Genomic DNA, 72,089 nt, shown 5'->3' with positions numbered 1-72,089 from the left:
CAGTGAAGGGGTTAATCAGGGAGCATGTAGGGTTAATTTTAGCTTTAGTGTAGTGTTGTAGACAACCCAAAGTATTGATCTAGGCCCATTTTGGTATATTTCATGCCACCATTTCACCGCCAAATGCGATCAAATAAAAAAATAGTTCACTTTTTCACAATCTTCAGGTTTCTCACTGAAATTGTTTACAAACAGTTTGTGCAATTATGGCACAAATGGTTGTAAATGCTTCTCTGGGATCCCCTTTGTTCAGAAATAGCAGACATATATGGCTTTGGCGTTGCTTTTTGGCAAATAATCCGCTGTATTATGTCTAGCAGTGAAGGGCTTAATTAGGTAGCTTGTAGGGTTAATTTTAGCTTTAGTGTAGAGATCAGCCTCCCACATCACACCCCCTGATCCCTCCCAAACAGCTCTCTTCACTCTCCCACCCCACAATTGTCCCTGCCATCTTAAGTACTGGCAAAAAGTCTGCCAGTACTAAAATAAAAGTTTTTTGGTTGGTTTGGGTTTTTCTTTTTAAAAAGAAATAAATAATTCTGCTGTGTAGGATCCCCCCTTAGCCCCCAACAGCTCTCTAACCCCCACCTTATTGTGCGCCATATTATATAGTACCCAGTTTGAAATAAAATATTTATTTTTTATTTAAAAAATACTGTATATTTTATGTAGTGTAGCTGCCCCCCCCCCCTCAACATCCAACCCTCTCCCAGATCGCTTAATTTTAAATTTCCACCCTCCCCAGTCCTCTCTCCCACGGAGTCTCACCTTACACTTGTCCCATAGTGTAGGGTTCCCACCCGCCCACGCACCCACCCCCGTGTGCGCAAGCGCACCCGCACACGATCCCGCCCCCCTCCTTCATCGATGGCCACCCACCCGCCTCCCTGCATCAGCTCCCACCCACCCACAATCACAGCCATCGATGGCCGATGCAGAGAGGGTCACAGAGTGACTCTCTCTGCATTGGGCTGCTAAAAAGTGTTATTGCAGGGTGCCTCAATATCGAAGCATCACTGCAATAACATGAAAACGATCAGGATCGCTTCCACCGCTTTCAAAGACCAACGTCCTTGGTCATTAACTGCATTTTTTTGCAGGACATACCCCATACGTCGTTGGTCGTTAAGGGGTTAAACAACTTCCATTATTAAATTTACTTTATTTTCTTGATATCCTTTGTTGAAAAGTAAGTATAGGTAGGTTCATAGGAGCTCAAGAGCGTGCATATGTCTTTAGTAGTTTATAGCAGCAGTGATTGCAAAAATGTATAACTGCTTCACACAGTGTTGCAAAACAGCACTCACATAGAGTACTAAAGACACATACAAGCTTGGCCTACCTAGATTATTATTTATAGGGACATTAAATCAGAGCATTCATTTGTAAACAACTTTTCAATTTACTTCAATTATCATTTTTGCTTCATTCTTTTGACATCCGCTAATGAAGGAGCAGCAATGCACTACCAGGAACTAGCTGAACACATCACATGAGCCAATCGCCAGCTAGCTCCCAGTAGTGCATTGCTGCCCATGAGCCTACCTATGTATGCTTTTAAAAAAGGAATACCAAGAGAACAAAGCAAATTAGATAATAGAAAGAAATGGGAAAGTTGGTTAAAATTGTATGCTCTGCCTGAATCATAAAAGAAAAATCTGGGGTTTCATATCCCTTTAAGTTGCATTCTGCCTCTTCTGAGTATGGGTAAAACTGACTCATTTTTATTGTGTGATCGCATCGACAATCGCGTGATTTCCTTTTTCAAGCAAGTGTTTACTTTGGAACTTTGTTCCGATCTTCAGTACTTGCCCTGGGCATGAAGGGGTTAACAGGACATGTTGCAGTGTGATTGACACTTTTATCAAGCACCAGCACTTAGCTTCAAACTCTACCCCCTTCTTCCATACACTTTCTATTCTTGTGTTCATTTCAGGTGGATGAGCAATGATGCTCCTCATGCAAAGATAAAACACAAAGATAAAGTAATGTTGGGAAGCCACAGAGAACTGCTGATCCCAAGCAAAAAAAAAAAAAATGCTGTTGACCAGCATTCTTCTGAGGCTCCAGATCGATACTTTGGCTATATGTTTAACCCTTGAGCAGAGCTTAACGACCAAGGACATACAGGGTAAGTCCTACAAAAACTGTCACCTAATGACCAAGGACGTACCCTGTACATCCTCAGGGGTTTCAAGCGGTGAAAGCGATCCTGATCACTTCCAGACGCTTTCATGGTATTGCAGTGATGCATCAATATTGAGGCATCCTGCAATACCTTTTTTTTACCCACTAATGCAGAGAGAGACATTCTGTGGCCCTCTCTGCACCGGCAGCGATGGTGCCGATCGTTGGTGGGTGGGAGCCATAGAAGGGAGGCAGGTCGACGGCCCATCGTTGCTTAAAGGGACATAAAACCCAAAATTTTTCTTTCATGATTCAGATAAAGAATACAATTTTAAACAACTTTCTAATTTACTTATATTATCTCATTTGTATCATTCTCTTGGTATAATTGATTGAAGGAGCAGCAATGCACTACTGGTTTCTAACTGGAAGTTGCATTCTGCCTCTTCTGAGTATGGGTAAAACTGACTCATTTTTATTGTGTGATCGCATCGACAATCGCGTGATTTCCTTTTTCAAGCAAGTGTTTACTTTGGAACTTTGTTCCGATCTTCAGTACTTGCCCTGGGCATGAAGGGGTTAACAGGACATGTTGCAGTGTGATTGACACTTTTATCAAGCACCAGCACTTAGCTTCAAACTCTACCCCCTTCTTCCATACACTTTCTATTCTTGTGTTCATTTCAGGTGGATGAGCAATGATGCTCCTCATGCAAAGATAAAACACAAAGATAAAGTAATGTTGGGAAGCCACAGAGAACTGCTGATCCCAAGCAAAAAAAAAAAAAATGCTGTTGACCAGCATTCTTCTGAGGCTCCAGATCGATACTTTGGCTATATGTTTAACCCTTGAGCAGAGCTTAACGACCAAGGACATACAGGGTAAGTCCTACAAAAACTGTCACCTAATGACCAAGGACGTACCCTGTACATCCTCAGGGGTTTCAAGCGGTGAAAGCGATCCTGATCACTTCCAGACGCTTTCATGGTATTGCAGTGATGCATCAATATTGAGGCATCCTGCAATACCTTTTTTTTACCCACTAATGCAGAGAGAGACATTCTGTGGCCCTCTCTGCACCGGCAGCGATGGTGCCGATCGTTGGTGGGTGGGAGCCATAGAAGGGAGGCAGGTCGACGGCCCATCGTTGCTTAAAGGGACATAAAACCCAAAATTTTTCTTTCATGATTCAGATAAAGAATACAATTTTAAACAACTTTCTAATTTACTTATATTATCTCATTTGTATCATTCTCTTGGTATAATTGATTGAAGGAGCAGCAATGCACTACTGGTTTCTAACTGAACACATGGGTGAGCCAATGACAATCGGTATATATTTGCACCGACCAATCAGCATTGAGAACCTAGGTGCTTTGTTGCTCCTGATCTTTCCTAGCTAAACCTTTCAGCAAAGGATAACAAGAGAAGGAAGCTAATTAAATAATAGAAGTAAATTGGAATGTTGTTTAAAACTGTATGCTCTTTCTGATTAATGAAAGAAAATTTGGAGGTTTCATGTCCCTTTAAAGGGACAGTATACACTCATTTTCATATAACTGCATGTAATAGACCCTACTATAAAGAACAAGATGCACAGATACTAATATAAAAATCCAGTATAAAATTATTTAAAAACGTACTTAGAAGCTCTCAGTTTAGCTCTGTTGAAAAGGTATTTGGAAATCCCCACTGCAAGTGGGAAATAAGACCCTCCCCCTTCTTTTGCGTATGAAAAGACCCTTTACACAAACAGGAGCAAGCTGGATAAGGTAGTTGATGGTATTCACTTTGGGGCTTGGTTAGGAGTCTGAAAATCAGAGCAATGTTAATTTAAAAATAAGCAAAACTATACATTAAAAAAAAAAAAAAAAAAAAAAAAAAAAAAAAATTTATGGGCTATATAAATAGATCATCTACAAAACATTTATGCAAAGAAAAAATGTGTATAATGTCCCTTTAAGATCCAGTTCCTGTCTTAGTAATGTGCACGCCGGGGGGCAGGAGCGCGCAGGAGGCACGGGCGCGCAACATTCACAATTATGCCTTTCAAAATGTATGGGAAGGAGGGACGGAGAGGGGAATAAATGATGGGCAAAGGATCTGGGAGGGGGTAGGGTATTGAGGGGGGAAGCTACCCTAAAGAAAAAAATGTATTCAATATAAAAAAAAAAACTTTTTTTGGGGGGGCAAACTGGGTACTGGCAGACAGCTGCCAGTACCCAAGATGGCGGATCAGGGAGGTTGGGGGCTAAATGGGGATCCAACACTGCAGAATCAATATTAAAAAAAAATGCCTTTTATTTTAGTACTGGCAGACTTTCTGCCCATACTTAAGATGGCGGTGACAATTGTGAGGTGGTAGAGGGAAGAGAGCTGTTTCAGGGGGGTCAGGGTGGAGGCTGATCTAATACACTAAAGCTAAAATTAACCCTACAAGCTACTGCTGGGCATAATACAAGTGTGGTGTACAGCGGCATTTGGCGGCCTTCTAATTACCAAAAAACAATGGACAAAGTCATATATGTCTGCTATTTCTGAACAAAGAGGATCCCAGAGAAGCATTTACAACCATTTGTGCCATAATTGCACAAGCTGTTTGTAAATCATTTAAGTGAGAAACCTAAAGTTTGTAAAAAAGTGAACTATTTTTTTTATTTGATCGCATTTGGTGGTGAAATGGTGGCATGAAATATACCAAAATTGGCCTAGATCTATACTTTGGGTTGTCTACTAAAAAAAAAAAAAAAAAAAATACATGTGAAGGGATATTCAGGGATTCCTGACAGATATCAGTGTTACAATGTAACTAGCGCTAATTTTGAAGGGAAAAAAAATGGTTTGGACATAGCAAAGTACTTGTACTTATTGTCCTATAACTTGCAAAAAAAAAAGCAAAGAACATGTAAACATTGGATATTTCTAAACGCAGGACAATATTTAGTAACTATTTAGCATGGGTGTTTTTTGGTGGTTGTAGATGTGTAACAGATTTGGGGGGTCAAAGTTAGAAAAAGTGTGTTTTTTTTTCCATTTTTTCATCATATCTTATAAAAGAAAAAAGTAAATGATATGATATTATGAAAATAATGGTATCTTTAGAAAGTCCATTTAATGGAAAAAGCGGTATATAATGTGTGGGTACAGTAAATGAGTAAGAGGGAAATTACATCTAAACACAAACACAGCAGAAATGTAAAAATAGTCCTGGTCCTTAAAAGTGAATGTAAAGTTTCATCAAGTAGTGCCCGGTTTTTAAAAATACTATTAAATCAGGGGCACTTTCATTGATGAAACTTTACATTGCACCATATTTGTAGAAATACTTACCTCTTCGTCTTGAAAGCCGATCCAGCCCGTCGCAAGCCTCTTCCTACATCAGCAATGACGATTCCGGCATCCTCCAATCACGGCTTCCCCCCGGGGGAAGCATTGCCTAAAACAACGCAGTGAATGGAGGAAGGCCGGAATCGTCTCTTCTCACATAGGAAGAGGCTTGCGACGGGCTGGCAAAGCGCTGGAGCAATTTTCAAGACGAAGAGGTATTTCTACAAATATGGTGCAATGTAAAGTTTCATCAATGAAAGTGCACCTGTTTTTAATAGTATTTTTAAAAACCGGGCACTACTTGATGAAACTTTACAAGTTTAAAAAGGTCTGTTCACTAAGAAGTTAAACAAATATAGTTACAGGGTCGCAAGTGCTATAATTACATGCTCTAACAACTTACAGCATGTATTTTTGTTCACTATAATGGCCCTTTAATTATGTTTACTTCCCTGTATTAAAAAAAGCCTGTCTAGATTAAGAACATAAATGACAAACAAAGCATTTTGGGTACTGTACTGACATGATCGTCTGTGTTGTGTTTGGAAGTCATAGCAGCAACATTATTTGGAGTTACACTGCCAGTTAAAGGGTCATAATACTTATATGCTAAATTACTTGAAAGTGATGCAGCATAACTGGAAAAGCTGGCAAGAAAATATCACCTGAGCATCTCTATGTAAAAAAGAAGGATATTTTACCTCAAAATTTCTTCAGCTTACAAGAGTGCTTAGGTAACCGTTATATTTCAGCTACTGTCCAGCTGCAAGTTGGAAAAAAGGGGGGGGGGGGAAACACAATAGCCAATCAGCATGCTTTGCTGTGATCTCATGAGATTTCACTAAATTCTTGTGAGATTTCATAGTAAACATAATTAAACTGAATAGGGAAATAACACACGCTCCCTTGCAAGTCCTGGGACTAGTATCCTGGTTGGCTGCTTAAAGTCAATTTAGAATTTGGTGTGCATACTTAGGAAATTTTGAGATAAATAGCTTCCTTTTTTACATAGAGATGTTAAGGTGTTATTTTCTAATCAGCTTTTTGCACCTATGCTGCATAACTTTCAAGTGTTTTAAAATTTGGGTATTATGTCTCTTTAAATGGCTGCCGCTATAGAAATGATAGTAAGGTTTTATTTTGCCATTCCTTTCTGTTCATCCTACAATATGTGGTGTTGGGGCAGAGTATTAAATCTGCCAGTGTATGTTGTATCATGCCTGTCTGTATAGGAAAAGGCACATAGTAGATTATATGCGCCAAGCCAAGAACTCACTCTTCAATAAGTAAAATCTTTAAAGTTTCTACACAATTCAGCTATGCTTTTCTCATATCTAACGTACACATGTGGGTGCATAAGCTGCATTAAATAATTTAGGAACTGTCAAAGTTGAACAGAAAAAAAAAAAAGATTTTGTCTTTGCGAATGTAACCCTGTTTCCCAAACTAATTCAGCATATGAACCCCAGTAGGGTGTCAAAATTAATGATGGAGCAAAAAGCATTCTAAAACAGCTGACAAAGAACACACTCCTTCTCCAGGATCCTTAAATATCTCATTAACAAAAAGGAATGTCAAACCACACTGCTGAACTATATACAAAGTCTCTTAATCTGATATTGCTATTTCAGTGGTTGCAAATTTAGCTGCTATTTGTTTGCTCCATGCAGATCAATTTTCACCAGCAAAAAAAAAAAACTTTTGGAGCAATGTTCATGTGATTCCCTATTCACACACACACACAAAATAAAAAATTCAGTAAACAGTAAAAGTATTGAAAAAATAAACTATCCAAAGCACAAATTGATGCAATCATAATTTGTGTGCTAAAACATTTAAAATTATTTATTAGCGGCTCATTTTAGACTAATATTGGCTTGAATTTAATGGGCAGACGACCCAGCTTAAATAGGTTATGGGGAAAGCTAACACACTGTATGTATATATATATATATATATATATATATATATATATATATATATATATATATATATATATATATATATATACACATACATATACACACACATACACGTCACACACATACACTTTTCTGATTTCACAGCTGACACTTTTTTCTTTTCTTTTTTTATCAACAAATAAATTAATAAATAACATCTAAGTTTCCACCTAAACGTTATCTAAATTTAGAAGCACAGACAGAACATCTATAATTAATAGGCCACCCACCCAAAAGTTTATTTTGGAATTGATGCTATAGAAGGCTAAAGTTACTTGGCTGGGAGAGGAGTATAAAATGGGAGAGGTACATTCCTTGATCAACAACCGAGAAAGATTTTCTTAAAATCACAACTGCAACAATTACTGACAGCTGATAATATTCAGTGGAACACTGAAAACAATATATTAACTGTTAACATAACACAATGTATGGTTACACTCAAATGATTGCAATTTTGACAGTGGAAATTGCTATTAATTTCAGATTTACAGAGCAGAATAAAAGGATTTCCCAGGGCTGGGTGGAAGGAATCTGGTCTACACAAGATATGTATACTTAAAACATGTAAATAAAGTGCAAATAGAGGTCACATATTTCACTGGGCGCTAAAACCTATTTGACCTTAGCACCTGCAGATCCATATTTTTTTTTATCACATTAGGAGTTTTAATGTTGTCACCAAATGCAAAATTTTGTAGAAAAAAAATGTACATCAATTGTCATTTGGCCTTGCAAGTCACATATATATATATATATATATATATATATATATATATATATATATATATATATATATATATATATGGTATAAACTAGATTTTCCTTACCAAAACTGCATAAAGCAATTACACAAATAACATTATTAATACACACTGATAAATCAGAGCTGGGAACCATGTTATTGAATAACAAAATAAGGGAGCCACCACCCATCATTGTCCCAAATTCTTTTTAAAGTTTACATTATACCTAGAGCTGTCACTCAGCTCTCTGATCAATACCCCTTCTCTTGTTTCATTTTCAGACGTAAATTATTCAGCAGCTGTAATCTTACCTGGGAAGTATTCACAGCAGCAGATCTCTTCCTTTCTCTTTCCCAAAACGTGCAGGACATAGAAGGGTTATTATAGCCACCATAAACAGCCACCAACTTCCAGGGTTCTCAGAATAAATCCTTCCAAAGGCATTTAAATCCCACCGCACTAAAGGTATCCTTGGTCCGGAGGGCGGGATACACTCATAATATCCTATATCCTAGAAAACTTGTAATAATACTTCTTGGGAATCGAGTGCTCCCCCTCCCACCTTTAACAAACAGTAAAACTTGCAGCTGTTCGCCTCCCTCTGTTGCAATGAATTAACTTTGTGTGGGCAACTCACCCATTAAATCTGCTTGGCTGATCTCTAGAAATCCACGAGATCTCTTCCTAGTCAGGCAGATTACACTATTTGCATGAACTCGCTTCCTATAAAAGTTGCATGGCTTTGCAATCCCGTAGTAGTTGCCCTGTGCGCTCTCAGTAACTTTGTTTTCTAGGTTGGCAATCCTCTCTTCCTTTCTTTCTACAGTGCGGTCGGCTACAATGAGGCTGGGAACGTGGCATAATCTCCTCCCTACCCGCCTCCTACTCTCAAAGTCTTTCAACTTTTTACAAGGGAACTTTGCAGTAATATGACGCCATCTACTGGATCTTTATCTTTCTATCAGACGTTTCTCAACATACAAACTTTGCATTTGATTTATTTATGCCCTCCTGTTCCACTCTCACCGCCATCCCCTTGCTATAGTATATTAGTAGTTAGGTTGGTGTGTATATATATATATATATATATATATACATATATATATATATATATATATATATATATATATATATATATATATATATATATATAATTTATTCAATGGTGGAAAAAACGTTTTTGCCACATCTATAAGACACATTCTACAATGAGAGCTTGTCTATTCTAGATAAAAATAGTAAACTAAGATTTCCACTTCCAAATATTTACAGCCACATCCTTAAATGTATTATTATTATTGTTATTATTTCGTAACTTCTTATTTTAGCGTATTTTATTCCCTATGGCAGAATCAAGCATTCTAAATTACCAGCCACTGTTAATCATAATCATTTCTATACAAATGCAGCAAATGAAGAAACTGCACAGGCAGCTTGTAGAAGTGACACTGAACTGCTGTTAGGGCACTTATTGACATACTCAATTGAATCCCTTTTGCCATCAAGCCATTGGTTATTAACCATGTTTGTCTATTAACCCCTGCAATGGCAAGATTAGTCTCCCTGAAACTATTTTAACCTCTCTTTCTCACTTACCCATCATTATAAGTACATGCGCTACATTAACCCTTTCCTTACAACTGATTACATATCCCATTTATTCTGTGTAGTCTCTTAACCCAATGCAATGCCAATATGACTCACCCTGCAATAACTCTTTTAAAGGGACACTCAGGTCAAAATTAAAATTTCATGATTCAGAGTATGTAATTTTAAAACAACTTTCCAATATACTTCCATTAATGAAATGTGCACAGTATTTTTATATTTACAATTTATGAGTCACCAGCTCCTACTGAGCATGTGCAATAATTCACAGACTATACGTATATGCATTTGTGATTGGCTGACTGTCACATGATGCAAGGGGAGTGGAAATATACATAACTGAAATTTGTCAGAAAAAGAATCTACTTCTCATGTGAAGTTCAGACAAAGTGCATTTGTTAATTATGCAAATCTACTGTATTTCCCATTTCCTTTAACCCATATTCTCCCCTTATCCCTCACCAGAACTACATTCCCCACATTAACTCTTTCCACAAAGCAAATTAAGAATCATCTTTCTCCTGTGTCAGCTCTAAATGAAAATTATGAAATCCTAGCAGACCCTGTGTGTGGGGGGAGGAGGGTTAGTAGCAAAGCCAAGGGTATATATGTATGTTTGTGAAGTGATATTATAGGTGTCTGAGATTTTCTGCAGCTATGTTGCTTAAAGGGACATAAAATCCAACATTTTAGAGAATACAATTTTTAAAAAGTTTCCATTTTACTTCTATGATCAAATTTGCTTCATTCTCACTCTATTATTTGTTTAAAGGGACAGTAAACCTACAAAAAATAATGTTATATAATTCTGCACATAGTGCAGAATTATATAACATTATATTAGTGCTATTGGTATAAAACCTTATATTCCCTTATAGTCACAGCCCAGCCCGACCGCGCCATTATACACAGTGCAGCTCGCTCCTGCTGTCAGACAGAGCAGGAGTGAGCTGCACTTAGTGTTATGGCGCGGTCGGGCTGGGCTGTGACTATACAGCTGGCCCGATGCGCTGTGTAATAAAAACAGACCCGCTCACAAGAGCACAGAGAGCGGGTCTGAAAAATTGATATATTTTAAAAAAAATTCAAAGGGAATATCATATAATGTTATATAATTCTGCACTATGTGCAGAATTATATAACATTATTTTTTAGGTTTACTGATACCTAGATAGGTTGCGTGCACATGCCTGAAGCACTACATGACAGGAGATTGTGCTCCCATCTAATGCTCTTGCTAATGTATAACATTGTTGCAAAACTGCTGCCATATATTGCTGCAGACAAGTGCACACTCCTAATCTTACCTTCCTGTTTTTTAACAAAGGATAACAAGAAAACAGATACAATTTGATAATAGTAAATGGTAAAAGTAAATTGGAAAGTTGCTTAAAATTGTAGGCTCTGTCTGAATCATGGTCTGAATCATGAAAGGACATTGTTTTGGGTTTGGGTTACAAACATACTGGACAATCTATCTTGATCACATAATGTATATTTTCCACAACTGTGCTTTCATTTTACCCCTTGACTCCAGTAGCAGACAAATCAATCATTTTACCTTTTTTTGCTGCCAGTAACATATGTAAACAGAAATTATTTGACCCCCCTTTGACAGCCTCTTGCTTCTTTGTGCTCCAGTTATCTTAGCCCCGCAGCCGCTCTGCACAAGCACCCATTGCACAACAAGAAGAGAACCTTCCCCCCAAATAACAGCCACCCTACCCCTTAGGCTCCCACGTGCGTGCGGCAATAAAGAGGTTATTTAACCTCCAGGCTGGCAGAAGCATCCTGTGCGGAGCCACGTCTTTGCGTTGCGGTGTCACATCCAGAGTGGTCGCATGTATCTCTCTTTCTTGGCGGCTGCCACTTCAGTGCTGCACCTAATGAAGCCCATACTCAAAGGTTTTTGTCGATAGCGGGCTTCATTTGGTGCAGCACTGAAGCAGCAACCGCCAAGAAGGAGAGATACATGCGACCGCTCTGCAGCGACGCAACTCCGCACAGGATAGCATATAGTTGAAGCTGTCTTGCTGCCACTTCCTCTATTACCGGATCCGGATTCTTTCCTGTTGCTCCCTGGGTGATTGTAAAGTTCAGCTGCATATAACCATGTATGTACTACTCATGAATACATCATATTGTGCAATCTTACTGGCATCTGTTCATACTGCTCTCTAATCTCCTGAGGGCAGTGGCTACACTGAGAATTTCTAAGTGCTCATTTTGCAAAAAAACAAGTAAGTTTTTTTTTGTTTTTTTTACACAATCTCTTTCTCTTTATGTTTACTTTGATTCAACATATTTGTTTTTATTAAAGGAGCACTGTTTCATATCCATTTAATTTTAAATATGTTGCCTCGGATTCAAAGTAAACATAAATGAAAACAGCTATTTTTAAAACAAGTTCCAGAGGAATTATTTTCAAGGAATGTCCTCTAAAGAAAGGTTTTTTTTTTTTTTACGAAACAAATAAAAAATAAATCTGCAGTATTTAACTAAGGTAAGTTGGCCTGATTTTAGGCCGGTGAATACACACACAGGGAAAACAGGACCAAACAACTTTAGGCACAGAATCCAATACACCTTGCCCGATACCCCCCAACCCACGTTGAGATTGGCTACAAGTGGCGATGTGGGTGGACATTTGCAAAAGCTGAAATCTCTTTTATATCCTAAAGGAAGACACATTGCCACTCTTCACCACTTCGCGAGTGAGACCGAAAGATAGCTGTCACGCCGCTCTAACTGTTGCTAGGGGCACGGCGTCTCCTTCCCTGCTCATTGCCAGGGGCTGTGTCAGGTCCGGATGTGTGCGGCACTGACGTCATCGCCGCACGCTCCTCTCTCTCTCTGATCCCGGTCGGACACCTGTGGCGCGAATCCTGCGCCTATGTAAGTTTCTCAAAAATTATCTATCACTGCTCAATTATAGGTGTTACTTTGTGTGCTCCTGGGTGTGATAGATCGTTACTTCTCTGATTGATTTATTGATATACTGCTGCTGAACTCTGCCTGTCTGACTACTCTGCTTGTTAACCCCTAAATTGCTGGATTGATATACTGCTGCTGAACTCTGCCTGTCTGACTACTCTGCCTCTTAACCCCTAAATTGCTGGATTGATATACTGCTGCTGAACTCTGCTTGTTTGACCACTCCGCCCTATTGTTCTGGATTGCCTATCCGTTGCCAAGCCCTGTCTGCCTGACCATTCTAGTGGTTTACCCTTGGACTGCTTTACCGTTGCCAAACCCTGCCTGCCTGACCATTTTAGTGGTTTACCTTTGGACTGCTTTGCCGTTGCCAGACCCTGCCTGCCTGACCCTTCTTGTGGTTTACACCTGCACTGCCTTTCTCTGATTCCCTGCCTGTTGCCGCCAAAGACCATCCTGCCTGTGGTGAGTGCCATTTACCTCATCTTGCGACCTTTCTCTGCTCTGGATAAGAAGACTACCGGCCGAGTTCGGTCTGATAGTGGAATATCCCAAGAGCATTACATTATACTTGGGCCATGGAGCCAAATGAGGTGCCAAGAGCAGTTTATCTTCACGGACAGATGTTGGGAACCCATACCACACAGTTGCAGAGTATGGATTACAAACTAGAGGCTATAACCGCTCAACTCTCTTCACTACTGACAGCGAGGAATACCGCTCCTGTTGTTGTACTGCCAGTGTTAGGAATTGTTAGCATGACTAGCGCCATCTTGTTCTTCGCCGCCATTTTGTCTTAGGCATCCATCTTGTCTAATGAATATTTTATTATAGCAGTTATTATGATAAAGGGTTAAAAGGGATTCCTGCAGTAAAGAAAGAAGCAGGGTTTGTGCGAAGGTTCTTAGTCCTGTCGGCACGTGTGATAAATCCCTCTAGACAGGTATTGTAGTTCTGTCTGTTGAAGCGCGCAAGATAAAAATTAGCATGCAGTTGACCGAGGTTATCAGTCCCCCGGGCAAGCTGGCATCGCTTTGTGATAAGTGGGTTTGAGTCCCACTTGTGTTGAAGTTGTCCATATCCATTCCTATAGTAGACTTTTTGTTACCTATCACTGGAAATAAAAATACTATTTGTTTGCTTGCTTGCTTTTATTGCTATAAAATTGTGCTGTGCTGTGCTTAGAAAATATTAAGTGGCTGTGCATTTTATCATTGCTGCTATTATTGTGTTGTGGAAAGGGGGTCTGTTCATAGATAATAATGCACAGAGAAGATTACATATTTAATGTCTACAAAAGGGTTAACAGTTTCTGTTAAAGACAGAAACATTTCAGGCAGAGACATCCACTCGAGAAAGGGATTGGGATCATAAAAAAAAAAACTGTCAGTAAGCACTGCTGTGTAGATTCAAAGAGAAAACTTTGTGATAAAGAATGTTGAGGGCAAAGAAGGGGGGCCACCGAGCGCACACACAGATCACATATTCAGAGAACAGGAAAAAAAAACTGTTACAAAAGCTCAGTTTGTAAAACTCTTTCTCTCTTTGCAGTAACAAAACGTAGATTTTGTGCATTTGATGTGTCGTATGATGGTCTGTAGGAGAGAATGTATTATTTTGTTTGAAAATTGTCTCAATCGGCTGGAAAATGGCCATTTCTTGCAGATTCGGGCACTTTCAAATACATTTTAAATTTGGTGGAAAGTTAATCTTATTGTATTTTTATATGTCTTTGGGATGCTATGAAATATATGTTTTCCTGAGAAGGAAAGGAAGGAAAAAGGGAGTGAATTTCTGGTATGCAAGATGAAATGAGCTTGTGTGTGTGTATCGACCTTGGTGCATTTTTCTTTCTGTTTCTTAGCTGGGAAATCAGACGTTGTACGGAGGTATTTTGTAGTGTTATTTTTATAACTGTATTTTAAAGTAAACATTATGTTTTAAGTATGTGTGTTATTAAAGGGACATAATACTCATATGCTAAATCACTTGAAACGGATGCAGTATAACTGTAAAAAGCTGACAGGAAAATATCACCTGAGCATCTCTATGTAAAAAAGGAAGATATTTTACCTCACAATCTCCTCAGCTCAGCAGAGTAAGTTCTGTGTAAAAAGTTATACTCAGCTGCTCCCAGCTGCAGGTAAAAAAATTAAAAAAATGAAGAAATGAACAGCAGCCAATCAGCATCAGCAGTGCTGAGGTCATGAACTCTTACTGTGATCTCATGAGATTTGACTTAACTCTCATGAGATTTCATAGTAAGCTTCCTTTACTTGATTGGTGAAATAATATGAGAGTGCACGATGCTCATCCTTTCAGTTGTCCCGGGACAGACACACTAATATGCTGCTTAGAAGTCCTTTACAATGGGAGGTGGCTACTGAGGAACTTTTGAGGTAAAATATCTTTATTTTTTACATAGAGATGTTCAGGAGATATTTTCTAATCAGCTTTTTACAGCTATGCTACATCACTTTCAAGTGTTTAAACATTTGGGTATTATGGCCCTTTAATAGCAGTTTTTAGTTTTAAGTGATAATTGTTGTATGCAAATATAAAAACTGTCCACCTGTTGCGGCATATAAATATATTGTTTTTGCAAGTGAACTAATTAAGGGATTTGTGAATGTGTGGATAATTGAGTGACCTTTGGTCATGTTCGGGTAAATGAAAAAGATTAACATTGTATTTGCAAGATCTGTGCACGGCATTAGTGGAAAAGATAAAATATAGTTATAGGCTGTATATCATTAAATTTATCTAAAAGTATTTGGGTCCGTTTCTGTTGCAAGTAAATTAATTCAGTAGAAGTTTTAATATACATGGGTGTTACGTGATAAATGGTTAGTCCTTAAAGGGACAATACACTGTAATATAGTTTTGATATTAAGGTATTGTCAATGGCTTGTTATACAAGCTGAATAGTATTTATGAGTTTGTTTGTGTATATTAAGTAGCTAGTTTTGTGCTTTCAAGACACAGTTATTGCAATGGGTTGAATTTCAGGTAATACGTATATTTTATTGTGTTATATTTGTCTGTAAAACCGAAGCTTAGGGCTTAGACAGAGCAATGGAAAATTGTAATTTTATTATTTAAAGGACCTGAAAGGAGTTCATGAGTAGCAATAGCACTGTATTAGCAGTTTGCAAAATATATTTTTTGAGACCTTTCTTTGTATTATTCTTTTTAAATCTGCCGTTTAGATAGCAGATATTTACACAGTGTAACTTAATTCTCTCTGTAATGCAAGCTGAACTGATAAATTGTCTACAATCTTGGTGTTGCGATCTGTGAGACTAGCGGAGAAGAAAAAAAAAAAGAGGAGAGAAAATATTTAAAGGGATACAGGCAAACTGATATAAAATCTGAGATTTTAAGGAAATATTTACAAAGAAGACAATGAGGTTTACTGTAAGCCTAACACTAGTATATTTAACTGTGTCAGCAGTTTCAATTAAAGATAATTTTTAATTTGGGTCAAATGTCCCTTTAACTAGCCTGCACCCCACTGTGAGTGTGTTTTTTTATGCTGGCTGTGTTTCCTTGGGCTATTTAATGAACGTCAGTATACATTTTTATTATAAGTAAGGCCAATGGATCATTGGGAACAATTTAAAGGGGAAATTTTATTATTATTCTTTTGTACAAAGCTAATTTTTTTGTTATATACATTTGTTACATTTGGCTAGAGAGCTGCAGAATGGTGAATATCAAATTATAAACAAAGTTAAATCAAATAATTCTGTTGTTATTAACATTTTGGTTATGTAAAAGTATAGACTGGATTCTAGAGCTTTTCACAAATTATTTGTGCCACACCTGATTTATTTAACAGTGGATTCGCATGGTGCATGCGAGCAGGAGCTATATAGAACAGTGGCTGTACCATTGTTATCTAATCTTTCCCAAAATAGGATACTTAGGTGTTTGTGTGTTCCTTTGTAAATTTATCCTTAGGGATTTTATTTGTAAATATGCAACTGGAGTTTATTGATCATCTGAAGTGATTGTATTATTAGTATGATCTCATAGTATTGTGCATGGTAGAATTTGCAGAACCAGGGTATAGATGGTTGTTATAGGATTTTAATTATTTGTAGTGTTTTGTGAGTGCTGTGTTTCAGTGAATGTAAGTATATGTGTTGAATTTCAGGTTTATTGTGGTTATTTAAAGTTTGTGTCGGCTGTTAATGTTTTGTTTTGTGGAATTGACAAGTGGTTTTAACTGTTTTCTAAGAGATTGTTATGTTTTTCTCTGTTGTGACTGCGTGTGGAAGCGTGCTGTATGAATTGCATATTGAATAGTGAGGTGTATTTGATTTTGCTTGCTATTGAGAATAGTATACTGCATGCATGGGTAGGAGTGCATGATTTGTCTTTTAGTTTATTGTTATATTGTGTTTGTGTGCCACATGGGATGTTTCACGCAAACAAGGGGGAAGTATTGATGAGTATTGATGAGTATCTTTATGTGATTTGGGTGATTATTATTTTAAGTAGGAAAGTGAACCTAAAATGTTTTTATTTTTATATTTTGTTCTTAACACAATATTTGTATTTGCAGGATGAGATCATGCAGCTGTATCCAGAGATTAAAGAGACTAACTGAATTATTTTTGAGTTTTCCATATTTAGGTAAAATCTGTACAGATAAAATTCTATAAGTGCACTCTTCAAAAGATTGAAGATTGAATGCAAGTAAACCTTTTAAAGAGAGAGAAAAAAATGAAGATAAAAGACCTTTTGTCAAGCTTGTTTTAACCACCATACTGCAGTAAAAGTTGCTGAACTATCTTTGGATCCATTCTTTGCTTTGCATGCTGGTACCAGCCCCAGAATTGGACTCTGGGTAACCCATGACTCTTTCCTCCGATGTGTGTCATCAGGACATAAAGACTATCCTTCTCTGGACTGTGCCTTGACGGTTGATATTGAGGACCTGTTATGCTGTTACAGGGTCAACCACTTAAATTAGGGGAATATTGTTTTAACTCGTTTACTTATATTTCTTGTTTTGTATGCTCTTGTATTGGTGTATTTTTGTTGATCGTATTAGTTATAAGAAATTATATATTTTTTTCTACAGAAAAGCATGCCTTATTGGTCTTAGTGCACATTGTAGTTTATGTAGCAAAGTAACCCTTTAGATAAGCGTAACTCTAAACCTTGCAGTATTATAACCTATTGAATGGCCCACTGAGTATAGAAAATATGTTTGCACCTTTATAGTTTAAAGAAAATGCTGCAATATATCAGAATATTTTAGACCCTTCACCCTATGGAACATAGTGAGGACACGTCTCAGAAAGAAATTTATATTAATCATACAAAGAAATATTTGTTTAGGGAGTAGCATAATTATAGTCATATTTATGGTATATTTTTTCCTACCTTGGCTCTTATTGGAGCTATGTTATGAAAGCAAATGTATTTTTCCCTTTTATTAATTGGTATGGTATCTGCAATTTGAATTTTGTAGTTCCAGATGTTTGTCAAAGAAAGGATTTATCTTACCATAAAGATGTGTTTACCTTTAAGAGATTTTGTAGTTTCAAATGATGTTATGATTGTATTCTTTCCTCATACAGGAGTGAGAGAGAATTTAGGCTGCATAAAATAATTAGTAAACTAGTAGTGTTTATATCAGATGAGATTGTTGACTATTAGGATCATAGTTGGAGAATTATAAACATTATAGATAGTAGCTTTGCAGAATAAAGCAACACTAGGTTCTTTTATTTTATTTTAGTAGTTCCAAGTAACAGTGTAAAGAGATTCATTTTTTTTAAGAAAATATTTTTATTGACTGTTTTATTTTTTCATTTTTGCTACAGGGCAGGCCTTAGCATAAGTTTTAGCATAGCCATTCAGCCTCTTGATGAAGTCTAGCAGTTTTTACATGCTTAGTATTCATGAAGTATCATTTAAATTGTATAGAGAAGCTGTGAATTATTCTCTGTAAAAGTAGCAATGTATTTAGTTTGTATTATATATCCACAATGTTTTTTTTTGTTTTAAATGACATAGGATGAGTTAAGCTAAAGGAATTGTGATGCTTACAAAAAGATGAAAGAAGTTTTATTTGGACATAGTTGTGATTGTATTGGGGTGTGTACTCATCTTGAGCTGTTTTTGTTTCCTTCTCAGACTCCTTCTGACTCGAGTGTCTGCTTGCTATGGGGATCCACTGGCTACCTTGTTTACCCCATGAACAAACCATCAGACTTCCAGCATCTCCCTGCAGAAGAACACTGGATAAGCACCCCTACTGCAAATGAACTGTATTAAAGCAAAGTGTCTGAGGAAGGTGGAGCTCTAAGAGGACAAAGACTGTTCTTAAAGTGAACAGAGGCCACCTAGAGACATTTGTGCTGTTCCCATGTCATGCTTCACTGTGGAGAGTGTACAGAGCAAAGAACTGTTGGACATATTGGGGGGGTGCTAGCAATGCAGGTGGAGAAATAAAAGATGCAGCGTTGTTTGGGGGTAGATGGGGGGCTGGTTGGGTCTTTGTGCAGATAGACCAGTAGTTTGGGGATGCTGGAAGGTAGACAGAAAGTATTGGAGAGGCCGCACCTATGTGCAGTGACAAATTGTGCCCTATTAGCCTATAAAATTATACCACGACATGTGAATATTTTTCTCTATAGTATTCTCACATAGAGTCCTGTTCCCGTAGTATTAGGCTCAGACTGTTGTTAAAGTCTTTCCTCATTTTTTGCGCCTTTCTATTTTATGTTATTCTGTTAGAATAAAAGGGTGGTATGTTAGAAATTGTTAGCATGATTAGCGCCATCTTGTTCTTCGCCGCCATTTTGTCTTAGGCATCCATCTTGTCTAATGAATCTTTTATTATAGCAGTTATTATGTAGTGAGAAATATGCTGATGTTAGTAAGAATTGTATTAGTAATATTGGCCTTGCAAAGGTTCCTGGCAAGACTCCCGGAAGTCCGTTATCTAGGTAAGATGCCCAAATTACCCTGCTTGAAGCTGAAATAGATAGGCGCACAGATGTATCTTTGCTACTGTTATAAGAAATACTCCTTCATACTCCTCTTTTTCTCACATATTTTAATAAGCTTCTTTTGTTTATGAAATATGGTATGATATGACGCAGTCATAACGTGTCATCAAGTTAACCCTGTATGCTGTACTTGCTGTCTATAAGACATGTTGTGTGTATTTCAATAAACAAAATCATTTTTAGACTCATTGCTGCGTGGTCTGAATTCTATTCTCATGGATATCCTGAACAAATAATGTATTAATTTCCAGTTGGTACGGTGTGCCCGATGCCCAGTTCTGAACTGACACCCCCCTTCTGAAAACAACGCCTAACAGCCAGTCTCTGCTCCAAGTACTGCGGCATCTTCCTCTGCTTCTGGAAGTATACCCCGGATACCATTGCCTGACAAGTATGAAGGTACTACTGATCGAAGGGGTTTTCTTAACCAATGCAGGCTGCACTTCCGCAATGATCCTCACACCTTTCAGTCTCACCAGTCAAAGGTTACCTTTATCGTTTCCTTACTGAAAGACAAGGCCGTAGCCTGGGTCTCTACCCTTTTGGAACAGAAAGCTCCACTCCTGAACGACGCTGATGCATTCATTTCTGCATTTACTTCTGTGTTTGGGACTTCTGGCCATACTTTTGCTGCAGAATTTTCTCTACTAGATCTCTGCCAGGGCAATAGAACTGTGGCACATTTTGCCATCAGGTTTCGCACCTTGGCACTAGAGACCAGTTGGGATGGCAGTTTCCTAAAGGCAGCCTTTAGGAGGGGTCTGCATGAACGCATCAAAAATGAACTCACTTATCGTGATATTCCCTCTTCTTTGGATGACTTTATAACACTTTGTATCAGTCTAGACTCTCGCTTCCAGGAGAGACAAGCCGAGAGAGACAGAACTCGGAGAAACCTTCCCTCCCGTCCTTCTATTCTGGCTTCTGCAGTGTCCTCTACCCCGTCTACTTCTCCAGCCACCCCTGTTAAGGAACCCATGGATCTTTCCTACTTCAAACCCTCAGAGTCTGAAAGACAGAGAAGAAGGAGATTGAGACTATGCTTTTATTGTGGTTCTAACTCCCACCAACTAAAGAACTGTGACATTCAGCCGGGAAAAGCCAATGCTTAGGGGATAACACTGGGGTACCTCTAAGCATGATCTCTACTAATCCCCTCACTCCTCTCGGATTCTGGTACCTGTTACCCTTACCTTCCTTCAGAATACTGTCCACACTCAAGCCTTCATTGATTCAGGGGCAGCTGGAAATTTTCTGGATCACCGTTTTATGATTCAAGCTGGCTTGCCTCTTCTGCAGAAAAGATATTGTCTCAAAATAACTACTCTGGATGGCACCCCCCTTGGTTCATGCTTGATTTATTTTGAGTCCGCACCCCTGACTGTCAGAGTCCTTTATATCGAACAGCTGCATTTTGAGGTAATTCATTTCCCAGCACAGCCTGTCATTCTTGGTCTTCCTTGGCTTCGGATACACAATCCACAGTTCAACTGGGCGGAAGGACATACAGACTCCTCCAAACCTTCCCTCAGTATATGCAGACTTCGCAGATGTGTTTGAGAAAAAAGCAGCAAATGTGCTGCCACCCACCATCCTTATGACTGCAAAATCAACCTCTTTCCCGGAGCTCCACGTCCTAAAGGGAGGACTTATCCACTCTCCAAAGCTGAAACAAAATCTATGGAGGAGTACATCCAAGAGAACCTAGCTAAAGGTTTCATTCACCCTTCCTCCTCTCCTGCTGGGGCAGGCTTCTTTTTCATGAGTAAGAAGGATGGTGGACTCAGACCCTGCATCGACTACAGGGCCTCGTAATGCCCTTTGGGCTGTGTAATGCCTCTGCAGTCTTCCAGGCATTTGTCAACAATGTCTTCCATTACCTCCTCAACCGCACTGTCATCGCCTATCTGGATGACATCCTTGTTTTCTCTTCCATTCTGGAGGAGCATCATAAGCACGTGAGACAGGTACTTCAATGTCTCAGAGACAATTCTTTCGTAGCCAAGCTAGAAAAATGTGAGTTTGACCAATACCTCCTTCCTGTGAAGTTGCTCAACTAAATACCACCATTCTGCAAAGACTGCAACGTGCCCAGTAAACCTCCTGGAGCCCCCATGGCCTCCGATATTCTCTTTGTACCTCTGAAGCTACGCACCCCTGTGCTATCCTGGGCTCATGATAGTAAACTCTCAGGACATCCTGGTTTGACTAGGACTTTTAAGCATCTTTCCCAACACGTATGGTCTGATGCTGTAACAACCCGATTAGATATTCTAAAGTTGTAGTTGAAACAAATACAATTCTTCAATAAAATACTTTCAGAAATTACACTTCCAAAATTATGTGTATGTCTCTTTAAATCTTTACCATTGTTAGTCTGGATAACAATTGTAATGATCATAAGAAGTTTTATATGTTGAGCTAAGGAATGGAGTAACATATGCTTAATGTTACCCTTGATATCCCTTTTCTCATTGGAAGCATAGGATGGGTATGGCAGAAACATAAATGAAATTCAAATAAGCAAGAATATATAATGCAGATTGATATAGCGAAAATAGATAAAGTTATAGGTAACGAGTTCTGGCTCACCAACTTGAAGAAATGAGAGAGCAGGAGAAGCGGCAGCAAATAGTGTCGAGCAGTTAGAAGGTGAAGCTGTTCTCAGTGTGAATATTACTGGAAAGTCTGGTGGGAGCAGGTTGAACGAACTCGGCGTCAGCGTGGAGTCAGTGTGAGTTGTTGGAGCGGCCGCCCGTGACGTCAGAGGAAGTTCCGATGCAGTACAGTGCTGGAAGAGTGACAGGTGAAGTGGAGCAGTGATGCAGCTGCAAGCAGTAAGTTCAATGTCAGAGACAGAGGTAACTCTCTCAGAGGCAGGGCAAAAATAGGCAGGCAATAGCAATCCTCAATAATGAGCACAGGAAGAAAGACAGGCTGAGTATTGACAGGAGTCAACCAGCTAATACCAAGCAATGAAGCTATAGGCTTCATTGCTTATAAATGAGATTGAAACGAAAATGAGGCTAGATGCAAAATTAGATCCTTAAAGGGACAGACTGTTACAGAGGGCCCCCTAAAAATGAACCACTCCGAGGTTCAGGGACGTGGACGATCCGGATGTCGCCTATGGAAAAGGGAGACCAGTCGGGGTGCCGATAAATTGGCTGAAGGCTCCCACGAATCATCCTCTGATGAATAACCTTTCCAATGTATTAAATATTGTAATCTCCCTGATACCATCCGTGAGTCAAGAATACTCTGAACTTCAAATTCAGTATCTGGGGCAAGTGGTGGCTGCTGAGATGTATGTGTCTTAGAATCCCTCAAAGCAATATAGGGTTTCAATAAACTGACATGAAAAGTCGGGTGTATTTTGTATTGAGGGGGTAAATCTAGAGTGACGGCATTCCTATTAACCACTTTTAAGATGGGAAATGGTCCAATATAAAATTTATTCAACTTTCTAGAAGGGGTTGTCAATCTTAAATGTTTCGTTGAAAGCCACACCAAGTCACCAGGTGCGTAAGTGGGTGACGGCCGTCTTCGTAAGTTGTAGTATTTCTGTTGTCTAGTCTGAGCTGATTTAATGTTATCATTAAGAATGGAGAATGTTTCAGCAATGGTGTTGGTTGTGTCAGTTACGACCGGACAGACACTGTCTATTTGAGTGTTGATATGGAAAGAAGGGTGCATCCCATAGTTTGCAAAGAAAGGCGTAGTTTTAATAGATGTGTGATAAGAGTTATTGTGAGCAAACTCCGCCAATGGGAGAAGCGAGGACCAGTCATCCTGATGCTGTGTGTGTTATGTTCTGTAAAGTTATGTGGTAGAACAGGTGGTAAATAAGTTTAGGTACCTTGTATCCGCTATAGTAGGACCACTCAGCCTCACACCAAACCTTGGATTCACACAGATTTAACTTACAGGAATCCGGTTTTGCTCATTGAACTGAGGGTCACTACTGCAGGGTACAGAGTGAAAACGGAGCTGTCACGCAACCAGGTTACAGGATGCCTGTACTTCAACAGATAGGAGGAGTATCTATAGATAGAGTAGGTAGTTAATCAACTAATTACTTAGTGATTAAATGATATAGCTGACACATATACAAAGAAGACAAGAAGTGAAATGGAATGTAATACAAACAGATGTAGTTCAAAGAGATATTGTAATTAGGCCAAAATGTATTTGTTAGGAATTCAGCACTTCAGGGAATATCATATGTAGTTAGAATGATATTTTGGATTATGTTATCAGATATAGATTATGCAAGGATAGGATAGTAACAAACGATAAGTCACTTAGTTAGGTTCAAGGTGGTCACAGCAAATGATGTTAATCAAGCAGCAGTTCAAACAGAGTAGGCAATGTAACAGACAGTTGAAGTTAATCCTGCATTTTAGTGATAGTAACAGTCATTGAATACAGTGCTTAAGTAGTTTGCTTACTTGAGAGACATAATGATATCCAAATAGAGTAATAAAATATACAGACCAATTCCTGATGGTTATTTGGAAGGCTAAGTCAGAGCCAGATGAAAACCTTACGGTATCCTGAATGTTTGTTTGTAGAAAGGACACAGCGCGGTACACGCGCTGCAGACACGCTGAGATGCCGGGTGTGACGTCACAGCCACCCGGTGTAACAGTTAGGGAATTGAAAGCAGCTCCTTTGGTTCCTAAGAAACTGCAAGTAATAAAATAGGCACACCGGCACACAGCAATGAAGGATTAATGTAGGCTGCAAAGTTTCAAAGCAACAAGTAAGAAATCCCCACAGATTGAGGAAAGGGCTAGGTGTCTTCAGAGAGGAGTCACATAAAGTAACTGATTCAAATTACCAAGCGAGGAGCATAGAGAGGAGGGGCCTTAAATAGGAAAAGAGGATTCAGAATTAAAGGGACAGGATTGTAATAGTGAATACCCTGACAGGACACCCCCCTCAAGGAGCCGCTCAGCGGATCAAGGACCTGGACGGTGAGGATTCCTCCTATGGAACAAGGAAACCAAGCGTGGAGCCATAACATTAGTAGCAGGCTCCCAAGAGTCTTCTTCAGGTCCATAACCCTTCCAACTGACCAAATACTGAAGGTGGTTTCGAAAGTATCGAGAATCTTGAATAGAATCAATCTCGTACTCCTTCTCATCTGTCACATGAGTTAAAGAAGTATCCATCGAAGATGTAGCCCTGATAGAAGCATAGGGTTTAAGGAGTGAGACATGAAATGTTGGATGAATTCTCATGGAAGAAGGTAATTGAAGAGTGACTGCATTCACATTAACAACATTCTTAATTTCAAAGGGACCCAAATAAAGTGAAGCGAGCTTTTTGGAAGGAACTTGTAATCTTATATTCTTCGTGCTTAACCAAACTTTATCTCCCACCTTATATTCAGGAGGTTTAGAACGTCGTAGATCGTAGTAATGTTTTTGAGCTTTTTGAGCATCGAGTAGTAGTTGTTTAACAGTGGCGAAACCTTTCACTAAGGTATTGATTTTATCATTAACAACGGGTATAGGAGAATTTTTTGGAGTCTGAATGTCATAAGAAGGATGAAAACCGTAGTTAAGGAAAAATGGAGACATTTTAGTGGAGGAGTTGAGCATGTTATTATGAGCAAATTCAGCAGTGGAAAGGAGAGAATGCCAGTTATCTTGTTCTAGAGAACAGTAACAACGGAGATACTGTTCCAGGGCTTGATTTGTTCTCTCAGTCTGCCCATTGGTTTGTGGATGAAAAGCTGTACTTAACCTCCTAGAGATGTTGAGGGATTTACAAAGATGTTCCCAAAATCTAGAGGTAAACTGAGAACCTCTGTCACTAGTAATGGAATTTGGTAGACCATGTAATTTGACAATATGATCTATGAAAAGAGTAGCTGTTTCTTGAGCTGTGGGTAGACCTCTATGTGGCAGGAAATGGGCCATTTTAGAAAAAAGATCAACAATGACCATGATAGTGTTGAAGTTAGCAGAAGGTGGCAGATCGACAATAAAGTCCATGGCAATATCTGCCCAAGGTCTTTCAGGTACTGGAAGAGATAGAAGGTATCCGTAGGGACGTGTATGTTGATGTTTTTTAGTAGTGCAAAGAAAACATGTTTTGATGTATTGCTTGATTGTATCAGACATTTTGGGCCACCAATAATTCCTTGAGAGGATATGAAGAGTCCTATGTACGCCAGGATGACCTGCTAAAGAGGAATCATGAGCTGCTGCTAAAAGTTGATTCCTGAGATCCTTGGGTACATATAGCTGATCATGATGATAGAACAGTTCATCAGAATGTTTATTTAAATTGAGGTGTGTTATTAATGAATCCTCCTTCTGTTGCAGCTTTAGGGTCTCCAAGAAATCGTTTGTTAAACAAATGATTCTGTCCGCAGGTATCACTGAGGCAGGTGTCAAATGATCTTGTGGCTTAGGAGGTATACGAGAGAGGGTATCTGCCTTAAGATTCTTAGAACCTGGACGATAGGTGATCACATAATCAAAACGTGAAAAGAAAAGGCTCCAGCGGACTTGACGAGAAGTCAGGGTCTTGTTTGACTTTAAATACTCTAAATTACGATGGTCTGTGTAAATAGTAATTGGAAATTTTGTACCTTCCAAGATATGCCTCCAGAATTCCAATGCGGATTTGATGGCAAGCAATTCCTTATCACCAATACCATAGTTTATCTCAGCTGAGCTCATGACACGAGAGTAGAATGCAACAGGATGTAATGGCTTTTCTTGAGAGGCCCTCTGGGATAGAACAGCCCCTATTGCAAATTCAGAAGCATCAACCTCAAGCGTAAAATGACAACTGGGATCTGGGAATTGCAAAATAGGGGCTGAAGTAAATTTATTCTTGAGGGTAGTGAAAGAGTCCTGAGCTTTACTATCCCATGAAAACCTGATATGTTTCTTAGTTAAAGTTGTTAATGGTTTAACAATATGTGAGAAATCTTTAATGAATTTTCTATAAAAATTCGCAAAACCAAGAAACCTCTGGACATCTTTTTTACATGAGGGTACTGGCCATTTGAGTATAGCTTCTACTTTACTGGTCTCCATAGTAATCCCAGTAGGAGAGATACAATAACCCAGAAATGAAATAGAGTTAGTATTAAATATACATTTCTCTAGTTTAGCGTAGAGATGATGTTGTCTTAAACGAGATAGAACTAATTTTACATGTTTTAAATGATTTTCAAAAGTGTCTGAATAGACAAGAATGTCATCTAGATAGATAACAATACATACATCCAGAAGGTCGTGAAAAACATCATTTATGAAGCACTGGAAAGTGGCTGGGGCGTTGCAAAGCCCAAACGGCATTACTGTGTATTCGTAAAGTCCGTATCGTGTACGGAAAGCCGTTAACCACTCATCCCCTGCTCTCATCCTGATTAAATTGTATGCACCCCTAAGATCAAGCTTGGTGTAGATGGTGGCACCCTGAAGGCGCTCAATTAGTTCAGGAATGAGAGGCAGGGGATATCTGTTTTTCTTAGTACATTTATTCAGTTGTCTGTAATCTATAATGGGGCGTAAACTGCCATCTTTATTTTTCACAAAAAACATAGCAGCACCTGCAGAGGAAGTGGATGGACGTATAAACCCTTTTTTCAAGTTTTCGTCTAGATATTCCTTAAGGTGTGCTAGTTCAGGTTGGGACAAAGGATATATATGACCATATGGAATGGTGCAGTTAGGAATGAGATCAATAGGGCAGTCATACTTCCTATGTGGTGGAAGTGTGGCTGCCTCAACCTTATCAAAAACATCAGCATATTCTTTGTAGCAATCTGGTAATGTCTCTACATTAATATGACAAAGTGTATGAGAAACAGTGCAGAATTGCTTGCAGTACTGAGAATCAAAAACTACAGTAGAGTCTGTCCAAGAAATAGTGGGGTTATGCATAGACAACCACTGAATACCGAGTATCATAGGGTAGACAGAACTTGGTAAAACATCAAAAGATATTAACTCAGTATGCCCTGAGTCTGAGGTAACCTTAAGTGGAACTGTATGGTGTGAAATAGGACCAGAACTAAAAAATGATCCATCAACCAAACGGATGGCTAGTGCAACACTCTTTTTTATTAGTGGTATTTTGTGCTTATCAACAAAAACTAAATCTATGAAATTCCCAGATGCTCCAGAGTCAATTACGGCCTGTACGTCTATCTTCTGCTGATCCCACTGCAACGAGAGAGGGATTGATAAATGAAGCAAATTATTATTAACCATATTAACATTGTGCTTAAATCTCACTCTCTTACCCTTCTTTTGACGAAGGAGAGATGGGCAATCCCTTACACCATGATCCTTTTCGGCACAATAGAGGCACAAATTAAGCAGTTTGCGTCTGGCTTTCTCTTCAGGCTTTAGAGGGCCTCTAATCACAGCAACATCCATGGGTTCATCAACATTCTTGGTAGCATGGGTAGGAAGATTTATATGATAGGGAGTGTATTTCTTAGGAGTGATGTCAGTTATGGATTTTTCATATTTCCTTTCCCTGAGTCTCCGGTCAATACCAATACATAAAGTCATGAGATCCTCAAGAACATCTGGAATGATACCTCTAGCAAGTTCATCTTTTAATGAGTCACTGAGGCCCATGCGAAATTGATTTTTCAGAGCTGGGTTGTTCCATAAAGTGTCAGGAGCCCATCTTTTAAAGTCTGTTATGTATTCCTCTACCATCCTTTTCCCTTGGCGTAAGGATCTCAAAGCTGTTTCAGCAGTATTCTGCTTGTTATGATCCTCATATAAAAGGGACATCGCAGAAAAGAAAGAATCAAGAGAATTTAATATGGGATCATCAGTCTCATAGAAAGTGTTGGCCCAAGATTTAGCTTCTCCACGCAAAAAAGAAATCACAGTCAAAACTTTAATTCTGTCAGTAGGATAAGACCTAGGTTTTAAAGTGAACATAAGAGTGCAAGAATTTCTAAAGTCTCTGAACATGGACCTGTCCCCAGAGAATTTCTCTGGCGGACTTACAACAGGCTCCGGTGTAAACTCAGAAGTAGAAGGTTTAGTTGTCATATGCTCATTAATAAATTTTCTAATATTCTGGTTCTCAATTTGTATCTCTCTTAAACCCTGTAACATACTATCCATACTTTGTGCTAGAGAACCCACTCTATTGGAAAGCTCACTCAACTCCATGATAGTGGATAGAGGTACTTTTATTTTTTGGGCTTGGTAATATGTTATGTTCTGTAAAGTTATGTGGTAGAACAGGTGGTAAATAAGTTTAGGTACCTTGTATCCGCTATAGTAGGACCACTCAGCCTCACACCAAACCTTGGATTCACACAGATTTAACTTACAGGAATCCGGTTTTGCTCATTGAACTGAGGGTCACTACTGCAGGGTACAGAGTGAAAACGGAGCTGTCACGCAACCAGGTTACAGGATGCCTGTACTTCAACAGATAGGAGGAGTATCTATAGATAGAGTAGGTAGTTAATCAACTAATTACTTAGTGATTAAATGATATAGGTGACACATATACAAAGAAGACAGGAAGTGAAATGGAATGTAATACAAACAGATGTAGTTCAAAGAGATATTGTAATTAGGCCAAAATGTATTTGTTAGGAATTCAGCACTTCAGGGAATATCATATGTAGTTAGAATGATATTTTGGATTATGTTATCAGATATAGATTATGCAAGGATAGGATAGTAACAAACGATAAGTCACTTAGTTAGGTTCAAGGTGGTCACAGCAAATGATGTTAATCAAGCAGCAGTTCAAACAGAGTAGGCAATGTAACAGACAGTTGAAGTTAATCCTGCATTTTAGTGATAGTAACAGTCATTGAATACAGTGCTTAAGTAGTTTGCTTACTTGAGAGACATAATGATATCCAAATAGAGTAATAAAATATACAGACCAATTCCTGATGGTTATTTGGAAGGCTAAGTCAGAGCCAGATGAAAACCTTACGGTATCCTGAATGTTTGTTTGTAGAAAGGACACAGCGCGGTACACGCGCTGCAGACACGCTGAGATGCCGGGTGTGATGTCACAGCCACCCGGTGTAACAGTTAGGGAATTGAAAGCAGCTCCTTTGGTTCCTAAGAAACTGCAAGTAATAAAATAGGCACACCGGCACACAGCAATGAAGGATTAATGTAGGCTGCAAAGTTTCAAAGCAACAAGTAAGAAATCCCCACAGATTGAGGAAAGGGCTAGGTGTCTTCAGAGAGGAGTCACATAAAGTAACTGATTCAAATTACCAAGCGAGGAGCATAGAGAGGAGGGGCCTTAAATAGGAAAAGAGGATTCAGAATTAAAGGGACAGGATTGTAATAGTGAATACCCTGACAGTGTGACATAACACCTGAGGTATTCTTCTAACCATTGATTGGTTCTTTCACATTGTCCATTAGACTGTGGGTGGTATGCAGTACTTAACCTTCTATCAATTTGTAATGCAATACATAATTCCTTCCAGAGTCGAGATGTAAATTGCGTCCCCCTGTCCGTTGTTATGGATAGGGGTAAGCCATGCAATTTTACTACGTGTTGGATCAGCAGTTTAGCAGTCTCCAAAGATGTCGGCAATTTATGGTAAGGAATAAAATGCGACATCTTGGTGAATAAGTCTACTACCACCATAATCGTTTTGTTGTTATCAGAAGTTGGTAATTCTATGATGAAATCTGTGGCTATGTGGGTCCAAGGTTTTTCTGGAGCTGGTAGTGAGAGTAAGTAGCCAATTGGTTTTTGTTTCTCAATTTTTGAGGTAGTGCAAGTTTCACAACTCTGTATGTAAATTCTTATGTCCTTTTGCATCTTTGGCCACCAGTAAGATCTTTTAGCTAATTCGATGGTTTTATGAATTCCTGGGTGTCCAGAGAGTTTGTTATCATGTAAACTCTCTAGTAAGGAATTTCTCTGTGAAGGAGGTACATATAGTCTGTTTGAATGATAGTAAAGACCATCGCTACGTTTTTCTAACTTTTCCTTAGGAAATGTATTATCTTGGAGTTGTTCCTTTTGGAGACTTTTGTTATGTTCATAAAGAATACCTAGGGTATTCTGTATACAAGTTTCAGGAATTACGGTGCCATGATGTCTGGAATTGGTAGGTTTCTCGGGTAATCTTGATAATATATCCGCCTTTGAATTTTTGGATGCAGGTCGGTACGAAATAATATAAGAGAATCTAGAGAAAAAGAGACTCCATCGGACTTGCCTGGAGGTGAGGGTTTTATGAATCTTTAGATATTGTAAATTCCTATGATCAGTATAAATCTGAATAGGAATAGTTGTACCCTCTAAGAGATGCCTCCAATGCTCCAAGGCAGCCTTCATAGCTAGAAGTTCTTTTTCACCAACGTGATAATTTAATTCAGGGGTAGTCAATACCCGTGAAAAGTAAGCTACTGGATGGATAGATTCTTTCGGTGAAGATCGTTGGGATAGAATGGCTCCTATTGCATATTGAGAAGCATCAACCTCCAACACATACTGAAGATTGGGATCTGGGTATTTTAAAATTTGTGCTGTAGTGAAACTGGTTTTCAAGTGCTGAAAAACTTGTTCAGTTTCAGCAGTCCAGTGAAAAGGAATATCAGTCTTGGTGAGATTTGTTAAAGGTTTAGTTATACCAGCAAAATTCTTTATAAATTTGCGGTAAAAGTTAGAGAAACCAAGGAACTTTTGGATATCACGTTTGTTCTTTGGTGTAGGCCAATCTAAGATGACCTGAATTTTATTAGGTTCCATTGTTATGCCATTTGGGGTTATGTTATATCCTAAAAATGTAATATTTTGTGTATGGAAGATACATTTTTCAAGCTTAGCATAAAGACTATGTGCTTTTAATCTATGTAAGACTGCACGTATATGTTTGATGTGGTCCTGATAATTAGCTGAATATATTAGAATATCATCTAAATATATTACCATGGATGTGTCTAATAGATCCCTGAATATGTCATTTATAAATCTCTGAAACGTGGCTGGGGCGTTGCATAAGCCAAATGGCATGACTGTATATTCATACAGTCCATACCTTGTGCGAAATGCAGTTAGCCACTCATCACCTGGTCTTATTCGGATGAGATTATAGGCCCCTCTTAAGTCAAGTTTCGTGAAGATCTTTGCCCCCTTAAGCCTCTCAATAAGTTCAGGGATCAGAGGTAATGGGTATCTGTCTTTAATTGTTCGATTATTTAATTGTCTATAGTCAACAATTGGCCGTAATGTTTGGTCTTTGTTTCGGACAAAAAATATACCTGCTCCTGCTGGAGAGGTTGAAGGTCTTATGAAACCTTTTCGCAAGTTTTCATTTATGTAGTTTTTTAAAGTTTGTAGTTCTGGTTCTGAGAGGGGAAAAATATGTCCATATGGTATATCAGAACCTGGGATAAGATCTATTGGGCAGTCATATGGACGATGGGGAGGCAGATTTTCCGCCTCTGTTTTACTAAAAACTTGTTTAAGGTCCTGATACTCAATGGGAAGTTCTGATTCAGTTAAGGCTAGGAGTGGTATTTGTGGATTACATGTTGTCCTACAATATTCTGAACTAAACTCAAATGTACTAGTTGTCCAGTTAATTGTAGGATGATGTGTTTGTAGCCATTGTAACCCTAGAACTATGTGAAAAATCGGAGACTGTAAGACATCAAATTTAATGTACTCTCTATGTGATGTATGGGTGGTCACCAGAATCGGTACTGTATGATGTGTTATTGGTCCTGTTTCCAACTGTTTTCCATCAATAAGACGAACCGTTACAGGTTTTTTTTTTGCAATAAGGGGAATTTTATTTAATTTTACATAATCAATATCAATGTAACAGGAAAAAGCTCCGGAGTCTATGACTGCTTTAGAGTGGAGGAGATGTTGATCCCACTGCAATGAGATAGGGAGTAAACAGTTAGTTACTTCTGTATTAGGAGAGGGGGTTACTGAACTGAGTATCTCTGGCTTACCCTTTTTCTGCTTCTTGAGGGTTGGGCAGGCTGTGACCTCATGATCTTTTGAACCACAGTAAAGACATAGATGATTTGTCCTTCGTCTCAGTTTTTCTTCTGGGGACAGGGGTCCTCTGATTACTCCGATGTCCATAGGCTCGTCAGCAGATCGATGTGTGTGTAATGTAACTCTAGGGTCAGTTAGTTTAGTATGTGTGTCATAGTTTGATTTTTCTAACTTTCTTTCCCTAAGCCTGTGATCAATTTTAATTGAAAGCTGCATTAATTGTTCTAGATCATCTGGCAGATCAATTCTGGCGAACTCATCTTTGATTGACTCTGAGAGTCCAATCCTAAATTGATTTCTTAGGGAAATCTGATTCCAGCCAGAATCTTGCTGCCAAATTTTTAATTCTGAAATATAATCCTCTACAGCCCTTTTATGCTGTCTGAGAGATCTTAATTTGTTATCAGCTGTTAGCTGTTTGTGTGGATCTTCGTACAAGGAGGAAAGAGCTTTAAAAAACTCATCAATGGAATTAAGTAAGGGGTCATTGCGTTCAAAAAGGGTATCTGTCCATGCCCTAGGCTCTCCTCTGGGGTAGGAGATGACAGTTAATACCTTTATTTTATCTGTTGTGAAGGTTTTTGGTTTCAAAGTGATAAACAGTATACATGAGTTTAGGAACTGCCTAAACTGTTTGCGATCACCAGAAAATTTTTCTGGGGGGCTTACAGGTGGCTCATTAGTTGGCTCTATGTGAGAGTGTGTGGGCTTTATACTATCTTGTATAATTTTCCTAAGTGTTTGGTTTTCCACCTGCAACTCTCTGAGACCAACGTTTAATTGATCTACCTTTTGATCTAATGTTGCAACATAGTTGGAGAGTTCCATGGGATCCATCTTTATGCTGCTTTTTTTCAGGCTTGGTATTTCTGTAACAACCCGATTAGATATTCTAAAGTTGTAGTTGAAACAAATACAATTCTTCAATAAAATACTTTCAGAAATTACACTTCCAAAATTATGTGTATGTCTCTTTAAATCTTTACCATTGTTAGTCTGGATAACAATTGTAATGATCATAAGAAGTTTTATATGTTGAGCTAAGGAATGGAGTAACATATGCTTAATGTTACCCTTGATATCCCTTTTCTCATTGGAAGCATAGGATGGGTATGGCAGAAACATAAATGAAATTCAAATAAGCAAGAATATATAATGCAGATTGATATAGCGAAAATAGATAAAGTTATAGGTAACGAGTTCTGGCTCACCAACTTGAAGAAATGAGAGAGCAGGAGAAGCGGCAGCAAATAGTGTCGAGCAGTTAGAAGGTGAAGCTGTTCTCAGTGTGAATATTACTGGAAAGTCCGGTGGGAGCAGGTTGAACGAACTCGGCGTCAGCGTGGAGTCAGTGTGAGTTGTTGGAGCGGCCGCCCGTGACGTCAGAGGAAGTTCCGATGCAGTACAGTGCTGGAAGAGTGACAGGTGAAGTGGAGCAGTGATGCAGCTGCAAGCAGTAAGTTCAATGTCAGAGACAGAGGTAACTCTCTCAGAGGCAGGGCAAAATTAGGCAGGCAATAGCAATCCTCAATAATGAGCACAGGAAGAAAGACAGGCTGAGTATTGACAGGAGTCAACCAGCTAATACCAAGCAATGAAGCTATAGGCTTCATTGCTTATAAATGAGATTGAAACGAAAATGAGGCTAGATGCAAAATTAGATCCTTAAAGGGACAGACTGTTACAGATGCTCAAGAGTATGTGAAAGCTTGCATAACTTGTGCTGCCAACAAAACTTCCCGATCCTTGCCTCCCGGCTTACTCCAACCATTGTCCATTCCCAAACAACCATGGACACACATAACAATGGATTTCATTGTGGAGCTTTCTCCTTCTGACCACCATACAGTTATCTGGGTTGTGGTGGATCGCTTTTCCAGACTGGCTCATTTTGTACCCCTAAAAAAACTGCCTTCTGCCCAAGAATTATCGTCTCTTTTTCTCTTGCATGTGGTACAACTTCATGGCATTCCTGTGAATATTGTTTCCAACAGAGGTCCCCGGTTCTTCTCTACCTTTTGGAGAGCCTTTTGTAACCACTGTTTCATTGTCTTCTGGCTACCATCCTCAGACCAATGGACTAACTGAGAGAGTAAACCAGGATCTTGAAGCCTACCTTAGAGCCTTTGTCAACGCTTGCCATACCAACTGGTCTGAGTTGTTACCCCTAGCTGAGCTGGCAAGAAACATTCATTGGCACTCTTCTCAGGGTATCAACCTTGTGTCTTCCCTCTTTCTGCTCAGTCCACTGTGGTTCCTGCTGCAGACCGACACGTTACTGAACTCACCACTCATTGGCAACATATTCGATCTCAGCTACATTCAGCTGTCTCTAGATATAAGAAGTTTGCTGATCGTCATAGAGCTTCTGTAAGTGCCATCTCAGTAGGTGATCGTGTTTGGGTCTCTACTCGACATATTCGTCTACGTCAACCCTGTCACAAATTGGGGCCTAGGTTTATCGGTCCTTACAAAGTCCTGAAAAGACTGTCTCCTGTTGCCTACAAAGTGGCCTTGCCTAAAACCCTGCACATACACCCAGTCTTCCACATCTCACTACCCAAGCCTTACATCAAGAATAGATATACCCGACTCCAAGCTCCTCCTCCTCCGCTCCTGGTCCGTGGTGACTCTGAATATGAGGTAGCTAAGATCCTGGACTCCAGATACAGGCGCAGACAACTGCAGTATCTGATACATTGGAAGGGTTACTCTGTGGCAGATCATTCCTGGGTTCCTGCCCGTGATATGCATGCTCTATATTTGGTCTCCAAATTCCATGCTGCTCATCCTTTGAGGCCGACTGAGAGGGGTGCTATGTCACTCTGCACCGTTCTAGCTGTTGCTAGGGGCGCGGCGTCTTCTTCCCTGCTCTTTGCCAGGGGCTGTGTCGGCAGCGCTGACATCCTCGCCGCGCGCTCCTCTCTCTGTGGCACGAATCCTGCGCCTATGTAAGTTTCTCAAAAACGATCTATCACTGCCCAAGTATAGGTGTTACTTTGTGTGCTCCTGGGTGTGATAGATTGTTACTTCTCTGATTGCTTTATTGATATACTGCTGCTGAACTCTGCCTGTCTGACTACTCTGCCTATTAACCCCTAAATTGCTGGATTGATATACTGCTGCTGAACTCTGCCTGTCTGACTACTCTGCCTGTTAACCCCTAAATTGCTGGATTGATAGACTGCTGCTGAACTCTGCTTGTCTGACCACTCTGCCTGTTAACTCCTATATTGCTGGATTTATATACTGCTGCTAAACTCTGCTTGTCAGTCCACTCTGTTTGATTAAACCCTATTGTTCTGGATTGTCTCTCTGTTGCCAAACCCTGCCTGATCATTCTAGTGGTTTCCCCTTTGGACTGCTTTACCGTTGACAAACCCTGCCTGCCTGATCATTCTAGTGGTTTACCTTTGGACTGCTTTGCCGTTGCCAGACCCTGTCTGCCTGACCCTTCTTGTGGTTTACCCCTGGACTGCCTTTCTCTGATTCCCTGCCTGTTGCCGCCGAAGACCATCCTGCCTATGGTGAGTGCCATTTACCTCATCTTGCGAACTTTCTCTGCTCTGGGATTTTCCCTATCATTCCGGCTCGATGCCAGGATAAGAAGACTACTGGCCGAGTTCGGTCTGATAGTGGAATATCCCACAAGCATTACAATATCAAGTCTGGCAAACCCAAGCAGGCAGTTTCTCATTGGTCTGTCAATGTTTTGAATATCATGGCCTTAGTCTCTGTCAAGTTTTCTGTCCTCCCTTATTTATATGGAGCTTTAGGCTTGGTGTAGAATCCAGTTTGGTTGTTTTGGTACTTGGAAGCTTCACAGTTGTCTGTTAAGCAAGATAAAATTTACTTCCTGGAATAAAAAGTCAGCTCTCCTGTTGGAAGTCAATAAAACATGTTTAGAGAGGGTCATATTGTTATGTATCTATACAGTTTTTTATTTAATTTTTTTTAGCTTTTTTATTATATAAAAAAACAACTGCACAAAGCAGTTTTTAGGGGTTTAAAGTGGCAGGTGTGGGGTGTTAGAAAAAAAAACAGCACTTTACATTGCAGTCTATGGAGAACTGTTTGTTTCCTGTAAATATATATGTATATGCTTATATACATATATATTTACGTGTCACATCAATATATATGTATATAATCATATACATATATATTTTAACATTTGCGGCCCATTGCTGCCTGACTTACTCCCTTCGCTGTGCTAGGTTCTCAGCCGTGTCTCATGGCATGAGAACGAGGCTCCCATTAGAGCCTATGGAAGCGTGCTCTCTTGAGCGCAAAGCTTCCATGCTATGCGACCACAAAGTTGAGTTTGCAATACATCTAACTTGTAATACCAGCACACATTTGCATGCACTGGTATTACTAACTGGAGCACAAATATTGTTTTTGCAAGCAATATTTTGCTCTCCGCTTGTAATCTAGCCCAAAATATTATCAAAAGTAGGAAAACAATTTTTCCTGGTTTATACCCATAGTAACATTCCCCAAGATTTTTAACCATTTTTTGGTCTTTTGAACTTATATAAAGCATTATTAAAGTTGTGCTTCTGTTGCAGATAATTTTTTAGTAGCCTTATAGTTGATTTTCTCTTTTGTCCATACAAGGATCATGAAGACGCTCCTTCGTATCCCTGCTTTAGGTATGAACAAAGAAAAGGCAATTACTATTTTTGATAATAGAATTTCCCAACTTAGGTTTACCAAGCAATTATCCTATATAATAAAAGGCCAGGTATGTTTGTCAGATGCAGTCATGCGCAGTAGAGACTGTGCGAGGACAAACATACCTGGCCTTTAGGATCAACTTCAGAATAGATCAGATCGGCCGTTGCGGGGACGTGGTGGTCGTGGGCGTGGTCGGGTGGAGCTGGTGTGGCGAAGGGGCTTGGTCAACATGGGGGCGTGGTCGGCCTGGGAGTGGGCGTGGGCGTCCGGGAGTGGCCGTGGCCTGAGAGCGACAAAGAGTGGGGAGGGATAGAGAGAGCAAAAGAGAGGGGAAGAATGGTCAAAAGAGAGGGGGAAGAGGGGCAAAAGAGAGGGGGAAGAGGGGCAAAAGAGAGGGGGAAGAGGGGCAAAAGAGAGGGGGAAGAGGGGGCAAAAGAGAGAGAAAAAGAGAGGGGGAGAGAGAGTGAAAGAGAGTTAAATAGAGAGGGGAGAGATAGTTAAAGAGAGAGGGGGAGAGAGTTAGAGAGGGGAGAGAGAGCAAAAGAGAGGGGAGAGAGAGCAAAAGAGAGGGGAGAGAGAGCAAAAGAGAGGGGGGAGAGAGAGCAAAAGAGAGGGGGGAGAGAGAGCAAAAGAGAGGGAGGAGATAGCAAAAGAGGGGGGAGAGAGAGCAAAAGAGAGGGGGGAGAGAGAGCAAAAGAGAGGGGGGAGAGAGAGCAAAAGAGAGGGGGGAGAGAGCAAAAGAGAGGGGGGAGAGAGCAAAAGAGAGGGGGGAGAGAGCAAAAGAGAGGGGGAGATAGAGCAAAAGAGAGGGGGGAGAGAGAGCAAAAGAAAGGGGGGAGAGAGAGCAAAAGAGAGGGGGGAGAAAGAGCTAAAGAGAGGGGGGAGAGAGAGCTAAAGAGAGGGGGAGAGAGAGCTAAAGAGAGGGGGAGAGAGAGCTAAAGAGAGCCCAAAAGAGAGAAGGAAAGAGAGAAAAAGAGAGGGGGAAGAGAGAAAGCAAGGGGTGGGACCGCTGTACAACAAAAAATGGCCCGTGTGCATGGGCTTTAGGACTAGTTATATTATATTTCTATGTGCAAAATGTCCCAAAACATCATAAGCCTATATAATTTGTTTCAAGCAGTGATTGCCTGGCCCTCAAGGTTTGCCAAGATTTAGCTTATAATTCTGCTGAAGGAACCTTTTTAAAGTTAAGATGATTTTTAGAACTTTTATACCTTAAAGGAATAGTCTAGTCAAAATTAAGCTTTCATGATTCAGATAGAGCATGCAAAAGAACTGAAACAAGGGGGCAGCCTGCAGAAGCTTAAATACAAGGTAATCACAAAGGTATAAAGTATATTAATATAACCGTGTTGGTTATGCAAAACCGGGGAATGGGTAATAAAGGGATTATCTATCTTTATAAACAATAAGAGCTAGAGAAGACTTTCTCTTTAAGCAGGATAATAAATAATAATTCAGGCAGCAAACAAAAGGAAAACAGTTACTGGCAACCAGGCCAGAACAGCAGGGTCATACACAGGCATCGGAGTCAAAAGCAGGTCAAGAGACATCAGGGTATCACAAGAAATGGTAATCACACACACCGAAAGACAGGTTGACTTAATACAAGGGCCCAGTGCAGTGTGTGAGATAAACTTTTAAAGACTATGCCAATCTATAATCACACTGTCTGTATAACTATGGTATAAATGCATTAAAATTTACATGTTGTTAATATCTCGATGGACCTCCGCTTCCGCGCATCGACTGCTCCACCTCCACAGGGATGAAGAAGATGACGGTCCCACGATAGATGAAGATGGAACCATCTGGATGAAGATGCTTCACCGCTGGGATGAAGATCTTTCGCCGGACTTCAGCAACTGTGCGTACCGATTTTGGGGTTAGTGTTAGGGTTTTTTTTTTTTTTTTTTTTAGATTAGGGCTTTTAATGGGCCAAAAAAGAGCTAAATGTCCTTTTAATGGCAATGCCCATACAAATGTCCTTTTCAGGGCAATGGGTAGATTAGTTTTTTTTAGTTATCTTTTTTTTTGTGGGTTTGGGGGAGTGGGGGTTTGTAATGTTAGGGGGGGGGTTTGTTTTTATTTTTTGCAAAAGAGCTGTTAACTTTAGGGCAATGCCCTACAAAAGGCCCCTTTAAGGGCCCTTGGTAGTTTATTATAGATTAGGGTTTTTTTTATTTTGGGGTGGTTTTTCTTTTTTAAAATGGGGTATTAGAATAGGAATAATTTTTATTATTTTGTATAATTTTGTTGGTTATTTTTTGTAATGGTAGTTTTTTTTATTTTTTGTAATTGTAGTGTTTATTATTTTTTGTAATTGTAGTTTTAATTTTTTTTGTATTGTTGGGTTTTTTATTTTTGTAATGTTAGTTTTTTTTATTTTTGTAATGTTAGGTTTTAGTGTAAGCTTAGGTTTTACTTTTATTTCACAGGTAAGTTTGTATTTATTTTAACTAGGTAGTTAGTAAATATTTATATTTTAGCTAGCATAGGTTTTATTTTTATTTCACAGGTAAGTTTGTATTTATTTTTAAATAGGTTGTTAGTTAATAACTGTAAATTTAATTTAGGTCTAATTTAATTATGTTAAAGTTAGGGGGTGTTAGGTTTAGGGGTAAATAGGTTTAGTTAGTGTTGGCGATGTCGGGGAATGGCAGTTTAGGGGTTAATAGGATTATTTAGTGATTTAGTTAGTGTCGGCGATGTCGGGTAACTGCGGTTTAGATTAGAACAATTAAAAATTCTTAATATGAATAAAGAATGGATCCGAAAATTTGGAAACTGATTTATTCATTTTCAGAATTTTTCTGGATTTTAGTTATGGTGCCGATTCTGAAAGTCAAAGCAGAGAAAAAGGGCGCCTCCTAGTGTAGCCAATACTTCACAAGCAAAATATTTAGAATTCAAACATACTCACAATGTATGAAGGCAGAGGTAATGCCTAGGAAAACGATCTGGGAACTTCACAGTGTCACAGCAGACTGTGCACCGTGCCGAGGCTGCTCCTCCTAAGGTCAGAATGAAATTCTGCAATCTGGAAAAGTGAAGGAAAGAAGAGGGCGACCGCTAGTGCAGATCAATCGGAGAGAGAGTGGGTATCAGCTTATAATGACAAAGGAATACTCACACATTCAATTGCACACTATAGTGCAAATGGAGCGTACTAGGTATATTACAGTGACCTAGTGCACATATCAACCCAGGTAATGTTCAGCTGCAACTGTAGATGCGTTCCAGACAAAGCAGTGAAAAACGAAAAACGAAAGGAGACTCTAGAGTATAAAAATTATATTATATTTAATATAAAATTTCTTAAAAAACAATACACGAATGTTTTTCGTTTTTCACTGCTTGCCGCCATGCATAACGCCCCTTGTTATGACCAAATAACTCAATCTTTGTTTCATCAGTCCACAGCACCTTCTTCCAAAATGAAGCTGTCTTGTCCAAATGTGCGTTTGCATACCTCAAGCGACTCTGTTTGTGGCTTGTGTGCAGAAAAGGCTTCTTCCGCATCACTCTCCCATACAGCTTCTCCTTGTGCAAAGTGCGCTGAATTGTTGAACAATGCACAGTGACACCATCTGCAGCAAAATGATGTTTTAGGTCTTTGGAGGTGGTCTGTGGGCTGTTTTTGACCGTTCTCACCATTCTTTGCCTTTGCCGCTCCGATATTTTACTTGGCCTGCCACTTCTGGCCTTAACAAGAACTGTACCTGTGGTCTTCTATTTCCTCACTATGTTCCTCAAAGTGGACACTGACAGCTTAAATCTCTGCGATAGATTTTTGTAGCCTTCCCCTAAACCATAATGTTGAACAATCTTTGTTTTCAGGTCAGTTGAGAATTGTTTTGAGGCCCCCATGTTGCCACTCTTCAGAGGAGAGTCAAAGATAACAACAACTTGCAATTGGCCACCTTAAATACCTTTTCTCGTCATTGGATGCACCTGTCTATGAAGTTCAAGGCTTAATGGGCTCACCAAACCAATTGTGTGTTCCAATTAATCAGTGCTAGGTAGTTACAGGTATTCAAATCAACAACATGACAAGGGTGCCCAAATGTATGCACCTGTCTGATGCATATTGCACATTTTCTGTTAATCCAATAAACCTCATTTCACTACTGATATATTACTGTGTCCTTCAGTTATTTGATAGATCAAAATGAAATTGCTGATCCAAACACCCAATTATTTATAAATGAAAATCATGGAAATTGTCAGGGGTGCCTAAACTTTTGCATTCAACTGTATGTATATATATATATATATATATATATATATATATATATATATATATATATATATATATATATATATATATACATATAAATAAAAGCCTGTGCAATTATCAGCAAATGTGCAACATTATGGATTTACTGTTTCTGGATTCTGCATATCTATGTTCATGGAATCCTATAGCTCTATATTTAGCCCCTCTACTCCCGTTTTAAATGAAGTGGTTGTTATGGGTACCAAATAAGGAAAGTAGACATTCTTGGATACAAATAGCTACCCTGTGTCTTAGATCACTGTCTGGAAATGGGTGTTACAAGGTATAAAAATATACATACGAGAAGCAATCCAAAAGTTTCACATAGATTATATGAGTTTGAATTACGTAGTTTTACGTTGTTGAGAGATGTCTATTTGAAAGTGACATTTGGTTTTATTTGTGTATCCTGATTTTGCAGGCTATGAACACATCATTCCTTTTCTTAGCACATAATATGCTACATTGGCTCTCTATGAAGACCTGCATACATTACATGTTTATGACTTTGTTACCGGTAAGACTTGCTTAAAGGGACATTCCAGCCAAAATTGGAATCCACATGGATCAATTTCATTTTTGAATAGAAGTATTTTTGTAATATATATCTACTAGAAAAAATGCTTCTAATAAAAGTTATAGCTGTTTCAAAAGTGTATTTAAGTATGCACCGTGCACTAGCATTTTAAACACAACACTTACTCAGTATGCCTAAGGTGCTTGTACCATCTGGAAATGACTCAATTTGTTAATTGTTGACATAATACAAGCCCTACTGGTGCTCTGAGCAGCTGCAATATTTAAAATGCTGGTGCACTGAGAATATCTAGCTATGCTTCACATGCACGTGCAGAAAAAAATGTTAACACACAAGCAGTGATAATTTTTACTAGAAGCATTTTTGCCAATACATGTATATTGCAAATATGTTTCTATTCAAAGATGTAATTCATCTATGTGCATTTAAAATTTGACCGGAATGTCCCTTAAAGGGACATTAAACACTTTGAGATGATAATATAAAATGATAAATTGTATGTATAAAAAAACTCTGTGATATACTTTCATTATTTATTTTGTCCCCTTTTTCTGTAATTCCATTCTGAAATTGTGAGCTTTTCAGTTCCTGTTAGAAATGGAAGAGCACAACACTTTTATATTCCAAACAGCGATTGGCTGCACACTCTAGTTACTTATTTATAACTGTCTCTAATTGGCCACATCAGAGAAGGTAACCTAAGTTACAACATGGCAGCTCCCATTGTTTTATAGACACTAAAACTTTACACCTATTTTGTCAATATTTAAACTGCAAATTAAACTTTAAAAAAATCTACCTGTTATTCTCCGACTAATCTTGTCTTTGAATGCATCATTCTATCTAGCATTTATTTAGTGTTTAATGTCCCTTTAAGGGGATATAAAAGTGAAAAAAAATATGTGTGTTTTTTTTTATTTAATGCACTGTTTCTTGCCAGTATAAGACCTACACAATAAAGGGCCCTGGTGCAAAATATGTTTTGCCCCCAATTTAGGTAACTCAGTAATAACCAATAGTAATAATCAACATGCTTCTCTGTATAATGATTACATATACTGTATATATATATATATACACACACACACATACTTGGGTCCTTGTGCCACTGCGCCTGCTGCACCAATGGTAGTTCTGCCCCTGTTTCTTGCATATACCTATGTGCTTAATCTGGGTAAAGGGGTTAGACACCTAAGTCCTGATGATCTAAAGCTCTCCGCTCTGGCAAGATTTTTTAAGAAGTACTGTGAGGTCCCACAAAGAATATTAGAAAGGCAAATTTCAGCTTGAAGGCTGTTTATCTCGCTATGCAGGTTTCTGGGTTTGAAGGAGAGACACCTACATTGAAATACAATGCTTACAAACAATCTCAAATATTTTGCATGATTTCTCTCTATACATGGCATATGTTTGATCATCAGACCCATAGGTCCCTAATCTAAAACCAAAAATTGTTGGCAAGGGAGAAGGAGGATGGGTCACTACACTACAAAAAAGAAATGCACTAATTTGTTACTGGCAGACTAGCTGCTAATAACAAAGAAGTTGGGAAACAGTAGGAGGAGATGGGTTAGAGAGCTGTTTGGGGGTTGTGGAGGTGAGAGGACGAGGAAGGAACCCTACACTACAGAAATAATAAATAAATAACTACTTAAAGGGACACTGAACCCAAATTTTTTCTTTTGTGATTCAGATACAGCATGAAACTTTAAGCAACTTTCTCATTTACTCCTATTATCAAATTTTCTTTATTCTCTTGATATCTTTATTTGAAATGCAAGAATGTAAGTTTAGATGCCGGCCCATTTTTGGTGAACAACCTGGGTTGTTCTTGCTGATTGGTGGATAAATTCATCCACCAATAAAAAAGTGCTGTCCAGAGGCCTGAACCAAAATAAAAGCCTAGATGCCTTCTTTTTCAAATAAAGATAACAAGAGAACGAAGAAAATTTGATAATAGGAGTAAATTAGAAAGTTGCTTAAAATTGCATGCTCTATCTCGTCCACTGAAAGCTTTAATTATGCCAAATTTTTTTTTTAATAATAATATATGTATGAAGCCCAATATCAAAATGCTGGCGTGTGTTCTGTGATATTCAGAACCATGACACTGCAATATATTAAAGGGACATAAAAACCAAAATGTTTCTTTCATGATTCAGATAGAGAATACAATTTTAAACAACTTTCCAATTTACTTTTATTATCACATTTCCTTAGTTTTCTTGTTATCCTTTGTTGAAAAGCAGGACGGTAAGTTTAGAAGAGTGCACGTGACTACAGTACTATATGGCAGCAGCTGTGCAACAATGTTATACATTAGCAAGAGCATTCGATGGCAGCACTATATTTCCTGTCATGTAGTGCCCCAGACATGTGCACGCTACCTATCTAAATATCTCAGAAACAAAGAACAAAAAAAATTTGATAATAGAAGTAAATAAAACCTTTTTTTTTTTTAAATTGTATTCTCTGTCTGAATCATGAAAGAAAAATGTTCGGTTTCATGTCCCTTAAACCCACTGATTGCTTGGTTGGTGCAGGAACCCATTTATATTTGCCGTTTACTAACCACAACAAATTAGGTCCTTTAAAGGGACTTGCAACACAAAGATATTTAGATAGAATATGCAGTTTTAAACAATTTTCCAATTTTCTTTTATTATAATTTGCTTCGTTTTCTTGTTATCCTTTGCTGAAGAAACCGCAACTGCACATGAGTGAGCCAATAACATGAGCCACCAACTAGCAGCTCCTGAGCCTACCTAGGTATGATTTTCAACAAAGGATACTAAGAGAACAAAACAAATTAGGTAATAGAAGAATATGCTCTGTTTGAACCATGAAAGTGGGGAAATGGGGTTGATGTCACTTTACTTAAAGAATATTCTAGAGCCTTTTTGATGGATGTGCAATGACAGTTTATATGATACCTTGGAAGAGTTAAATATATTTTTATTTATCCCTTCCTTTACCAAGTCTGGGAATAGTATTTTTAAAGACAAAGTAAAGTATCCCAAAAGAAAAAAACTGATTTGCAAACGTTATTTCTATGACAAGCAATGTGCAGTGACCTCTGCTGGATAAACTTTAATAATTTTAGAAGCATTCATGGGTTGATCGCATTCCATGTGCAGTAGAGTAGCCTTTAAGAGGTCATGCGTTTTAGAACATACACAGGCTAAAAAAAAAAGTTAAATATGTTAAAATATGAAAATTATCACAACAATATTTTTTTCTGCAGCAAAAAAAAACAGAATTGTTTAATAGCAGTGCATTACAGCTATAAAACTACCTGAGAATTGTATTATTATTACTATATATAGTGTTTACTTGAAACTGTTTAACATATGTTTTAATCGTTTTTAATTTAGCTGTATATAGCATAAAATAATGATAATAATAATAATTGTATTGCTTTGTTGAAACGCTACGTATAAAGAAAAACAGAAAACAGTGATCTTAGTTTTGTAATAAAAATAGTAAGTACCGCACGTCATCCAACATCAAAACTGGTTTGTTAACACACCAGGATGGCCGAGTGGTTAAGGCGTTGGACTTAAGATCCAATGGACGTATGTCCGCGTGGGTTCGAACCCCACTTCTGGTATGAGTTTTAGATGCCACAATATTATACACTAAATGAAATAAACAGAAAATTAATTCTCAGCAGAAATATTAATTGATGAAATATATAGATTATGAAGATATATGCTAGATTATTTGGTACCTCAGTTAGTGTTGGTATATATATATATATATATATACATATATATATATATTTTTTTTTTTAAATTATAAAATATTTTTTAAATATTTTTTATATAATTAAACTATATAATTGCACAAGAATAAATGGTTCCTATATACTAGCAAAATAAAAAAATATAATTTGGTGTGGTAATGTAACTTCATTCATATAGGTAAAAATACACAATCATCCTTAATGTAATTATATACCAGGATGGCCGAGTGGTTAAGGCGTTGGACTTAAGATCCAATGGACGTATGTCCGCGTGGGTTCGAACCCCACTTCTGGTATGAGTTTTAGATGCCACAATATTATAGACTAAATGAAATAAACAGAAAATTAATTCTCAGCAGAAATATTAATTGATGAAATATATATAGTTTATGAAGATATATGCTAGATTATTTGGTACCTGAGTTAGTGTTGGTATATATATATATTTTTTTTTAAATTATAAAATATTTTTTAAATAATTAAACTATATAATTGCACAAGAATAAATAGTTCCTATATACTAGCAAAATAAAAAATATAATTTGGTGTGGTAATGTAACTTCATTCATATAGGTAAAATTAAACAATCATCCTTTAAGTAATTAATATACCAGGATGGCCGAGTGGTTAAGGCGTTGGACTTAAGATCCAATGGACATATGTCCGCGTGGGTTCGAACCCCACTTCTGGTAACAGTTTTTGACTTTGTGAATTTAGGTTTCCAAACCTTCCAAGATAGATTAAAACGTTAATTATATACAAACAAGGATATACTCAATCTTGTTTACATGTGACAGATCTAGATGCTTTGCTGTCAAAACACATTTAGTCATATGATTTAATATTTTATCAGTAAGCTATTATTTAATCAAAACTATTTTGATGTTTAGTTTAAGGAGCAACATTTCTAGATATACAGTTAAATCATTTATAATTTAAAAATATTTAATATGGAAAAGATAATGTGATATTATAATAATAAAATTAAAATATATATAATTTATTATTAAAATAGCTAAAAATACACTTCCATTGATGTTATGTAATACCAGGATGGCCGAGTGGTTAAGGCGTTGGACTTAAGATCCAATGGATATATATCCGCGTGGGTTCGAACCCCACTCCTGGTATGTGTTTTATAATATATATATATATATATAAATAGCATATAAGTATGACATCGTGATAATGTACTAGAACGCTTTATATCAAATAGCATAACCAATTATCATTATAATTTATGTTCCACAAGTGTATAAAATAAAAAGCAACCCTTATCAAATTCAGCAGCAACAACTTATATACTTATAAGTGCATTACAAAACACAAGCTTGAAGCTGCCTCAGCTTTTTTTTTTTTATAAAAACTTGGTTATATTTAGAAACCATTACATGTAATAATGAAAATCGTTCGTTTTCAATGCCCTGCAGTTCTTTCATCCAAGGTGCTCATATGTACACTAAATTAAGGTGTATATTCGTATGCATTGTTTTAATTAAAATCATTATCTCAAATGATAAAATATATGGGCAGAAAAAAACCCTGCATTTTTACGATATATTGTTATCGTTGATGCATATAAGAAATAAAAAGTACTAACTAAACAATTTTCTTTCCGCGAAATCACAGAAAATCTCACTAAGTAAAAGTATATCTCAATCATTAAAAGTATATACCAGAAGTGGGGTTCGAACCCACGCGGACATACGTCCATTGGATCTTAAGTCCAACGCCTTAACCACTCGGCCATCCTGGTAGATACGTCAAAAACTTGCGCAACCGCAGTTAATAAAATAAGAATAATGACGTTTTTCTGCATAATAAAGTTACACAATTGAATCCCGCCACTTTTTGTCAGCGTAACGTCCGACTAAGTGAAAAGCAGCACTAAACACATCCGTAAACAACAAATATAAAAGTGTTTCAACTGTATAAAAATACAAATTCTAGTTCCCGCCCTCTTACGCATCAAAAATACCGCCCTCCTCCTTATATGACAATACAATAATTTGCCAGACGCCATAGTGTGGCATCCTGCATATACCTCATAAATATATGTTTATATAGTGCAAATGTATTTATTTTTCTCCCTTCAATGCTCAAAATATGTCAAGCGATAGTTCGTCACAAGGCAAGTGAAGACTCCCCAGATAAACGCGTTACCGCTATGACAATGTTAAAACAAAATGTATATTGTAGAGATAAATTATTCTGAAGATGTGATTGTTTTTTTTTTTACGTTTTTAATAAAAAAAGTACACTTTTATTACTCTGCCCTTTTCAGGCTCGTAGTAATCGTATTTATCTTTTGAATCTAATTTACATAGCTCCTTCTCCACCTCAATACTTCAATTATTCACTGGCTGCTGACAGCCAACAGAAGGAAGCCTTATAAATCGTATCTATTCCAAATGATATCAATAGTATTAGTCGACGACAAACTAGTTATCTTTATATTATGTACCTTCATGAAAATATTATAATGATAGCTTCAAAAATAGTTAATCTTGAAAAGAAATCAATTTATTATTTATCTTACATAGATGACAAAAAAATTGCAACCATGTATTTTTTTTTAATTGTAGTAATTATTTTGTTCCCTTAAAATGAAATATCCCCCTTTGTAAAGCTCCATCGTAAAATTATTTAATAATAAAAACAAGTATTCATTGCTAGCATGCAAAATCTCCAGTAAAAAAACAAAAACAGCTACTGCGTGATCACACCTATAAAACAAGCTAAATGCTCAAGCGCAAAACTAAGCTCTGCATCCCAACTGAAATCTCACGAGATAATGCCCCTTTATCATTTCAATCCTTTTGCAATCCCTCTCATAGTCCCTTTTGCTCACTTCTTTTCCCCTAGTATCACCACTTCTGCCTGTGCTAAAATAAAAAATGAATACTGTATGCATTAAATACATATAAAGATGTGAGTGGGAAGTTTGCCCAGTTCCCCCAAAACCCTCACCCCCATATTTGCATCCATTTTTTTCATAACTGGAGGTCATAGAAACAGGGAGGGGTAATTCACCCCCCATTAAACAGCCAGATAGATTATGTTGATTTGTAGTAAAATAAATATATACTGTATCAGTTTTGGAGTGCAATGGAGTGAGAAAGCATCATGTAATCGAACTATACCTAAAAAAAATAGCTGACCCTCGGTTTGTATTTATATGTAACTAGGTGATAAGCCTGCCCAGAGGGCAGTCTATTAAAAAAGAAAAAACTACAACCCCAAAAGCTAAAATTACCAAAAATAAAAAATGTAGAATTACAGAAAAAAATAAACAAAGCTATCCAAAATAAAAAATTTAAACCTAAACTAATACCCCTATAAAAGTAAACCCCCCCAAAATAAAAACACCCCCTAATCTAATACTAAACTACTAATAGCCCTTAAAAGAACTTTTGTAGGGCATTGCCCTAAGTTAAACAGCTCTTTTTACCTAAACAAATGATCAATTACCCGCTAACAGTAATCAGCACTTTTCCAGCCTTATAAATCCCTAATCTTAAAAAGAACCCCCCCCCCCAAAAAAAAAAAAAAAAAAAATCCTAACTCTAAGCCCCAAATAGGTACTCACCGTTCCTGAAGTCCGGCGGAGAAGGTCTTCTTCCAGACGGCTCCATCATCTTCTATCTTCAGCCGGAGAAGAGCTGTGGATCCTCACCGGCGGTACAGAGCGGAGGTGCGGTTCTGCCTTCCCCGACACGTGGATCCTCAGCGGCGGTCCTCAACGGCGGTGGCCCTCAGCAGCGGCGGCGGCATGGAGGCTCCTCTTCATCCGATGTCCTTCATACACTAAATATTGAATGCAAGGTACCGCAGTCAATTTGGGGTACCTTGCATTTCTATTTGCTGAAATTTTGAAATCAGCCAATAGGATTAGAGCTACTGAAATCCTATTGTCTGTTCAAATCAGCCAATAACATTTCAGTAGCTCTCATCCTATTGGCTGATTTAAACATTTTAGCCAATAGGAATGCAAGGTACCCCAATAAATGAATTACTTTATTATTTTGCAATGTGGGGGTTTGCGGTTTAGGTGTTTGTTAATACTTCGTGCGGGTGGTTAGTTTTTTTGTTATACTTCGTGTGGGAGGTTAGGTTTTTTTTGTTATACTTTGTGCGGGCGGTTACGTGTTTTTAATTTATTTTTTGTAGGCGGTTACGTGTTTTTTTCGATATTTTGTGCAGGCAGTTGCATGTTTTTTTTTAAGGCTTTGGGTTTGCCTACGCTGCATCCAAGTGGATTCTGAAAATGGCAGGGTGGTGAAAAAATACATCTGGAATCCATGGGGATGCAGCTTTGCTGCATCCAGGTGGATACTTTTGGCTGCGCGCACAGCCAACATTCTTTTGGCTGCCTTGCGCAGCCAACATTCTTTTGGCTGCCTCGCGCAGCCAACATTTCTTTGAGGATGTGTGCGCAACGGCGACAGATGCATTACAAACCTTTTCGCCTCTTCATCCCTCCTAAGGACCTCGTCCTGAGGAACAGAGCTGGTTGGCTGGAAGACACCCACAGAGGGTAGAGTGGTGTGAATCTGACATCCTAGCATCAGCTGTGCCAGGCTAAAACATGTGGCTTGGATGGGAGTCGCCCTATAGGCCAAGAGAGCTAGGTACGGCTCAGATTGCTTCAAAATGAACTTTGTTGTTTGAACTGCCCTTTCAGCCTTTGGCCTGCGGGTAATGTGGAATGGACAAATAATAATAATATTAACAGTAGGCGATGGGCTGTTGTTTGTTCTCATTCAGCAGCAGGAGGACGGCCCCTAGCCCATAACTGTTCGCATCAGCACTAACCACACTCATTTTAGAAGGGTCGTAGAACCCTAACACTGGGGCAGACCCCAGCAGGGAATTGACCTGTACAAAAGCTTCTTCCTGTGAAGGACCCCAGAGCCAGGCAACATCTTTCTTCAACAATTCTGTGATAGGGTGTAGTACTGTGGATAAATCTGAAAGGAACCTACCCACATAATTCACAAGGCCCAATATTTGTCTCAGCTTGTGTACATCAAAAGGACTTTTTATCTGTTCAATAGCAAGGATTTTCTCAGGGTCCGGCTTGATGCCATCTCCATTGATGATATGCCCAAAGTAACATAACTCAGATTTTCTAAAATGGCATTTCTCTTTATTTAATTTCAGCCCGGAATCTCTAATGGTCTGCAGCACACAGCTCAATCGCTGATCATGTTCTTCCAATGTAGATCCATACACTAAAATGTCGTCCATGACGACTGCCGTGCCCTTGTTGTCCTTTAGGAGGGAACCAGCGCTACGGAATTTGGCAGCGCTTTACAAATATGATAATAATAATAACTCATATCTTTTTGAAAGATTTCAGGAGCAGAAAGATATCCCGAAGGGGTGTCTGCAGAAGCAAAACCGACCTACCGGTGTGATGAAGGTAGTCAGTTTGCGGCACTGTGGATCTAGAGGTATCTACCAGAATCCGCTGGAAGCATCCAGTGTAGAGAAGAACTTTGCCCCAGCCAGTTTCGAAGCTATGTCTTCAAGCGTCTGCAGCACATATCTCTCTCTTTTCACCGCCTCATTCAGCCTTTTTAAGTCTACGCAGATGCGTACCTTCCCGTTTTTCTTTGCAACAGGCACAAGGAGGCACACCAGTCACTTGCTTCAACAATCTCTTCAATAACTCCCATAATCTTCATACGCAAAAGTTCCTTTTCCACTTGAGGCATGAGAGGGAACACAATTCTACTAGGAGTGGTAATGCTGTATGGGACTGCATCACTTTTAAGTGATATGCGGACTGGGTTGCAATTCAGTAGGCCCAATTCACAAAACATGTCTTCTGAAATCTCATTCACTCTGGCGACCAGGCCCAAACCACAGGCTGCTTTTCTGCTCAATAGGTTGTTAACACACTGACCTCTAATCACATGTATCCACATGGTGAATTTCCTTCTCACAGCTGGCAAGAAATTTCCCCGCACAATCAATGCGGCCACCAGGACTATGAACTTTCGTTGTAACTTTCGCCAGCTGAGGCTGTTAAGGCAGTTTTATGAATGCTGGGGACATAACAGTGATTTCTGCTCCTGTGTCAATCTTGAAGGCAACCTTGGCTACCTAAGGGTAACCCGCCAATCTTCGTCTGAACCAGACTGTTCAACAACAGACCATACAAAGGACACTTCTTGACCCTCCTGGTCATTATCCACCTGCATCTCCATAATGTATTCAGTTTTACACGCCACTTCAAAATGGCCCATTCGGTTACACTTTCTACATCTTTTATCATTAGCGGGGCATATGACATTCTGATCATGGGTACGGTTACACCGCGTGTAAAGAGTCTGCTGCGCCCATCCGCTGCTGGGCCTATCTGTTGCCCTTGGTCTACCGCTCATACTGTGCCATTCACCTGCAGCTCTCCTGAACTGCTGCACTTCATCCACAATACTCTCAGACCTCAGATCAGCACTTTGCTTTTTCACCAGTTCACTCTGGCGGGCCATCCTAATAGCCCCATCTAACGTTAATTCAGCCTCCAATTGTGGCTTCAGTGAGACCTCAGCATCTGCAAATCCTATGACTATTCTGTCTCTGATTTGCTCTTCATATACAACACCAAACTCACAGAATTCAGCTAGTTCATACAGGCTGTGCACAAATGACTCCACAGATTCTCCCAAACGCTGAGCACATTTGTGAAAACAAGCCCTTTAATGAATCACATTTCTTTTGGGCACAAAGTGAACAAAGTGGTGAGTTTGTTCATAATTATTTCAAAGTCAAATTCTTCCCCTTCTTGGAATGTAAAGGCATTAAACGCTGGCTCCACATCTTTCACCATAGAGTATAAAAGAGAATTAACTTGTACTTCACCACTCTCCTTGTCCAGCTTGGAAGCAATCCTGAAGCGTTGAAACCGCTGACGCCATGTGGGCCAAACTGCAGGCTGAGAGAAATCAAAAGACTCAGGTGGGGTAAACTTCGACATCATCATTACTCAGGAAACAGAAACGTAGGCAAGTACTTCTGGCACCATGTCATGAGATGCAGGACACAGCATAGAAGGCACAATGCTATTTTATTGCAGAGCATAGAAGTATGCAGCTTGCACAACACATCTAACTTACACCTAGATTACAAATTTTGCGTTGCTGCTTTTAACGCTTTCAGCGTAAATGCAGGAACGCATTATTTGAAGTCGTGTCAGTATAGCTATACTGCAAGCATTTTAGCCTGTAACGCAACGTCAATTTTGCACTCAAAAAATAACATTTTTGCGTGGGATTTCCATAACACCGGTATTATAGGTTGTGCGGTGAGGCTAAAAAGCTTACATTACAGCCTATACCGACACGATCCATACCGCCATCTGGAGAACAGTAGTTATGGATTTTGTGTAACAAAAATGTTTCACAAAACTCATAACTAAACTGTTACAAAGTACACTAATACCCATAAACAACCTATTAACCCCTAAACCTCCACCCACCTGCATCGCAAACACTATATTAAACCTATTAACCCCTAATCTGCCACCCACCCACTTCGCCAACACTATTTAAATATATTAACCCCTATTCCCCCGCACCCGACATCGCCGCCACTATAATATAATAAAGTTATTAACCCCTATTCCGCTGCTCCCCAACGTCGCTGCCACTAAAAAAAATTATTAACCCCTAAACCTCCAGCCTCCCACATCTGCACCACTAAATAAACCTATTAACCCCTAAACCGCCAGCCCCCCACATTGCAAAACACTAAATTAAACTATTAACCTCTAAACCTAACACCCCCTAACTTTAAATTAAAATTACAATATAACTATATTTAAATAAATAAAAACTTACCTGTGAAATAAATATAAACCTAACATTAAACTATAAATTAACCTAACCTTACTATTCTAATAAAATAAAAAAACTACCAATTAAAATATCTAAATTACAAATTTAAAAACCTAACACTACGAAAAAAATAAATAAATCAAAATTACAACTAAAAAAACAAACAAATCCTACGAAAAAATAAATAAAATCTAAGTTTACAAAACATAATTCAGGGCCGTTTCTAGGGGCGGGCATTTTTAAAAATTTCCTTTTTTTTTTAAAAAAAAATATAGTTTTTATTACAATTGTTGCGCCGGCATGAATGCTAAAGTCTCAGGTCTGTGAGTGACTGTGTCACTGAGAGGCTGGCTGCAAGGCAAGAGCGCTAACTGTCTGAAGAGGAAGGAAGTCAGAGGCAGACAGGCAGTTAGCGCAGGAGGAAGTCGTTTCATTTTCCTGCGCCTTCAGTCTGTCTTTGTCAGTGTGACTGAGTGAATGGCGCGGCTGGCAGTTGCAGTCAGTGACTTTTCCAAAGTGCAGCTTTATCCCCACAGATCTAGAATGTGAGGCAGACAGTAGCGCTTCAGTTGGTTTTTGGCATCAGCATGATCAGCATCATAGAAGGTGCGTGTCCAACACTGCAGTATCCCCAAAGTTAACAAAGGTAAGTTGTGCACTCTCTGCCTCAAATGCTGCGCCCCAGAGCTGTAATTGAGCACATAGACCACCCTGAGGGTCGGACCCCTGCTTTCTGAGCCACTGAGTGCCCTGGCCTCTCACCACCTGAACTCCTCCTGGGGGTTCCTAAACTAAAAGTCAGACACTGTCATTGTCGAGAGGTTGCCGGGCTGATCCACTGACTCCAGCCTGCTCCTGAACACAACTCCTTGGTTTCACAGCTGTCTGTACAGCTGTAAAGGTGCCAGCACTGTCTATGTTGCTGCCTGGGTAGGAGGTAATATGGTAGTTGTATATAGAGAGCAAGATACTCTACAAGGATAATGTAAAATATTCTGCTGTCATATTTTATCTAATATTATACTTCTGTATGCAGAATTCAATACTTCACTCCGTATCATCAATATCTATTCACAAAGCTCCCAGCACTGATTATATTGCTGTCATATTTTATATAGTATTATACTTCTGTACTCATTCAATACTTCACTCACTATCATCAGTATTTACTCACAATGCTTAGAGCACTGAGTATACTGCTGTCATATTTTAGCAGTATACTCAGTGCTGTGAGCATTGTGAGTAGATACTGATAATAGGGAGGGAAGTATTGACTGAGTACCGAAAGCATAGTAAGTATTATATCTGACAAGTGTGGAGAGGATATTGATGATAGGGAGTAGACAGAGTGAGGTATGGAGTATCAGTAAAAAGTGTGATAAGGAAAGCAGGGTACTCAGGGAGGGCATTGTGTTAAATACTGTGGGGGTGATAAAAGACATGATACTGCAGGTACACAGAACAGGATACTGCAATACTCAAGCAGAGAGAACAGGATGCCAGGGGCATAAACCAGGATACAGGAGGAGAATAAAGAATTGCATAGTGAGGGGGCAAAGGACATTATACTGCTCAGTCACTTAAAGTTTAAAGCAAAATCCTCCTTAGAGGGACAGTCTAGTCAAAATTAAACTTTCATGATTCAGATAGGACATGCAATTTTAAACAACTTTTCATTGTACTTTTATCATCAAATTTGCTTTGTTCTTTTGGTATTCTTTGTGGAAAGCTAAACCTAGGTAGGCTCATATGCTAATTTCTAAGAATGTTGATGGCCGCCTCTTATCTCAGTTAGACATTGCTAGTTTATGTGTGTTAGACAGTTAGACACTGCTAGTTTATGTGTGTTATATAGATAACATTGTGCTGATTCCCATGGAGTTCTTTATGGGTGGGTCAGCACTGATTGGCTAATTTGAGGGGGGCCCACATTTTGGAATTTTGCCCTGGGAGCCGGACTCTCTAGAAACGGCGCTGAAATAATTAACACTAAAATCACAAAAAAATAAACAAAATTATCAAAAATAAAAACAATTACACCTAATCTAATAGCCCTATAAAAATAAAAAAGCCCCCCTAAAATAAAAACACCCCATAGCCTACAATAAACTACCAATAACCCTTAAAAGGACATTTTGTAGAGCATTGCCTTAAAGAAATCAGCTCTTTTACCTGTAAAAAAATACAAATTCCACCCAACAGTAAAACCCAACAAAAAAAACCTAAGCTACCCATTGCCCCTAAAGGGGCATTTGTATGAGCATTGCCCTTAAAAGGGCAATTAGCTCTTTTGCATTGCCCTTAAAAGGGCATTTAGCTCTTTAACAAAGCCCAAAGCCCTAATCTATAAAAAAAAAAAAACACCCCCCAAAAAAACCCCCAAAAAACCTAACACTAACCCCAGATGATCTACTCACAGTTTCTGAAGTCCGGACATCCATTTCCATCCACGCGGCGAGGTCTTTATCCAGGCGGCAAGGTCTTCATCCATCTGGGGGTGTCTTCTATCTTCATCCCGGCGGCACAGAGCCATCCTTGAAGCTAATCCCATCCTGCGCAGAGCGTCCTCTTCATACGGTCGCCGCCGTACACTGAAGTTAAATGCAAGGTAGCCGTTTCAAAATGGCGTACTTTTTAATTCCTATTGGCTGATTTGATTCTTCAAATTCAAATCAGCTAATAGGATGAGAGCTTCTGAAATCATATTGACTGTTCAAAACAACCAATAGGATGAGAGCTACTGAAATCCTATTGGCTGATTTGAACAGCCAATATGATTTCAACTGCAGTGTACGGCAGCGACCGTATGAAGAGGGCGCTCCGCACAGGATGGGATCAGCTTCCAGGATGTCTCTGTGCTGCCGGGATGAAGATAGAAGACGCCCCCGGGATGGATGAAGACCTCGCCGCCTGGATGGAGATGGATGATTAGAGTTTGAACACTCCTGATTTGCATTCTCAATTCCTTGGATATCATTTTATATCCCTTTCCTGTTTTATACAGTCCAACTACCTTTTTCCCACAGATCCTTTGACAATTCTTTTGCTTTCCCCATGACTCACAATCCAGAAACGTCAGTGCAGCACTGGATGAAAGATGCAAGGGTCTGTCAGGAGTCCAGAAACTCATTGACCTTTTAAACACACACACACATTGCAAGCAAACAGATCACAGGTGAGGATGGTTACCTTTAATAGCCATTCAAACCCCTTTGTGTCAACTTGTGTGCATATTATCAGGCCAAAATCACCAGGGTATGTAAACTTTTGATCAGGGTCATTTGGGTAGTTTCTGTTGTCATTATGATTTAAAAAGAGTAAACACAGTTGATTAATAATAAATGGCTTCAGCCTAACACTAACCATGAGTGAAAGAAAAGTTTTTGTGTTATCATTCATATTCTCTGAAAAATGGCCAAGAAATCATAAATTCTGCCAGGGTATGTAAACTTATGAGCACAACTGTATAACTTACTTTTAAATCTAGCCGTGCCATTCTAATACCCCACGCTCCGGCCACTCACTTCAAAAGTAATATTTTTTGGTGAGCTAATGGTTTGAACTGTTCTCCAATTGGTGTTCTAGCCATACAGCACTTTTATTGTAGCTGGCTAGTACAAAGAGGTGGAGCTTCAGTATTTGGTACCTTTAAGATATTAAAACAGAAGAATAAATTTGAAAAGGGCTGCATGAACAGGATAAAATACACTAACATAATGAGTAGTAGTAACCATTCTAGGGTATTTTGGCCTGCCCAGAAGTTTAATATCCCTTTAACCTATCTACCAGCACACACTTACCACTCACTTTAGAGCATGGCTCATTCATATCTTGTACAGAAGAGGGAAGTCCAGTGAGCTGTGCATCATTCACTCTCAGCGCTTTGCTAGCGCATTTAAGCAGTGAGAGCAGAATGCCATTAGATTTGCAGCACGCCATTCCGCTATCACAACTGTGTTGATTTTTCCACTTATCTGTTATGAATTTTTGGCTTATATCAGTAGGTGTAATGATTTAGTAGAGAGTGAGGATGGATCACAACTGCAGAGTATGCAAAATAAATGATTTGTATCACTTTTGGCAAATGGACTATTGAACAGCATAGACCAAGCTGCTTTAAGTGAAGTTGTTATTCTCAAGTAATTGAATTGCAGATCAGAAACTTGTCTGGCAACAAATGATGTAAATCACATATGCTGTTGAATGTCACAGCAATAGTATAAACATAAACAAAGGCTGGATCAGAAGAAATGTAAAAAATAAAACAATTTCTTAGTAGCAAACTTTAGTGTTCAGCTAGCTCCCAGTATGATAAATCTTGATAAAGAAAAGCAGAGTTCCAGAAAGCAGGTAGTGTTGCTATTAGTGCTGGAGTAAGATATAACAGTTCAGTGTGAAGTGTAACTCTCAGTTTTAGACACTGTTAGTTAGTTTGTCACAGAATGGTATACACATGTGCTGATAGTCTTGCGGACAGTAGAGCAGCAGGGAAAAGCAAAGTTCAAGGTTTATTTGTACAGCACAGCTTAAAGTAACTACAGTGCTTACCCCCAGTCACCGGATGGTGTGAAATAGAAGCAGAATTAATTCTGAGATGTCCTTGTACTTAGTCCGTGGGAGGTTGTTTGTAGATGAGTTGCACTGTGTTGCAGTGGAAGAGAGATTGAAGTCCGCTGTGTGAGAAACGCTTCAGTGGCTCAAATGAGATAGCAACTCAGAGGGAGAAGGCAGCAAACACACTGCAGTATGAAATAAGTCTCTGTTGTAGCGTGCACGCTTAAAAGAAAAACTCGCCTCTGTAAAAGTTTATGTAGGCAAAATGAGCATATGAACCAGCAGTAAAAATAAGTAATCCCAAGGTAGTAGCTGGTTCAGAAATTGGAAGAAAAGCAGACTGGTTTGTTTTCAGAGAAAACACACAGCAAGTGGAAAACAGACAGACTTCAGAGCTAGTCTAGAAACTTAATAATTAAGCACCTGTCTGCAGTCAGCTGATGCCTTAAGTACAGGTAAGGCTGAAGTCAGGTGAATGGGAAAGGCATAGGTAAAACATGGAGTGGAATCCATACATAAGGTGAATGGGAAAGGCATAGGTAAAACATGAAGCGGAATCCTTACATACGCCCCCCTTCAAGCAAGCCGATCCTCGGCTTGATGTTTAGGTCTAAGAGGATATCGTCTGTGGAAACGGGAGATGAGTCTAGGTGCATCTATATTGGTATAAGGCTCCCAGGTGTCATCATCAGGTGAGTAGCCTTTCCATCTGACCAGATATTGTAAGACACCTTTATGCCGTCTGGAATCCAGGAGGTCTTGAATTTCATAAGTGTCCGGATCCAGGGGTACAGGTACAGGTGGTAAAATAGTTTTCACTGAAGGATCATCTGAAGCTGGTTTAAGAAGGGACACATGAAAAGTAGGATGGATGGGTATAGAACTGGGAAGGTCCAGAGTAACTGCATTTGGGTTAACAACGTGAGTGATAGTGAACGGTCCGATATATAATCCTGCTAGTTTTTTACTGGGAACAGGGATTTTGATATTTTTTGTCGAAAGCCAAACTTTATCGCCTATGGCATAAGATGGTGATGGTCGTCTGCGTAAGTCGTAGTATTTCTTCTGTGAGGTCTGAGCCTGTTGGATATTTGTTTTTAGGAAGTGGAAGTTTTCAGCGAGCTTCTGTAGTAGATCATCTACAGAAGGAGAAATTGGGTTATCCGTTTGTTCCAGGGAAAAATGTGGATGAAAAGCATAATTTGCAAAGAAGGGTGAAACTTTGGTGGATGAATTAACCGAGTTATTGTAGGCAAATTCGGCCAGATATAGGTATTGTGACCATTCATTTTGCTGATAAGAGCAATAACAGCGTAGATACTGCTCTAGCCATTGATTTAATTTCTCTGTTTGGCCATTTGTTTGTGGATGGAAGGCAGTACTTAGGCGATGATCAATTTTCAGTTGAGCAGAAAGACTTTTCCAGAACTTCGAGGTAAACTGAGTACCCCTATCAGTTGTTATGATTGAAGGAATTCCGTGGTATCTGACAATCGAATTTAAGAAGAGTTGTGCTGTCTCACTGGAAGTGGGAAGTTTGTTAAAAGGGATAAAATGAGCCATTTTGGTCAGGATGTCTGTGACAACAAGAATGGTGTTGAAACCTGAACTCACAGGTAATTCAACTATGAAGTCCATGCCGAGATGTAACCAAGGTCTATCAGGTATTTGAATTGGAAGAAGATGTCCATATGGCTTGGCCCTTTCCTTTTTGGAAGTAATGCAGATGGAGCAGTTTGAGATATAGTTTTTTACAGATGTTTCCAAATTTGGCCACCAGTAGGATCTGCTGAGAAGTTCCTTTGTTTTCATAATACCTGGATGTCCAAGGAGAGGTGGATCATGATGTTGTTTAATTAGAGCAGGTCTAAGAATCTCGGGGACATACAAGAGAGTCCCATGATAGTAGAGGTTGTTTCTACAAGATAGTCGGAGTTGAGGTAGCTGAGGATCTGACCGTAAAGCTGTTTGAAGTTGCGTCTTGAAAGTGGACAGTAGACCCAAAAATCTATCTGTGGGAATGATAGAAGTAGATTCCTGAGTGTTTGGAGGTCTAGGGTCTTTCCTAGAAAGTGCGTCCGCCTTTCCATTTTTAGAGCCGGGCCTGTAGATGATTTGATAGTTAAACCTGCTGAAGTATAGGCTCCATCTTACCTGTCGACTAGAGAGAGTTTTATTCCTCTGTAGGAACTCGAGATTACGGTGATCCGTGTAGATGATTATTGGTAAGACGGTGCCCTCCAGGAGATGTCTCCAATGTTCAAAGGCACGTTTTATTGCCAGGAGTTCCTTTTCTCCAACAGCATAGTTCATCTCAGGTGCAGAAAGAATTTTGGAATAGAAAGCTACTGGATGTAGTGGTTGGGATATACTGCGTCTTTGCGAGAGGACAGCTCCAAGGGCATAATCGGAGGAATCCACCTCCAAAATGAATTGGAGAGAAGGGTCAGGAAATTGAAGTATTGGAGCTGAGCAGAAGGAGTTTTTTAATGAGTTGAAAGCTTCAGTTGCTTTGGAGTTCCAGGTGAAAGGTGTACTGGAACTGGTGAGTACAGTGAGAGGTTTAGCAATTTGAGAGAAATTTTTAATAAACTTTCTATAATAGTTGCTAAACCCGAGGAAACGTTGTAGTTCCTTCCTATTTTTTGGTTGTGGCCAGTTTTTTACTGAATCGACTTTGTTAGCCTGCATTTGGATACCTTTTGGGCCAATGGAGTACCCCAAAAAATCTATTTCCTTGGTGTGGAATACACACTTTTCTAGTTTTGCATATAGCCTATGAACTTGGAGCCTGGAAAGTATCCAACTAACATGTTTAACATGTTCTTCAAGCGTGTTTGAGTACACTAGAATGTCGTCCAGGTATACGACCACACAAGTATCAAGAAGATCGTGAAATATATCGTTAATAAAATACTGGAATGTGGCCGGGGCGTTAGTTAACCCGAACGGCATTACCAGGTACTCAAACAGGCCGTATCTTGTCCTAAAGGCGGTCAACCACTCATCCCCTTCTCTTATGCGGACAAGGTTATAAGCCCCTCTTAGATCTAATTTGGTGAAGATTTTGGCATGTTGGAGGCGTTCAATGAGTTCGGGGATGAGTGGTAGGGGATACCTGTTTTTTATCGTAATTTTATTGAGCTCCCTGAAGTCGATGATTGGTCGAAGGGAGTTATCTTTGTTTCTTACGAAGAAGAACCCGGCTGCTGCTGGAGAAACTGAAGGACGTATAAAACCTTTTTTTAAGTTTTCATCTAAATACGTCTTTAAATGATCAAGCTCGGGTTGGCAAAGAGGGTAGAGATGACCGTAGGGAGGAGTGGTACCAGGTTTGAGGTCGATCGGACAGTCATACGACCGATGAGGAGGTAGAGTATCAGCTTCCTTCTTACTGAATACGTCTGCAAACTTCTCATATACTTTAGGTATGTGTGGAGTTTCTGTCAAATGGAAGAGAACAGAATGATTTAGACAGGTTTGCTGGCAATATGGTGAATCAAATTTTACTTCCAAAGAACACCAATTGATCACAGGTTCGTGTAAACGGAGCCATTGTAACCCTAGTACAATGGGGAATAGAGGAGAGGTAATAACATCAAAGGTGATGTATTCCTGATGTGAACCTAGGGTGGATACCAAAATGGGAATTGTATGCTGAGTAATAGGACCAGAAGAAAGTTCAGACCCATCTACAACCCGTATAGAGACAGGAGACAATTTAGTGATGAGAGGTATTTTATATTTTTCAACAATAGCTTTATCTATGTAATTCCCTTGGGCTCCTGTGTCAATTATAGCTTCTTTCGTCATGCGATTGCTGTCCCACTGTAAAGAGAGGGTTAAAGTACAGTGAATTGGTTTATCATGTTCAATCATTGAAGTCAAATGTAAGAGAGACTTATTATTTTTATTTTTACGTAGGGAGGGGCATTCGCGGATAGGATGGTTTGGGCTTCCACAATACATACACAGTCCTTTTGATTTTCTTCTAAACCTTTCTTCAGAGGTCAATGGACCCCTCCTAAAGCCTATATCCATAGGTTCAGGCACACTTGATGAATAAGCAGTTGGAGGAGGATGGAATGATCTCTTGTAAGAAGAATCCCGAATTTGACGCTCTGACTTCCTTTCGCGAAGCCTTCTATCTATTTGCATTGAGAGCTTCATGAAGCCGTCTAAGGAGTCAGGGAGATCAGTTCGGGCTAGCTCATCTTTAACTGCTTCCGAGAGTCCTAGGCGAAATTGGTTTCTTAAGGCAATCACGTTCCATTGGGAATCAATGGCATGTTGTTTAAACTCCGTTATATAAACTTCAACAGGACGGTTGCCTTGCTTTAGTTTCCGCATCTTGCTTTCTGCAGTCAATTGTAAATTTGAGTCTGAATAAAGTTCATCCATGACTGCTAGAAAAGACTGTAGGGATGATAGAATAGGATCGTTGGTTTCAAAGAGCGTGTCTGCCCAGATTCGGGGTTCACCCCGTAGATAGGTAATCATTGTGAGCACTTTAATCTTATCATTAGGATATGTGAGTGGCTTAAGGTTGAAAGTGAGGAGGCAGGCATTCCTATATTGGCGATAGAGACTCCTATCACCATTGAACAAATCAGGTGCTGCAATCTGTGGTTCCACAATAGATTCAGCAGCTTTTGCTTTGGGAGGAGTTGTCTCTCTTATAACCTTAGTTAAAGTCTCATTTTCAATCTTTAGATCTCTAAGGCCTTGACTGAGTTCATCTACTCTTTTAGACAGGTTGTAAACGAATTGGGGCAAATCTGCTGGATCCATATTTTTTGGGCTTAATTATTCTGTAATGATTTAGTAGAGAGTGAGGATGGATCACAACTGCAGAGTATGCAAAATAAATGATTTGTATCACTTTTGGCAAATGGACTATTGAACAGCATAGACCAAGCTGCTTTAAGTGAAGTTGTTATTCTCAAGTAATTGAATTGCAGATCAGAAACTTGTCTGGCAACAAATGATGTAAATCACATATGCTGTTGAATGTCACAGCAATAGTATAAACATAAACAAAGGCTGGATCAGAAGAAATGTAAAAAATAAAACAATTTCTTAGTAGCAAACTTTAGTGTTCAGCTAGCTCCCAGTATGATAAATCTTGATAAAGAAAAGCAGAGTTCCAGAAAGCAGGTAGTGTTGCTATTAGTGCTGGAGTAAGATATAACAGTTCAGTGTGAAGTGTAACTCTCAGTTTTAGACACTGTTAGTTAGTTTGTCACAGAATGGTATACACATGTGCTGATAGTCTTGCGGACAGTAGAGCAGCAGGGAAAAGCAAAGTTCAAGGTTTATTTGTACAGCACAGCTTAAAGTAACTACAGTGCTTACCCCCAGTCACCGGATGGTGTGAAATAGAAGCAGAATTAATTCTGAGATGTCCTTGTACTTAGTCCGTGGGAGGTTGTTTGTAGATGAGTTGCACTGTGTTGCAGTGGAAGAGAGATTGAAGTCCGCTGTGTGAGAAACGCTTCAGTGGCTCAAATGAGATAGCAACTCAGAGGGAGAAGGCAGCAAACACACTGCAGTATGAAATAAGTCTCTGTTGTAGCGTGCACGCTTAAAAGAAAAACTCGCCTCTGTAAAAGTTTATGTAGGCAAAATGAGCATATGAACCAGCAGTAAAAATAAGTAATCCCAAGGTAGTAGCTGGTTCAGAAATTGGAAGAAAAGCAGACTGGTTTGTTTTCAGAGAAAACACACAGCAAGTGGAAAACAGACAGACTTCAGAGCTAGTCTAGAAACTTAATAATTAAGCACCTGTCTGCAGTCAGCTGATGCCTTAAGTACAGGTAAGGCTGAAGTCAGGTGAATGGGAAAGGCATAGGTAAAACATGGAGTGGAATCCATACATAAGGTGAATGGGAAAGGCATAGGTAAAACATGAAGCGGAATCCTTACAGTAGGAAAGGGTTTTTCAGTACTAGATGCAGTAGTTTTAAAGTGAGAATCATTACTTTTCATAATTTCCATATAATTATTTATAATATTAATTAAAATGAGTGCAAAATATTACATATCTTTACTAAAGCTATGTACTTATTCCATAGTTGCTGTTAGGCATTGTTAGCATGACCAGCACCATTTTGTCTTAGGCATCCATCTTGTCTAATGAATCTTTTATTATAGCAGTTATTATGTAGTGAGAAATATGCTGATGTTAGTAAGAATTGTATTAGTAATATTGGCCTTGCAAAGGTTCCTGGCAAGATGCCTGGAACGTTATCTAGGTAAGAAGCCCAAACGACCTTGCTTTAAGCTGAAATAGGCGCACAGATGTACTTTCGCTACTGTTATAAGAAACACTCCATTATACTCCTCTTTCTCTCATATATTTTAATAAGCTTCTTTTGTTCATGAAATATGGTATGATATGACGTGGTCATAACGTGTCATCAAGTTAACCCTGTATGCTGTAATTGTTGGCTATAAGACATGTTGTGTGTCTTTCAATAAACAGAACAGGTTTATATCATTGCTGCGTGGTCTGAATTACTGTTCTCCGGACGTCCTTATCAAATGATCTTCATTTCCAGGTGGTACGGTGGGCCCAAGTCCTGACTGACACTCCCCCTCTGAAACCAACACCTTACAGTTTCTGGTGTCAGCTCGTGGGATTCGCATTGGGTAAGTAGATGAGTGTTTTTTACTCTACTTTGCTTCTGTGAATCTGAACCTAAATTTAGTTGGTTTTATTTTTTGTAATAGATGTTGGTAATATATGATAAAGGGTTAAAGGGGATTCCTGCAGTAAAGAAAGAAGCAGGGTTGGTGCAGAGTTTCTTAGTCCTGTCGGCACTTGTGATAATCCCTCTAGACAGGTTAATAGTCCTGTGCTAGTTTAAGAAAAGTATTGTAGTCCTGTCTGGTGAAGCGCGCAAGATAAAAATTAGCATGCAGTTGACGGAGGTTATCAGTCCCCCGGGCAAGTTGGCATTGCTTTTTTATAATGAGTTTGAGTCTCATGTGTGTCCCTATACAGTCCTATAGTAGAAGTTTTTGTTACCTATCACTGGAAATGAAATATTATTTGTATTGCTTGCTTTTATTGCTATTTGATTGCTGTGCTTAGAGAATATTAAGTGACTTTGCATTTTAGCATTGCTGCTCTTATTGTGCATGTAAAAATGGGGTCTGCTCATAGCAAAATATTGATAATAAATGCGTGTTCGAAAAGGAGAATGTTATTGCATTTTTAATGTCTACAAAAGGGTTAACAGTTTCTGTTAAGGACAGAAACATTTCAGGCAGAGATATCCACTCCAGAAAGGGAGGGGGATGATAAAAACTGTCAGTGAGCAAAGCTGTGTAGAGTCAGCGAAAAAGAAAAAAACTGTTGCAGAAGCTCCGTTGTATGTGTGTTTGAAGTAATGAAAAGGAGATTATGTATATTTTGATGTGTCATGTGTGATGGTCTGTTGGTTTTCACTGTGTCTGTTATCACGTGTAAAAGAGTTGCTTAAAAAAAAAAAAGAACGAAAAAAAAGAGGATGTTTTTATCCTGTTTGAAATGTGTTTTTCTGAATTTGTGGGGAAAATGGCCATTCCTTGCAAATTCGGACACTTTCAAATACATTTTAAATTTGATGGAAAGTTAATCTTATTGTATTTTTATATGTCTTTGGTATGTTATGAAATATATGTTTTCCTGAGAAGGAAAGAAAAAAAGGGAGTGAATTTCTGGCATGCGGGAGGAGATGAGCTTGTGTGTGTGTATCGCTGTAAAAATGACCTTGGTGCATTTTTCTTTCTGTATGATAATTATTTAAGCTAGCTTCTTAGCTAAGAAATCAGACGTTGTAAGGAGGTATTTTGTAGTGTTATTTTTATAACTGTATTTTAAAGTCAACAGCATGTTTTTAAGTATGTGTGTTATTAATAGCAGTTTTTAGTTTTAAGTGATAATTGTTGTATGCAAATAAAAAAAACTGTCCACCTGTTGCGGCATATAAATATATTGTTTTTGCAAGTGAACGAATTAAGGGATTTGTGAATGTGCGGATGATTGAGTGACCTTTGGTCATGTTCGGGTAAATGAAAAAGATTAACAGGTTGATTCAAGTATGTTGTATTTGCAAGATTTGTGCATGGTGTTAGTGGAAAAGGATAAAATATGGTTATAGGCTGTATATCATTAAAATTTATCTAAAAGTATTTGGGTCCGTTTCTGTTGCAAGTAAATTAATATGCAGGTCATGATACAGTAAAGCAGTAGAATTTGTGTGGTAAATAATACAAGCAGTTGCAGAGAAAAACTACACAGAAGGCATTCAGTATTATTTATGTGGATTTTGTTCAGTCCTTAGTCTGCAATTTAGCAATCAAACAGTCCCAGTCCTCAGGGCAATACACATAAATAAACAACAAATGGTGTAGTTGGAGTCTGTCTTACCGCGTCCGGTCCACGGGTGTGACTGTGGTGCCCCGTCGTCAGGCTGATATCCGGATCAAATTTCTTTGCGCCTGAGACCTCCTCCGATCAGACGGTATCCAGAGTCTCCAGGCTTCCGCGTACCAAACACACCCTCCTCAGACGCGTGCAGTTGCTCACGCCCTGCTCAACATAGGACCAATCCGGATTGAAGAAGGGAGGAGACACACAACTCAATTGGTGTCTGCGTCCGTGCTCACTGTGGGGAATCCTGTAATAACTGCACAAATGAAGAATCAGGAGCACCGGTAGATGAAAAAAGTAGATTTTATTCACTCATAAATAGCTACAAAATAAAAGTTCCAATGCTTGCTTGCTTGTTTTGATAAATTCTGTGTGTTCAGAATTTATGGGCTTGACAGCAGCTGGTTGGTAAATTGGAGAAGGAAAAAACAGCTGACATGTTTCGGCTTTGCAGCCGTACTCTTAGCTGATCAGTTTTGATATTAAGGAAATTTCAATGGCTTGTTATACAAGCTGAATAGTATAAAATGTAGGAGAAGTTGCATTTGTGAGTTTATTTGTGTATATATGAAGTAAATTGCAATGGGTTGAATTTCAGATAATAAGTATATTTTATTGTGTTCCTTATCTTATCTGTCTGTAAAACCGGAGCTCAGGGCTTAGACAGAGCAATGGAAAATTGTCATTTTTTTATTTAAAGGACCAGTTCACTCATGTGAAGCAGTTCATGAGCAGCAATAGCACTGTATTAGCAGTTGGCAAAATATATTTTTGAGACCTTTCCTTTTATTATTCTTTTTAAATCTGCCATTTAGATAGCAGACATTTACGCAGTGTAACTTAATTCTCTCTGTAATGCAAACTGAATTGATAAATTTCCTGCAATCTTGGTGTTGCGATCTGTGAGACTAGCGGAAAAGAAAAAAAAAAAAGAGGAGAGAAAATATTTTAAGGGATACAGGCAAACTGATATAAAATCTGAGATTTTAAAGAAATATTTACAGAGAGAGAAAATTAGGTTTACTGTAAGCCTAACACTAGTATATTTAACTGTGTCAGCAGTTTCAATTAAAGATATTTTTTAATTTGGGTAAAATGTCCCTTTAACTAGCCTGCATCCCACTGTGAGTGTGTTTTTATGCTGGTTGTGTTTGCTTAGGTTATTTAATGAACGTCAGTATACATTTTTATTATAAGTAAGGCCAATGGATCATTGGGAACAATTTAAAAGGGAAATTTTTGGACAAACTATTCTTTTTAATCTATTAGTGTAAATTATTATTATTACTATTCTTTTGTAGAAAGCTTATTTTTTGTTATATGCAATTGTTATATTTGGCTAGAGAGATGCAAAATGGTGAATATCAAATTATAAACAAAGTTAAATCAAATAATTGTGTTCTTATTAAAATTTTGGTTATGTAAAAGTATAGACTGGATTCTAGAGCTTTTCACAAATTATTTGTGCCACACCTGATTTATTTAACAGTGGATTTGCACTGTGCATGCGAGCAGGAGCTATATAGAACAGTGGCTGTACCATTGTTATCTGATCTTTCCCAAAATAGGATACTTAGGTGTTTGTGTGTTCCTTTGTAAATTTATGGTTCGGAATTTTATTTGTAAATATGCAACTGGAGTTTATTGATCATCTGCAGTGATTGTATCATTAGTATGATCTAATAGTATTGTGCATGGTAGAATTTGCAGAAACCAGGGTATAGATGGTTGTTATAGGATTTTAATTATTTGTAGTGTTTTGCGAGTGCTGTGTTTCAGTGAATGTAAGTATATGTGTTGAATTTCAGGTTAATTGTGGTTGTTTAAAGTTTGTGTTGTCTGTTAATGTTTTGTTTTGTGGAATGGACAATTGGTTTTAACTGTTTTCTAAGAGATTGTTATGTTTTTCTCTTTCGTGACTGCGTGTGAAAGCGTGCTGTATGAATGGCATATTGAATAGTGAGGTGTATTTGATTTTGCTTGCTATTGAGAATAGTATTCTGCATGCATGAGTGGAGTGCATGATTTGTCTTTTAGTTTTGTGTTATCTTGTGTTTGCGTGCCACATGGGATGTTTCACGCAAACAAGGGGGAAATATTGATGAGTATTGATGAGTATCTTTATGTGATTTGGGTGATTATTATTTTAAGTAAGAAAGTGAACCTAAAATGTTTTTATTTTTCTATTTTGTTCTTAACACAATATTTGTATTTGTAGGATGAGATCATGAAGCTATATCCAGAGATTAAGGACACTAACTGAATTATTTTTGAGTTTTTCATATTTAAGTAAAATCTGTACAGATAAAATTCCATAGTGCACTCTCAAAAAGATTGAATATTGAATGCAAGTAAACCTTTTAAAGGGAGAAAAAATGAAGATAAAAGACCTTTTGTCAAGCTTGTTTTAACCACCATACTGCAGTAAAAGTTGCTGAACTATCTTTGGATCCATTCTTTGCTTTGCATGCTGGTACAAGCCCCAGAACTGGACTCTGGGTAATCCATGACTCTTTCCTCTGATGTGTGTCGTCAGAACATAAAGACTATCCTTCTCTGGACTGTGCCTTGCCGGTTGATATTGAGGACCTGTTACGCTGTTACAAGGTCAACCAATTAAATTAGGGGAGTGTTGTTTTAACTTGTTTACTTATATTGCTTGTTTTGCATGCTCTTGTATTTGTGTTATTTTTGTTGATCATATTAGTTATAAGAAGTCATATAGTTTTGTCTACAGAAAAGCATGCCTTATTGGTATTAGTGCACATTGTAGTTTATGTACTTAAACAAAGTAACCCTTTAGATAAGCGTAACTCTAAACCTCGCAGTATTATAACCTATTGAATGGCCCACTGAGTATAGAAAATATGTTTGCACCTTTATAGTTTAAAGAAAATGCTGCAATATATCAGAATATTTTAGACCCTCCACCCTATGGAACGCAATGAGGACATGTCTCAGCTAGAAGTTTATATTAATTATACAGAGAAATATTTATTTAGGGAGTAGCATAATTACAGTTTATGAAAGCAAATGTAGTTTGTTTCCCTTTCATTAATTGGTATGGTATCTGCAATTTGAATTTTGTAATTCCAGATGTTTGTCAATGAAAAGAATTATCTTACCATAAAGATGTGTTGACCTTTAAAAGATTTTGTAGCTTTAAATGATGTTATGATTGTATTCTTTCCTCATACAGGAGTGAGAGAGAATTTAGGTTGCATAAAATAATTAGTAAACTAGCAGTGTTTATATCAGATGAGATTGTTGACTATTAGGATCATAGTTGGAGAATTATAAATATTATAGATAGTAGCTGTGCAGAATAAAGCAACACTAGGTTCTTTTATTTTTAGTAGTTCCAAGTGACAGTGTAAAGAGATTCATTTTAAAGAAAATATTTTTATTGACTGTTTTTTTTTTCATTTTTGTTACAGGACAGGCCTTAGCATAAGTTTTAGCATAGCCATTAAGCCTCAGTCTAGCAGTTTTCACTTGCTTAGTATTCATGAAGTATCATTTAAATTGTATAGAGAAGCTGTGAATTTTTCTCTGTAAAAGTATCAATGTAATTAGTTTGTATTATATATCAACAATGTTTTCTTGGTTTTAAATGACATAGGATGAGTTAAGCTAAAGGAATTGTGATGCTTAAAAAAGATGAAAGAAGTTTTATTTGGACACAATTGTGATTGTATCGGGGTGTGTACTCATCTTGTGCCGTTTTGTTTCCTTCTTAGACTCCTTCTGACTCGAGTGTCTGCTTGCTATGGGGATCAGCTGGCTACCTTGTCTACCCCATTAACAAACCATCAAACTTCCAGCATCTACCTGCGGAAGAACACTGGATAAGCACCCCTATTGCAAATGAACTGTATTGAAACAAAGTGTCTGAGGAAGGTGGAGCGCTCTAAGAGGACAAAGACTGTTCTTAAAGTGATCAGAGGCCACCTAGAGACATTTGTGCTGTTCCCATGTCATGCTTCACTGTGGAGAGTGTACAGAGCAAAGAACTGTTGGACATATTGGGGGGGTGCTAGCAATGCAGGTGGAGAAATAAAAGATGCAGCGTTGTTTGGGGGTAGATGGGGGACTGGTTGGGTCTTTGTGCAGATAGACCGGTAGTTTGGGGATGCTGGGAGGTAGACGGAGAGTATTGGAGAGGCCGCACCTATGTGTAGTGACAAATTGTGCCCTATTAGCCTATAAAATTATTCCACGATATGTGAATATCTTTTCTCTATAGTATTCTCACATAGAGTCCTGTTACCGTAGTATTAGGCTCATACTGTTGTTAAAGGCTTTACTAATTTTCTGCGCCTTTCCATTTTTGTGTTATTCTGTTAGAATAAAAGGGTGGTATGTTAGGAATTGTTAGCATGACCAGTGCCATTTTGTCTTAGGCATCCATCTTGTCTAATGAATCTTTTATTATAGCAGTTATTATGTAGTGAGAAATATGCTGATGTTAGTAAGAATTGTATTAGTAATATTGGCCTTGCAAAGGTTCCTGGCAAGACGCCTGGAACGTTATGTAGGTAAGAGGCCCAAACGACCTTGCTTTAAGCTGAAATAGGTGCACAGATGTACTTTCGCTACTGTTATAAGAAACACTCCTTCATACTCTTCTTTCTCTCATAAATTTTAATAAGCTTCTTTTGTTCATGAAATATGGCATGATATGACATGGTCATAACGTGTCATCAAGTTAACCCTGTATGCTGTAATTGTTGGCTATAAGACATGTTATGTGTCTTTCAATAAACAGAACAGGTTTAGATCATTGCTGCGTGGTCTGAATTACTGTTCTCCGGACGTCCTTATCAAATGATCTTCATTTCCAGGTGGTACGGTTTCCCGGGACAGTCTCTCTTTTTTTTTTTTTTGGCTTCCTGTCCCTGCCTTTTAAGCATGTCCCTTGTTTTATTTAAACAAAAAAGAGGTACTGGAGTCAACCAAACATTAAAAATATGAGTTTATTGGGGCCAATAGCCCATGGTAAAGAAGATACAGCACAAACTGGACAGGTCTGACTCATTTCGGCGTATGCTGCTGTATTCATAGATCTTGATGTCATACTTATGTCAGAGTATTTAAAAGGCCCACAAGGAGCTGCTTGGCTGTATTGTTAAAACAAATTAACTGCTTGTTTACCCATCTAGGAAGTGTCAGTATTACTCAGTACATATACAAGGCGACAAATGGTAGGTACATAAATTACATAGAAGGCACACATACAAATTTTGCACAATATCAGCAACTCTTTCATGTGCAGCAACCTACTCCT

The 72,089-nt window shown here is 38.6% G+C and overlaps 1 protein-coding gene and 5 non-coding genes across 6 annotated transcripts in view; 4 read left to right on the top strand and 2 right to left on the bottom strand.

Moving 5' to 3' along the window:
• UTRN (utrophin) overlaps positions 1-8,985 on the bottom strand; it is a 1,395,536-nt gene extending 1,386,551 nt beyond the window's left edge. Inside the window, exon 1 of the mRNA XM_053711837.1 lies at positions 8,474-8,985. The gene's annotated coding sequence lies outside the window, so the exon portion shown is untranslated. The remainder of the gene's footprint in view (positions 1-8,473) is intronic.
• Positions 8,986-45,767: 36,782 nt separating this feature from the next.
• Positions 45,768-45,850, top strand: TRNAL-UAA (transfer RNA leucine (anticodon UAA)). The gene has a single exon. It is a non-coding gene; the product is annotated as a tRNA-Leu (tRNA).
• A 348-nt stretch (positions 45,851-46,198) lies between these two features.
• TRNAL-UAA (transfer RNA leucine (anticodon UAA)) lies at positions 46,199-46,281 on the top strand. The gene has a single exon. It is a non-coding gene; the product is annotated as a tRNA-Leu (tRNA).
• Positions 46,282-46,594: 313 nt separating this feature from the next.
• TRNAL-UAA (transfer RNA leucine (anticodon UAA)) lies at positions 46,595-46,677 on the top strand. Its single transcript has one exon. It is a non-coding gene; the product is annotated as a tRNA-Leu (tRNA).
• A 355-nt stretch (positions 46,678-47,032) lies between these two features.
• Positions 47,033-47,115, top strand: TRNAL-UAA (transfer RNA leucine (anticodon UAA)). Its single transcript has one exon. It is a non-coding gene; the product is annotated as a tRNA-Leu (tRNA).
• Positions 47,116-47,658: 543 nt separating this feature from the next.
• Positions 47,659-47,741, bottom strand: TRNAL-UAA (transfer RNA leucine (anticodon UAA)). Its single transcript has one exon. It is a non-coding gene; the product is annotated as a tRNA-Leu (tRNA).
• Between the last annotated feature and the right edge of the window lie 24,348 nt (positions 47,742-72,089).

The sequence above is a fragment of the Bombina bombina genome, chromosome 4 (genome assembly GCF_027579735.1).
Source record: "Bombina bombina isolate aBomBom1 chromosome 4, aBomBom1.pri, whole genome shotgun sequence".
Taxonomy (NCBI): domain Eukaryota; kingdom Metazoa; phylum Chordata; class Amphibia; order Anura; family Bombinatoridae; genus Bombina; species Bombina bombina.
The sequence above is the reverse complement of the archived record's forward strand: the minus strand, read 5'-3'. Positions and strand labels throughout refer to the sequence as shown.